Raw genomic sequence first — 72,089 nt, 5'->3', positions numbered from 1 at the left:
AAGATAAAGGAATCACCGACCAAAATGTTCTGTGTTTAGGCTCTGCCTGTCTTTAACCAATAGGCCAGGATTAAACCTGGGTCTCCCACATTGCAGACAGATTCTTTCCTGTCTGAGCCACCATGGAAGCACAAAGTATTAATCACTCAATCGTGTGTGACTCTGTGACCTCACGGACTTTAGTCCTCCAGGCTCCTCTGTCCATGGAATTCTCCAGGCATGAATACTGGAGTGGGTAGCCATTCTCTCTCCCCAGGGGATCTTCCTGACCCAGGAATCAAACCTGAGTTTCCTGCATTGCAGGCAGATTCTTTACCATCTGAATCACCAGGGAAGTCCAGCTACTAGCCACTCAGCTTCTAATAATGACCATTCATGGCATTTCCAAAGTCTGTGTGCAGAAAGGGAATAGCGTCTCTGGCTGACAGTATGCTTGACCTCACACTCTTCTAGGTGCTTTTCAAGCAGGTTTACCCCACTTCTCTGCAGTGTCTCAAGGAGCAGATGATAAAAGCTGGCATTTTGAGCTTCTATGCACAAAATACTGAAATTATTCTGATGTTCTAAGAAAAGCCAAGGAGCTGAGTAGAACTGAGCTTTCAGTCAGATATATACGGACCAATAACTAGACACCTGAAGAATTCTAATGTGAAACCTGACCCTAAATTGCCTTCTTCAGTTTAGAAAACTCTGCACCTATTACTAAGATTTCCCCCTTCAGCCTTAACTGCTCTTTAAAAGCAACCAAAATTGGAAGAGTGCCTTACCTTCTCTCACCTTCATTTGATGCCGAAACAGACTATATTTATTTCTTCCAATGAGTCCATCGCCCCAGCACAGAATGCTCTGCATCTCTGACCCTTGACTGCCGCTCCAACTGTACTTCCTGACCATCTCACTCTCACTAATTAAGCAGACACACCAACAGGCCCTCCAGTGACACCAACTCTTCTCGCCACTCAGGGCCTCTGCCTCTTTCTTTGCTGTCCTGCCAGGAGAGCTCTCTCCCCAGATCTTCAGGCTGTTTCTCAAGTTCCAGGTCTTAGGAAACGTCAATTCCTTGGAGCCCTTTCTCTAGGCACCCATCTAAATCCCACTGGACTCTTCTATTTCAGGACTTCCACTGTGGTATGTTTTAATTGAACTTGTTTATGGCCCATCTCCCCGATTAGAATATAAGCTCCATGGGGTAAACAAACACAAACAAACCACACGCTTGCCTTGTTCACATTTGATTCCTAGAGTCGATGTTTTCTGCAAATGTTAAGGGCATGCAGGTGCCTGGTAATCAGCAGAACAGACACACTCGTTGACCCTGGAAGTTCACTGCCTAATGAGGCTGGGGGTGGCAAGGATGGGTGATGGGGCTTCCAGAAAATACAACCTGAAAGAGGGAGGTGCTCTTTGAACACATCTTTATTAATTACATGTATGCTTTTCTATTTCTATATTACCATTCAATTTAGCTATTACCAAGACATTAGTGATAAATTTTCCCTGGAAAGAAAAATGCATTTTCTTAAATAGCTCCTGATTATACATCGTGCTTTATAATGCTGAGGTGAATTTATAAGCAAACAGAAGGATTTTATAAGTGGGTCTATAAATCAGTGATTTAAAAAAACTTCAATTTTAAAACAGGATTCCAAGTCCTGTGCTCACAGTTTGATTCTGATCTCTCTCTCATCTGCCTACACTCTAGGGCTAAAAGTGAGTTATTTTTCCAGCTTACCCCAATATTTAGGGTAAGCATGTGACTGAGTTCTGTTCAAAGAGACAGAGGTTGTGTGACGGGCACAGCGAGCGGACCCTTCCTCTAGCCTGCCCCTTAGTAACTGCCCTTGCCTTCTATTCCTTTGTGCTTGTGAATGTGATAGTGATCCCCGCAGCCACACCGTGATCACAAAGCAACAAACACTGAAATGATCAGCTAGTGGTTAATGATGGCTACTAGCAAGAGCTTCGATCCATATGACAGCCCGAGAAGCTCAAACAATGCTATTTATAGGGTCCCTACAAAATTCAGTGGCAAAACGAGGTTTCTAGTCTTTAAGACAATTTTCCCCCTCTATTACATGCAACTGAACACATTTCTAACTGATACAAAAATGTCATATGATAGATTTTGAATGCGGCATATTAGTAGTAGATAATGTACCTGAGGACGTTACAAGTATATATAAAGGCTAAGAACCAAGATGTTGGCAAAGAAAACTGAACTGTCCTCTCCTTTGTCAATTGGAGAGAGAATTATTCTCCCATTTTCTAAATGGACAGAACACTGGGGTGATTGAGTGTGTGTCTCCCTGATTGGGTGAGGTAAATTTAACCTTTATGTTTTCAACTAGAGACCAGTCAGTTCATTCATTGACAGTTTCTTATGGGAACTTAAATTCTTAAATGCTACTGCCTTTTAGCTTCACAATGAAGGAATTTATTAGAGAATTTTAAAGTCAATATAAAAGTAATGTTCATTAACTACTCTGATTTCCTGGTTCCCCCCAACCCTACCAATATGCACAATAGGATGATGAAAATATGAGTTAGGTTGCTGAGTAAATGATCTCTCAATTCCCAATATTCAAAATTCATTTAAACATGACTCCAGCTAAATACACAAATGCAACTGAAGTATGTATATTCATGTAGCATATTAAATACAATACAGTGTACTAAATACATGAAAGCAATTATCATGGAAGAACATCAGCTATGTAGTTCACCTTCATGGTCAGGATTTAATAAACAAAAACAAAACAAAATTAAAATCTAAGAGAGGTTAAAGTAGAGACAATTTTTTTTTTCATAAACACGAAGTTCTCTGGTAGATTTATTCTCCATAATGAATGATTTGAACTATTCAGGTATAAAGCAAAAAGGGGAACGGTCATGATAGCAAGCTGATGGCTCAGACATCAATCTATATCCTCAGGGGAATGTAAAGAGACACAAAATGCTTTCTTTAAATAAGATGGAAACTTTAAAATAAATTCATTGTGAAATTGCCAAAGGCAAATTTCAACGCTAAGTCTGAGATCAAAGTAAATAATAATCAAATTATAACATTAATTTCTCTGTAATGCAACCACGAGGCACATTTCCTACATAACATGAAAAAAAAATGATGAGTTACTTAGGATGGAGTGACTTAAAGAGAAAGGAAATGGACCATGAGTCAACACTTCATGGTGGTCAGAGAAACAAAGAGTTGGATGAAGCTGCAATATTTCAACTTGAGGAAACAATTATACTGAGGAATAGCCTCAAATTAATGTATTTTAAGTTGTTAGTATTTACTTTGGTGTCCAAGCATTTTCTACAAAGTGACATGTTCTTTGGCAATGTCAAAGTGTAGAATATGTTAATAATTTCTTCTTGAGGATCAGATAATTTTTCTATTCTAATACTGATTATGTTTTGGTCTATCTAGATTTTATTACCCATACTTATTACTGCAAAAGAAAAATTCAGAAGGCCCTTATATTACAAGAGATATGAATTCCAAAATACTATCTGAGTAACTCCAACATTTTAAAAAAAGGCACTCGTAAGCTATGTTATTTACCTGCACACAAAAGATAGGTTGTTTCCATTTCTGGAGGTGAGTTTAAAATCTGACTTTGTGCTTCAACATGACTTGGGGAAGTTCTCCAGAGTAACAGTTAAGATTGTCATTTGGAGGGGTTTCCTTCTCAAAAGAAATCCATATGGCAACCTCTGCCCCCCAGTCACGCTGTCATGGCAGGGTCTTGAAGCCTGGATTGCAACTGTAAGCACGCCCTCACTGTTCTGAGGTCGCCCTTGTCCCAAGCCTCAAGATTTTAAGAAATGGCAGCCTTGGGTGCAGAGACAGAGTCACTAGGCTTTTCTTTGTAATTCTGACTTTTTAACTCCTTTCCCTTTTCATTTATTCCTCAAATGCTAATATATGCTACTGCAAGAAAATGAAGTCTTTAACTTCTTCCACATAATTTCTAGTCACTGTGTCCCCAGATCAGCACAAGTGCATTTACTTATATCTATCTTTAAATCTTATTCCTTTTGCCTTCATGGAAAGGGCATTTCAGTCACAGGGAAAGATCTAGAAACTGGAAAATGGAAATAGAAATAATTCACAGGTATACAGCTGTTAGTAGAACATCAGCATTAATAGTTGAAGCCACATGCAATTAAGGCACATAGTGAAATGACAATTCCGTCTCTATTATAAAATGAGAAATTCAAATTCAATTTTAAGTGTAAAGCTAATAATACCTCTACCTTTCTTTTTAAGAAATCCTCACTTGGGTTTAAAATGAGGTTAACCAAAAAATTCTAGATCATATGAGTACTATATTTTCTTAAAGATGTGACCAAAAAAAAAAACAAAACAAAACTACGTTCATCTGTGATTCATCTTCACTTCATTTTAATCTGTGTAAGTAGTATATAGATTTTCCCAGCTTGATTTCAGAGATCATTGCCTACAGCTTATGGATATAGATGTCAGTGATTCTAAGGTTTGGGTTCTTTAACAACATGAGACCAGAGGTGAGGAAGGAGAAAACCACTGAGGGGAAGGGTTACGGGGGGGTGACGAGGTGGCGGGGAGGCTAAGCCACTAACAGCACCGAGAGAGATGGTGTGACCACTCAGGTCACAGCGATGCAACCAATACCGAAGAATCAATTTCAGATTTATTATCTTGCTGGCTTTATGCTGAATCTTTAATTAAAGTCGTAATTTCCCGAGTTTAAAGTGATGTTGTGCCAGATTTGGGTTTGCATTATGGCTCCCAGTCAAAATACTGCTTGTGTTCCTAGTAATAAATACCCTGCAATAATTCATTAAGAATAAGCCATGCGAGAGGCAGAAACTGGTCCAAATGGAGCTGTGAAGATGGCTAACCACATTCTTACCACCTGGAAAGACAGCTCCTCAATCTTCTCATGCACATAATCCCTCCTTTCGCTAATTTCTACAATCTCTCTTAGTACTTTCATTGCATATAGTTCTTTCTTACATTGAACCCAACATCTTAGAAGTTTGTACTAATTTCCTTACAGTCTCCCACCATTTCAAAACAGTATGGCATTAAGCATATTTTCTCTTCAGATGATCAAGAAAAGAAATGTGAAATGGGCATAGGAGATGATAAAAATATAGAAAACATACATTTTAAAAGGTTATTCGCTGCTAAAATTTCTTTGAAAATATCCCAGTTTAGCATGCAGATCACTTAAAACATGCAAGGAAACCGTCATCCAAAGTGGCAGTGGACTAGGCAAGCTGAGGTATCTAGAATAAGACAGCTTGGGTTTGAATCCTGCTCACCTATTTGGGACCTTGAGCAAAGCATTTAACTTATTCAAGTCTTCATTTCCGCATCTGTATATTAGGGGTGTTGACATTAACTCCCTCATAAGTAGTTCACAGCTATTTAAAGAACTTAGTAGCACCTGGCACATAACTGGTTAAGATTATAGTTTGTTTTAATTATTAAAAACAGAGAACACTATATTACTCAAATATTCTTCTTGGCTTATGAATATTGATTTAGATATTCTGAACTGTATTCATGTGATTAATATAGTCATTCATACTAAAAAATATTATCAAGAATTAGGGCTCTTTTATTGAATAGCATTATGGAGAAATGTTGCAAAGTAAGACTCTACTTAGTTTAAATTCATCTTTGATCATTTTAGAATGCATCTGAGCTATAAAGTTAGAACCCTTATGGGAGAGGTTCACACAGGAGGTCGACCTGTGAAGTCAATTTTATCTTTATGGCTTTCTTACTTTTCTCTTTCTAGATTTGTCTTGCCAACCCTTTTCAAGCCCTATTACAGAGGTGCCCCAAGGATAAACAGCCCTGAACTGAGAATTTAGATCACTGGCCTCTAGAACAAGCTCTGACTTCATCTTGCAAACCTGGACCATTTGTTCAACTTTTCTCAAATTCCTCGTTTGCAAAATTGAGTGCTAGGATTGGTGATGCTGAAGTTCCTTCCAGATCAAATAGGTGATAATTCTGTTCCGTTAATAGATACCATTTTTCCAGAAGACCATCAAATTTTATATCAAATTTCCATTTTGATTAAGCAGTGAAAATTTAACAGGTTGGGGATTCTAAATTTGGTTTTTAACATCAACTCTTAGGCAGATTCCACAACTTTTCTGTTACTTTTAATTATTAAAACCAGTCTAAAGATTCAGTCTCAGCATCAATATAAATTCCATCCCCTCACCTATAGTTGCCAGAGCCTTGACTGGAAGTTCAAGTGACCTCAGCGGGCGTGGGGAGCTACATTAGTTTGCTCTTTGATTCCTCTGTCCACCTCTGCCCTTGGAGCGGGAGAGAAGAGGTCTTCTTTGGTGGTCTGGAATTGCATTAACCACCCCTGTGCATCTCCTCTCCTCTCCTCTCAAAGCCTAGATCAGAGAGCTTTGGGGATGGGAGAGTCACCGGAGGATGTGTGGGTGGGAGGGGAAGATGTAGGTGTTTGTAAATTAATTTACCCATCTTGCCCTCGCTTGCTTTGTTTCCACCTACTGTTGGTTGCTTTCTGGACAATGTAACATCTTAAAGGTGTGTGTGTGTGTGTGTGTGTGTGTGAGAGAGAGAGAGATATCTGACTCTGCAATTCCATGGATTGTAGCCCACCAGGCTTCTCTGTTCATGGAATTTTCCAGGCCAGAATACTGGAGTGGATTGCCATGCCCTCCTCCGGGGGAATCTTCCCGACCCCGGGATCAAAACTGTGTTTCTTGCATCTCCTGCCTTGGCAAGCAGATTGTTTACCACTAGCACTACCTGGGAAGCCCTAATCTTCCTGCAGAAAAAGGACTAAAATATTTAATTAAGCCAAATCACAATAAAGAGTCAACTCATAATATCTATACAGTAAAATAACCCCTATTTTAAGAAAAAAGCAATTAGCGAAATCCTTAACTATTTTTCTTTTTTTCTGTAACAAGTTTACTCAGCACCAGAAAGTTTTGGCCAAACGGACAAAAAGAAACATTTCCTTTCTGATCAAGTATCTGTATGACTCTTAGCATTCAAATATCTTTGAATTTCATATTTCTCCTTTTTTTTGATGATTCACAATTTTTCAAAAGACACTAACCTAATCAACAGTATCAGCTGTAATGACATGTGGTTTTATAGAAGGGATTTCAATTATTTCTAAGATATATGTTGTACAGTTAGACTATTAAAATGTATTGTGTCTGAATTTGTTTTCCAAAAGGTTATTTTTTTCTTCTTTGAGATAAGTTCCTAAGAGTGTTTTTTCAAAGTGGCTTTTTAGAAATGTTTTAGGGGTTGCGTTTTAAGTTGGCCCAGAAGAGCAAGATGTCTATACTAAACATGGGGGATTTAGAGCTCATGAACAAATGACGGTATTATTCTCAGGCAGTTCAATTGCATTTTAACTTGCTTTTCTTAGTCTTATGCAGATCCTGGTGTTTTGATTGCTGAAATGCATCATAGTCTACTTCCCCCCCCCCCAGCTTTATCTAAAAACAAATCAAGTGTCACCTAGGGTTAGTCACTGATTCTGTGTAGCCATGCTGTTTCATGCAGTTCAATGGCAGTGCAACATCAGAGGCACATTTGGTGGTTTCTGTGGCCAAGGCCATTAGTGGCCCAAGGCGGCCATGAGGTGTGAGGGATTGGGGAAGGAATAATAAACAGGCTGATGCAATAACTGGTGACACTGCCTCACTCTTACCTTCACACAGGCAGATTGTCAGAGGTCCTAGCCTATTTTTCTCCCTCAACCACATGATCTAAATTCCAAAATCTCTTTGAGTTGTACAGGTAGAAAAATTGTAACAACTGTATTATTAGACTCTTCAATTTGAACTCGAGATTACGAGCCTTTTTTTTTTTTTAAATCCCAGAAACATTCCAACCCAACTTTAATGTTCCAGCATAATCTGCAGCTTGGGCTTTATATATTTTGAGTCCAGTGGGCAAGGCAGATTGTCTGCAGTTGTCTTATGCTCACTGCCTGATATATTTCAGTCTTTAATAAAAGTAGAAGGAAAAACAATGAAATGCTAAGGTAAGCCTTTCAAGATTTTTCAAAAAATCACATGTATATTTATATTTGCTCTCAAATCCTTAAACAATGATCAGAGAAAGTAAGAACTGAGAAGCCTTTCTGCTGTTTACATTTATAAAGCCAAATTCAGAGATTTTTCTAGGAAGACTGCCCTCTGTTTACAGCTGAATTGACAATCTTCTCTCATATAGCCATTTAGTGGGCAACATGCCCTGCACCTTAACAAGTCCCTAATGCAAACATAAAGAAGAGTGGTGTCTCAGTAATAACAATAGCACACCATTATGCTCTTTCTTAAACACATTTACCATGTATGATATTGACAGTTAAGAGCTTTATGGCTTAGAGCATGCTTCTTAGGGTTCGGATTCTTCAAACTACCTGTCCCCTGGGATATCACCACTTCTAAAAGGATATTAGACATTTGGGTAATAAGGACAGATTCTTGTTTACCAGTTAGGTATCACAAACCTTTCAAAAAAATGTATACAATTTGCCTCTTCGTGTCTGATATATCAGTGTACAGTGTAGAGCTCAATGTGTCTTAAGTTGAGAAGCAGTATGTCAATATGACTAAAACTGCCTAAACTGTTTCCTGTAATATCTGATATGCACAGAAGTTCCACAGGCTCGCCTGCATATGGTGAAGGCCTGTCATTCAATTTCTTCACAGGCATTTTCCCTGATTATTTGGGAGGAAAAGCTTTCCAGGTGGCACAGTAAGCAATGGAAACAGAGCAGTCACCTCTCACATCTGCAAAGGAAATCGTTTCCCTAATGAGTCAGGCCAGAAGTGAGAGTGAGTTTGATCTAACAGGCATCTATGTGTGTAAAATCACAGACATTCCAGGACAACTGGCAACACTTCTCAAAAAACAAGTAAAACATCTAGAGCAAACAAGATGATTGCACTATAGGATTTTTAAAGGTACCTGGTATTTGCCTATGAGTCACTGTAGCTACCACATGCCCCACTTGCCCCTTGGGAAGTAAAGGATAATAAAAAGATTCTGCAAAACAAAAACATCTAACGTTTTATGCAAATAATGCATAAGAGCCAAACTAAGAAAACCCAACAATAATAAATCTGAAAACAAACCTGTATTCAGCCTGACTCTTAACATAGATTTATGACAGCTGACATTTCAATAGGTGAGAAGTGATTTCATATAAAAAAATTTCAAGTGTTTGCTATATACTTTATTGCTTAATTATTTTACATTTGATAATGATTATTTTCCAGATGCTTACAGTATGAATTTATACATTTAACAGAAAAGCAGTATTCATAAACATTAAAATGTTTAGTTTGAATGTATTGCTACCAACTTTCCAAAGTGCTATGACTATAAAGGAAGAGTCTATCATTGTTACTCTATTTTGTGAGACTAAAATTTTCATAATATGTGGGCCATTAGAAGACATAGGCAATGATGCTCTTTAGTCTAACATGATCTCACATACCTTTAACACATGTATTATCAGACATATCTTTATCTATTTTTTGGAAGTTGTTCTTGTCTAGATTGCTTCCTGCACAGTGATTTCTATTTGCAAAGATACCATAACAACAGCAAAATGGAAAACAATCCATTCAACGATCATTCATCATCTATTTCTGGAGTATGTTCTTGCTAACTAATGGTTAAATCAACAGTTAATACAGAGATGAAGCCACACCAGCCTTCAAAAAGTTCACCACTTAATGCTTAGATAAAGAGAAAATCAAGGACTGCAGTACGGTGTTAGAGACAGCTACCAGCATGTGGTAGGTCTAGGCAGCTCACTTAGCTCAAAGGTTTTCGACGGATTAGGGTTAGGAAGTGCCTAAGCTGATTTCTAAACACCACCAAGTTGGATGGGCAAACACAGTGGGGTATTCCTTGTACAAATCATGGGACTTGCAGGCAAACAGACTCAGCGCCTTCAGGAAAGAGGTGGGACATGAAAACAGGGACCAGGGATTCACTGTGACTTAGACAACACACTGAGGAATTTAAATTCGACCCAGAACACAGAGGTCGATTGCAAAACGATGTGAAGTTGAGCAAAGACTTACTTTGTGTACAGAACTATGTATCTGACTCTAGTCAGGAGGATGGATTAGAGGTCACCACAATTAAAGACTGAGGGTTTTGTTAGGAGAATTCTGTAATATAAGAAAACTCATAACCACTAAAGTATAACAATAGATGTGTAGGAGGCAGAATCAGTTGTCAGGACAAGGTTACTGGTATTTTGTTTCTTTGCTTTACTTAATTTTATTTTATTTTTACTTACTTATTTTTATTTTCAGAAGGAGAGGGAAGAAGATTAAATATAAAATCAATATATTCTTATTATAAATGACCCAGGTAACTGAATTATAAAAAAACATTAAAAAAATGACAGTAATCTTACTTCTCTATGTTATCATTTTAATCTGTACTTTCATACTATATTTCCTTTTAATTAATGAAGGAATAAAACTTAGATTATGTTTTCTATTGTATACATATTTTGTTTTCATCAGTTAAAAGTGGTGAATTATAAATAATTGGTGTAAGTTTGACATAGTGCCACATTACTATTAACTTTAGTTTTTGGGTTTTTTTTTTTTTGGCCTGAATAAAAGAACTCTATTTGCTTGCTGTTACAAGTTTTGTTCAGGTCTGGCCACTTTGCTTTCAGACAGGCCATGAATGCAAAACATGAATTCTGAAGTTATTGTTAACTCTAGTTTTGAACCTAGAAACTCTTGATGACTTTTTTTAATCTGCTTGGTTTAACTTGGTATATTACTTAGGATACTACACTGACTCACTGGAAAAGACCCTGATGCTGGGAAAGATTGAAGGTGGGATGAAAAGGGGACAACAGAGGATGAGGTGACTGGATGGCATCACCAACTCGATGGACATGAGTTTGAGCAAGCTCCAGGAGCTGGTGATGGACAGGGAAGCCTGGCGTGCTGCAGGCCATGGGGTTGCAAACAGCCGGACACGAATGAGCGACTGAACTGAACTGACACTACACCGTCGCTTGTCACATCTGTCAAACTATTTATCCTGGACATTATATGTTAAATCTATTACCAGGTCAGTTGCTTATAGGGATGAAATAGCTTATGTCACCAGATAAAGTTGAGTCAACTGGAAGTTCAAGTATTTTAAAAATTTATTCCAATGTTACAAACCTAAAATTTCAGAGTTTTCTAACAATCAACTTATGTTACTGAAGTATGGGATTAAGATATATATTCATGAAGAATAAGCTTTTGATAATGTGAACTATTAATGGGTTTATAGAAATGAGTTGATTTTGATTTGTAAAGAGCTAATCCAAATTGGACTTAAATTGGACAGAACTGGACAATGTCATAAATGGAAAATCAATTACATAAATAAGGCAAAAGAGGAAACCAATAAAATACTTTAGAAAGATGAATTTTAAGTTAACATGTAGTCATATGATGAAACAATAGAAACCACAAACTATTTCCTGATTTTACCCAAGATTAAGTATCTTCTAGAATATATGATGATAAAAATAGGTTTCCTTAATGGGCTGACATAAATAGTGTTTTGAGGCCTGAGTAGAGAAATGTAGTTAAAAAGGTTTTATATAAGTTTGAAATTAGACCTTTTGTTTCCTTCAATCAATAGAAACTATTCTGCTTTCTTGCTCTAATTAATATTCATGAAATAATCTTTCTGAACCAAAACTGACCTTAACTGGGATGTGAATGTGTAGTATGTGTTTTCTATCAATTAATCAATGAGTATATTTGGATCTAGAATTATTTGATATCTCAGAGCAAAAGAGAGCATGCTAGTTTGGTGTTTTGCAAAGTGTGCAATACAGTTATAAATGTAAAATACAAACTTAATACTTTGAAAATTACTAATATAATATAAAGAACATATTTCAAAGAATAAGTGTGTGTATCTGTATACACACATTAAGATATCTATAGATACACAAATAAGATTTGTGTATAGATACATATCAGTCAAAAAAGGGAACAAGAAAATCTTCTACATTATAAAATTATATTGGCTTTCTGTGCATGAAAGAAGTATATGGATTAGTGCATATAAGTTGACTTTTTAGTGTCTAATCAATGCCAGACAAGCTAGGAGATCAGAAACAATTTAGTGTAAAGCAAATATTTTTATTCATTAATTAATCAATTTTAATTGAGCAACTTCTTTGTTTCAGAACATATTCTATTATCATTATACTGGGAGAGCAGAAAAAGCTTCTGCACTTTCCTAACCTTTATTCTAGTGGACAAGGAAGGCAATAGTGAACATATCCACTGAAAGTATCAGATGCTGATAACTGTATGGGGAAAACCATGAAGGATGATAGAGGAACAGGAACACATCAGGCGTGAGATAAAGGCGCTCTCTGCTGAAATCTCCATGAAGGCCTCCCTGGCCAGAAGACACTCAGCAGAAACCAAGGAAAAATACGGAGTGATTTCTGAGGATAGGAGAAGGAAGGGTAGGTATTACAAGCAAAAACATCTGCAAGAGCAAATAACCTTGATGCAGGAGAAAATTTGACAGTTAGGATGTGCCAGGAAAGAAGTATGTAGTAAGAGATATTTGCAAGGGAGGGGGCAGGCGATGCAGTCAAGTTCATTGCAGGGGGCAAGGGTAGATTGTGGAGGGGTTTCCAGGTGGGAGAGTAGGAGGAGAACACTTCTGCTTTGTCTGGGATTGTGTCTGTCTACACATGTTGTCTGGGATTGACTGTTCAAAGTACTTCTGCTTTGTCTGGGATTGTGTCTGTCTACACATATTGTCTGGGAGTGACTGTTCAAAGTGCCCCCCTTTCAGTATGAAGAAGGTCTTCCTTTGGGGATGATAAATTAAATGAGCACCATAATAGCTGCTCATTCTAATAATTTTAATTTTTGTTAGTGAAATGGGAAGCCATTCAAGGACTTTTTTTTTAACTAGATGTTATTAGAATCACTGACTGGTGAGCCACACACACACACACACCATGGAAGCATAGTGGAAACAGATTAGTTCAGGGAAAGCACTGAAATAGCCCAGGTACAATTCGTGTGGTGGGTGACCACAAGATTTTTTGTTGGATGTGGAAATGTGAAGGGATTCTGAATATGGTTTGAATTCAAAGTGAACATGATACGTGGGTGAATTAGATATGGGATAGGGCTTCCCTAATAGCTCAGTTGGTAAAGAATCTGTCTGCAATGCAGGAGACCCCAGTTCAATTCCTGGGACGGGAAGATCGCCTGGAGAAGGGATAGGCTACCCACTCCAGTATTCTTGGGCTTCCCTGGGGGCCCAGGGGTTAATAATCAGCTGCCTGTTGCTCTGGTAAGCCATCAGTAAAACACCATGGGAAAAGAATAACGCAGAATATAGCAATGCAGCATAATCTAAACAAAAGTACATTGGGTTGATTAGTTGTGGTCATCATGCCCTGCTGAGCTAAGGAAAAACATAGTGTGGACCTTGGAACACCAGGTCAGCACAAGTTCAGAACGGCTGCTTGCACACATACCAAGATATTTTCCCAAAGCATATGAGAGTTTATGGCTTCGACTGGGTGACACCCTTTGTACAAAAAAGTAAGGAAGATAGTTCAGAGTAATCAATAAAATGGGAGATGTGACCAGGGACACAAGAGGCTGATTTCATCACAGCACAACAGATACTTTCTGCATGCCAAGACACTAAATAAAAGCAATGTGGCTCCGAGGAACAGGGCTCTTGATCCTAGAGGTCTTGAGTCCCCCAGTCCCATCTTTAAAACTTTAATTCTGTCTCTGGTTTCCTTTATCTAAACTGTGCATCGACCACTTTTGATCCCTACCTGTCTCACTGTCTGCAGCAGCTCAGCAGGTAATGAACCCATGTGGTACACCTGCAATGCGGGAGACCTGGGTTCAATCCCTGGGTTGGGAAGATCTCTTGGAGAAGGGAAGACTACTCAACTCCCACATTCTGGCCTGGGAAATTCCATGCTCTGTATAGTCCATGGAGTCGCAAAGAGTCAGACATGACTGAGCAACTTTCACTTCACTAGATATGGAATAGTAGAGAAAGATGAGCCAAGACTGACTTTAAGAATTTTAGCCCAACTATAAAGTTGCCATTATGAAGATGGAGGAAGACTAGTGTGGATCGGGTTTTTGTGAATGTGGATCAGGTTTTTGTGAATGAAGTGAAGACAGGAACTTGGTTTACATATGTTACCTTCTAGCTGTCTACTAAAAATCCAAGTACGACTGGATAAATGAGTCTAAGAGGGGATGAGTCAGGGGACAGTGCAATTTGGAGATAGAAGTTTGGAAGACAGTATTTAAAGGCAAAACGTTGAATGAGCTCACAAAGGAGTTACTTCGGCAGCAATGAACAAGAGTTACAAGAAAAATTCTTCATGTTCAGAAAGTAGGAGGATAAGCAGAGACTAGCAAAGAAAACTGAAAACAACCTGTGAGGGAAGAGAAGAAAAGAGGGCAATGGAATATCAGAAGCCAAAAAAGAAAAAACCTGCTTCAAAGGGGCGAAAGTGAGCAAAATGGCATATGATATAAGGAGAGAAAAATCATCCATGCAATTCAAGAAAGCTGAAGTCATTAGTGACCTCACATAACACTAGCAATTTTGGTGGAGTGATTGTAAGAGCTGCTTTAAAGGGGTGACACAGAATATAGACATTTAAAAGTAGTTCCCATGTCATCTGGCAGCAAAGAAATGAAGCAATATTCAGAAAGGGACATGGGACCAATGAAAAGTTTATTGAAATAGATTTCATTAGTTTTCCAAGTTTGTGGGAATGAGTCAGTGGAATGGAGAATGAAATAATGCTCTAGAAGGGAGGTACCTAGACAGAAGAATCCGTGGGTCGAAGTAGAGCTGAGATCTAACGAATAAAGGAAGGTGGGGCTCATCTATAGAACTAGAGACAGGAAGAAAATGAAGTAGATAGGTATGTGCTGGTGGAAAGATGGGGAAGTTCTTCTTTCACATAGAACCAATGTCAGTGGATGTGTAGATGGGGAAGGGCATGTTAGAGATGGGTGTAGAAAGAAGAAAGTATAAAATATTCAGAAGAATGAGAGTGACAAACACAAGGAAAACAAGGAAGGTCTGCCAAACAGATGCAGAGTCATTTGAGCCAAGATGCCAGTTTTAAAGAAAGGAAAGATTCCTGTTTCGTTGCATGGGACTTGTCAAAATGTATAATTGTAGGTTTAGGATTTTATATGACTAATCAAAGAAGAGAGACATGGGCAAGGCAGTTGGAGGAAGAACTTCAGAGGGCACAGTGAAAGGTGATGAGACTCGGGTGGGTGTGGGGCATTTCTGTGACTGATTTAGACGGTGCCGAGCTCTTGATGGCATCTTTTGTGGGACAATAAAAGCTCCTGGTGGTGGTGAGGCTGAGGGCTTAGGAGGAGGTAGGAGTGGGGCGATGTGAAGCAGGAATAGCTCTGAGCCTCTGTCATGACTACTCTATTTCAGAGAGGGAGAGGGGAGAGGTCTAAAGTCAAATGATGGATCTTGGTCTTAAGAAACGAAGCACATGGGAAGCACAGTGACAAAGCCTACACAGTAACATGATGTGCTGGGTTTAAAGATTCACACAATGGGACAGTCTCTAGTCCAGAGGCTTTCAAACTGTTCTACAGAAGCTTGGAAAGGTAGAAAAGTTTCTCAGAGCAACCTTGTGGCAGGACTTGAAGGAACACCATTCAGAACTCTGTGTCGCCACCTTCACCCAAACCAGAGTAGCTCTGACTATTCTTACTGTAAAACAAAGACATGAAGATGATTTTTTCAAAATTCTGCTATCAAAACAAAAACCTTTGAAAATCATTGATGTGCTTCAAACCACAATTATTATAAATTTAATTGAGATTATACTGCTAAGACATGTCTGATACATTGCTTTTTAAAAAATCTTTTATGTTGGATAAAAGTGTTATTTGTGTTTCTTGGGAGGATTTTTAGGCTGATTTGAGGAAATATTGGAGAAGAAAATGGCAACCCGCTACAGTATTCTTGCCTGAAAAATTCCATGGACAGGACAGCCTGGTGGGCTACAGTTCATGGGGTCCCAAAGAGTCAGACATGACTGAGCATACACACTATAAAACACAAAAACACCAACTTCTAAAATTCATGTTATTTCTATTATACTTGGATTCTTTACAGCTTCAACTACTACACTCACATTCCATTGTTTCACATCGGCTACACCTAACACAACTTATTAAAACATCACTATATCTGGCCACAAGTTAGATAGTACAAGTATATTTGTCAAGTTTAAGGTAGACTACTTTTTTTTTTTTTTTAAGAAATTATTGTCTTAGGAGGCAGAAAAGTTTCTTTTCCTTAGGAAGCTTTCAGACTTCATAAGTTTCACGGAAGTACCAGGAAGTCACATTAAGAGTTAATATGAAAATTAATATTGACATCTAAGAAGTTTGAGTCCTGGAAGTTCAGTTCAGTTGCTCAGTCATGTCTGACTCTTTGCAACCCCCATGACTGCAGCAAGCCAGGGCTCCCTGTTTATCACCAACTCCCAGAGTTTACTCAAACTCATGTCCATTGAGTCGGTGATGCCATCCTAACATCTCATCCTCTGTCACCCCCTTCTCCTTCCGCCTTCAATCTTTCCCAGCATCAGGTCATTTCAAATAAGTCAGCTCTTTGCATCAGGTGGACAAAGTATTGGAGTTTCAGCTTCAACACCAGTCCTTCCAATGAACACCCAGGACTGATCTCCTTTAGGATGGACTGGTTGTATCACCTTGTAGTCCAAGAGTCTTCTCCAACACCACAGTTCAAAAGCACCAATTCTTCAGCCCTCAGCTTTCTTTATAGTCCAACTCTCACATCCATATATGACCACTGGAAAAACCATAGCCTTGACTAGACGGACATTTGTTGACAAATGTCTCTGCTTTTTAATATGCGGTCTAAGTTGGTCATAACTTTTCTTCCAAGGAGTAAGCATCTTTTAATTTCATGGCTGCAATCACCATCTGCAGTGATTTTGGAGCCCAAGATAATAAGGTCTGAAACTGTTTCCACTGTTTCCCTATCTAATTGCCATGAAGTGATGGGACCAGATGCCATGATCTTAGTTTTCTGAATGTTGAGCTTTAAGCCAACTTTTTCATTTTCCTCTTTCACTTTCATCAAGAGGCTCTTTAGTTCTTCTTCGCTTTCTGCCATAAGAGTGGTGTCATTTGCATATCTGAGGTTAGTGATATTTCTCTTGGCAATCTTGATTCCAGCTTGTGCTTCCATCCAGCCCAGTGTTTCTCATGATGTGCTCTGCATATAAGTTAAATAAGCAGGGTGACAATATACAGCCTTGACATACTTCTTTTCCTCTTTGGAACCAGTCTGTTGTTCCATGTCCAGTTCTAACTGTTGCTTCCTGACCTGCATACAGGTTTCTCAAGAGACAGGTCAGGTGGTCTGGTATTCCCATCTCTTTTAGAATTTTCCACAGTTTATTGTGATCCACACAGTCAAAGGATTTGGCTAGTCAATAAAGCAGAAATGGATGTTTTTCTGGAACTCTCTTGCTTTTTCAATGATCCAGTGGATGTTGGCAATTTGATCTCTGGTTCCTCTGCCTTTTCTAAAACCAGCTTAAACATCTGATAGTTCAGAGTTCATATACTGTTGAAGCCTGGCTTGGAGAACTTTGAGCATTACTTTACTAGCATGTGAGATGAATACAATCGCTCAGTACTTTGAACATTCTTTGGCATTGTCTTTCTTAGGGATTAGAATGAAAACTGACCCTTTCCAGTCCTGTGGCCACTGCTGAGTTTTCCAAATTTGCTGGCATATTGATTGCAGCACTTTCACAGCATCATCTCTTAGGATTTGAAATAGCTCAACTGGAATTCCATCACATCCACTAGCTTTGTTTGTAGTGATGCTTCCTAAGGCCCACTTGACTTCACATTCCAGGATATCTGGCTCTAGGTGAGTGATCACACCATCATGATTATCTGGATCTTAAGGATCTTTTTTGTACAGTTCTTCTGTGTATTCTTGATACCTCTTATTAATATCTTCTGCTTCTGTTAGGTCCATACCATTTCTGTCCTTTATTGAGCCCATCTTTGCATGAATCCCTCCCAATTCTTAGATGACAATCACATGGAAAAAATCAGCACAAAAAATTTACCTTATATCTAGACAGTGGACACTGCTCTTGAGAATAGGTCCTTTTAGTACTCAAATCATAATGACAGAGAAAATTACTATATCAGATAAGGAAACACAAGGATAGTTATTCTGAAAATGTACTTGGTGAGTAATACCAATTATCTTTAAGGTACCTACCATAGGGTATCAAAAGTAAAGTCTGTGAAAAGAGGCAGTTGCTTAACTAGTCACAAGGGGAAACTGTTGGATTGAAACATTAACATTAGAGCAACAAGGCATAGTATATATTTATATAAACACCTTGTCAGATATTTTGCCCCAATAGACACAGTGGAAACCATACTTCGCTCTTGGTCAGTTCTAAAAAAGATAGTCACTCAATAGATTCTAGATTAAATATTTTGGGGAAACCGGCTGTCTTAGCAATGGGTCTTAGAAAATAATGTTAGCATCAGGAAGACAGAGCTCAGTAGAAAATGAGATAAAAGTGTAACAAAAGATCAGTAGGGAATTAGTGCTAAAACCAGCAGGAAGTCCACAGCACTTTCAGACACCAGTTCAACCAGCTGACTCCTGATAAACAGGGGCTGGGGGGAGGGAGCCAAGCATAGTGTCAAAGCAGCAGGAAAAGGGGGAGCAACAGCAGGAAACAATGGAACTGCCCGGGGTTTCACTGAAAAGTTAATTGAAGCAACAAGCTGAGAACCCTGGAAGTCAGAGAGCACACTCTGGGAGACAGACGGAGAAGTGCAACAGGAAGAAACGGAAATAACCAGATTGAGAAAAAGCAGACAGTTTTGTTTCAGATGAAGAAATCTCAGTCCTAGCAGTCTTGAATAATCCTTGGCCATCCAGGAGGGCTATAGATATAACTGTGGTGGTTGGTGGTTTAGTTGCTAAGTCGTGTCCGACTCTTGTAACCCCATGGACAATAGCCTGCCAGGCGCCTCTGGCCATGGGATTCTCCATGCAAGAATAACTGGAGAGGGTGGTCGTTTCTTTCTCCAGGGGATCTTCCCGACCCAGGAATCGAACCTGGATCTCCTGCATTGCAGGCATATTCTTTACCAACTGAGCTACAATCAGTAAACAAGACCACATCTTAAATGCAGTGGAAAACATGCATTTGAATTATATGGGAATGCATGGGTCTCCTCCATTACACATTTATTTTAAAGGAATTATGAGGTATTTATGAAATGATGAGAAGTGTAATAGAATTAATGAGAAAAAAATTTTTCTCATTTAAAAAGACACCAAAATCCAAAAGATTAATTTGAGCTACTATGATTTAGAAAAAGAATCAGTAGTAACATAGCGGCCCATATGGTTAATAAATTATGGACAAGGATGCTCTGGAGATTCTGGTTAAAAGATAGGACTGTGCTATATAAAGAGAAATATGACATAGGGAACTATATTCGATATCTGTAATAAACCATAATGGAAAATAATATGTAAAAGACTATATACGTACATGTATAACTGAATCACTTTGCTGTACAATAGAAATATAGCAAAATATATATTCACACAATATAGCACAAATATTCTTTGCTGTAGAGAAGAAAACCTATATTCATCAATAGGTTTAAATCACCTATGCTTCACTAAAAAAATATGAGCTTTCCTTCTCTCAGGTTCTTAGAAGCAGCCTAGTGGATATACAAGTTGCTTTTGCTCTATAACCTCTCTTTTAAAGATACAAATCAGTTCATAGAACAGTTTGATCTTAGGTGTTGAGACATAGGTGACATTAAGAAGTCATGCTAGATCAGACTCTAGGGGAAAAAAGTCCTCTAAGAACCAACAAATTTTCAGGAATTTCTACTACAGAAGTTTTCAACCTTAGGAAGAGGTGAGCAGAAAGGTGTATCTGAGCAAGTCCAGCTCAGAAGATACAATCATTCTTAAATTCAGGTTATTTGAAAGAGAAGTAATCATCAAAAACACTGAAAGAAGGACCACATTTTCCTCTCAAAGTTGGATTTGGAGAATCATTTTTTTAGTGGTTTTAAGTGTTATCTTCTGACTAGTAAACAGGAAACATGTTAGCACAGCTACAAGCAGGTAATTAGAAAGGTTTACATAATTTCACTTTCTTGATGGACAAGAAATAAGAGGACACAGAAAGATCCTGATCTTTCATTAAAAAACTCACCTTTGCTTTTTAATTTATTGAGCAAAAACGTAACAAGGTATCTCAAGTTGCAGTATATACTCAGTGATTAAAGAATTGAGGAAGAACACAGTTAATTAGCCAAAGGTAATTAGACAAGAATGAATAGCATTTTGAGCTAGAAAATTAAAAATTTTCAAGAATGTGGCAGAATATGCAATTAGATGTGGAAATTTATTTTTTAAAAGAATATTCATTTTATTAATATGAATTATTTAGTGTGGGTAAAATACCAAGAAAGTACAAAATAACTCAATGTCTGTTTACCGGAAGATTCTAACACTTACAGAATCCTTGATGTTACTGATTTTCAAGTGCCATTACACTAATGTGTATCATTTTAAGACATAATACCCATAAAGATAATTTGAAAATGGATTAACAGTGTATGAAAGAATGTTGGGGTCCTTTAATGGACCGGAACCTTGTGGTATGGAGTCGACGATAAGAAAGTGAAAGAGAGAAAGAGGCTGATATCCCTTGGTTTACGCAGAGGACCAATAAAGTCCTTGATACAGGACTTGCATCGCTCACGAAGGCACCAGGCGCCCTCTCGAGGGGGTCTTAGAAGCCCGGGCAGAAAAGTGAGTACGACGGGTCTCCACGCTCCAGAGAGTCAGCCAGAAAAAGAGAGAGAGAGAAAGAGACAAAAAAGACCCGGGGACCTAAGCTCTGATGGAGCAAAGGTGCTTTAATGATTTTTCTATGAGTATATATAGGCTGCAGTACAAGAAACTTCTTTCGGGAATGATAGAGATCAGAAAACCAAATGTACAGCAACCGTTACCAAGGGAACAAGGGGTAATGTTAGTCACAAGGTCAGGAGACAACCCATATCTCAAGAAAGGGGAAGGAGATTAAGCTGTTTTGTCCTAAGGAGAATGTTTACTAAAGGAGACTCATGCTTGCCTCACACAATGACCTCAGTCCCTGGGAGCAGCATGCTGTTCCGCTTGAAGAGGGACAAAGGACTCATGAGAGACTGCATGTAGGAATCCTCCCGTCAAACATTCCCTGACAATTCCCCCTTATTTATTTATAATATTTGTAAGAAGAGTTCTGACCATCAGAGTTTGTTTAGTTTTGACAATCTTTGCATGAAGGCAACGGTAGACAACAAATATAATTGTTAAGACAATCACCAAAATTATGGTTCCAGATCCAATGCTATGAGTAAGACTTTGAAACCATCCACGTGGGTCTAGCCCAGATAATTGATCAGCTAATTGTTTAGCTAAAGTTTCCATATCAATGGAAGAGGGCAGATTATTAGAAAAGGTTTCAAATATTTCTTTTTGTAATAACTGTACATTCAGAGAGGCATTATCATGTATGTTTTGTAAATGAAACTTGATTTGTTCCCAGTTGTAGGCACTATTATTAAAATGAACAGGAGTAACACAAAATTGAGTAGAATTCCAGTCACATTTTAGCATCACCTGTTTTTGTACATCTGTTAATTGATCTCCAACCCATTCGATGGCTGTTTTCAGTTCCTGTATTTCTTCTTGAATTTCCTCATCTATCTGAGTCTGAGTGGCCCATATAGTATGGGCATCTTTAGTCCAATTTTGAATAAAATTATGTGTCTGAATAGAGGTTTGTAAAGCAACACCAGTGACAGCAGCAGTGGTGCAAATGGCTATTAATCCCCAAATACTAAAAATCAGCCATCCAATGAATCGTTTAGATCGCCGGAGCAATTTAGTAAGCAACCGGGAAGCAAGTCCAGCCATGGGACCTTCTTCCCAGGGCCATTGGAGATTTATTGGTAACCATAGACTACGTCGAGATCGAAGAATTAAAAGAGAATCATATCTTAAGGAAATAGAGGAGTTAAGACAAGTATATAATCTGCAATTTATGCAAGTTACAGAACGTATAGTCTTATTGAATTGTAAGTTTCCTATAGCTGTAACAAAAGGAAATGGAACACAGGCTTGTATAAAATATGATTGATTATAGCGAAAGAAATAATTGCTATAGCTATGATTGGTCCCTGTGGAATGTCTGGTCCAAGTCCCAAGTTTAAGAACATCATTTTCATATATAATATATTGATACAAATCCCCATAATATAAGCTTTTTGGTAGTTTGGTTCATATAGCAAAAAAGTGTGTGAAATTCACATAGAGTCTTATTTTTAATTTACATTTGGTAAGCTGATTTGAATAAAGGTTTTAAAAAGAAATAGGAAGCCAGATAGAAAACAGTGTGAACTGAAGATTAAATAAATTATCTATTTGAATCATTCAATTAAGGCTTCCCCGATGGCTGATGCAATGCACGAGATGGAGGAGATGCAGATTTGATCCCTGGAAGATCCCTTTGAGGAGGAAATGGCAACCCAGTCCAATATTCTTGCCTGGAAAATCCCATGGACAGAGGAGCCCGGCGGACTACAATCCAAAGGGTTGAGAAGAATTGAATGCAACTGAGCAGGAACACAATAAGGTGTTTATTAGATCTTGACTCTTGTGTTAGCTGGCATCATTTCCTGTTGTCGTCAAGTCATTAGGCTTTTAAAGTATGACTTACTCAGCATTTATTATTTGTTAAGAATTGTGATTATATGTGTATGTATTATTGCATTTATTCCTTATTCTAGTTATTACAATCTCCTCTTTATAAATGAAGAAGAATTGGGGATTAGAGACTAGATACAGTGAATGCACCAGATATTCATATTGTCAAGATTTAAAAATTAGATATTTATCAATGTACATGCCAGAACTATGACTCTCACAATGTGATATAAGAAGTTATTTTCACACTGAATTAAAACTATTATCGGAAAGCATCTTTTCAATACACTTCTGAAGAAATCCTAGAGAGGAAATCCGCATTTATTATGTGCAAAGGATATGCTACTTGTGGAAAGCTTAAGTATATATTAAACTTCCAGATTTTATTCTCAAGATTTTAATCAATTCTTGAAGCACTGATAAATTAGCCAGTTAAGTAAGAAAACAAGAAGAAGGGAAGAAAACATCTCTAGTAATTGTTAGCCCTCAGGAACAATGGCAGACAGAAGCTGGACCCTGTGTCAGAAGACCTGAATTGGAATTCCAGCCTGTCCACTTTAAGTTTGAGCAAGCTATATAGCCTTCTTGAAACCTCTCTGAAAAATAAGGATTACACCACTAAACTATCCACTTGACACAATTTCAAGAGGTTCAAATGACATTCTCCCGACTAAAGTGATCGGTAACCAACAAGTTGCTTTCTTCACATAAACCTTAAAATTTAATTATTATCAGTGTCTCAATTATCCTATAAACTCACTTGTAAATCCAGCCTGTTTTTTAGTTTTCATCTGAAATACTGGCATTATAACACATTTTACTCTATTCCAGGAACACTGGAAGGAAAATATTGTGTGGTGAATGGAAATAACTCTTATTCTGATTTCTAACTTTTAAGAAATTGAGTAGTGAACAACATTTTAGAAAACACAAAAGCTTTTAAGTCTCCTGTGGTCTAAATGGTGTTTGAAGGGAGGGATCCTTGAATGTGTTCAAAGGGAGAAAACACAGTTCCACTGCACTCTGCTTGCCTTCCCGAGTCTAATGGCCACACACATTAAAGCAACAAGGAAATTGAGCATGCATATTTCAAAACTCCTCAAATGTTTATGCCATAAATGAGAAGTTAAAAATGCAGACTTCAAGTGATTAAATAGAAATTTTTACCAGGTGAAAATATATATTAATACAAGCACCTTTTAAAACTCAAGTATATTATATCATGTTTCTTAGGAAATGTTATAGGCTCCTATGGATCAAGGCTATTTTCTAACTGCAAAACGGCTGTTACAGCAATGGATTTTTGTGAACATATCTCTTGTCTTGTACCAAAAAAAATTAATCTGAGTCTAGTTATTCAGAGAAATCTTATTAAAATAATTATATTTTAAATACAAAAATAATGCACAATATAAAAGTTAAGATATTTATATGTATATAGATAATACATTAAAACCAACTCTTTTGCAAAGATATGTTGGAATTTTTGCACAGAAATATATAACTCTGTGTCACTCAAGTCTTTAGCTATGACATTTTGAAAATAAGTATGTATTTAAAAGGGGTAATAAGATTATCATTTGATGAAATATAAGTAATAATCAACATAGTCATTTTATGGCAACAAATGAAAGTAGGTTTTACAGTTAAAAATCAATCTATTTCTGTCTTTTCAGTATTTTAACAACGGTATGTATTTTTTGAGCCATATAAAAGAGTTGGGCTTCCTTTGTTCAGCAATGAAATGTCATTAACTATTAACGAAGAAGAAGTAGAGTCCAAGAAACTACACTTAACTCCACTGCATTTTAAAGCACTTTTCTAGAACTGGACATGTAATTATCATGTACGGATTCCGCACTTGAGGACTACAGCATATATACACAAGGGAGGCAAGTGATTAAATAAACACCATAGAAGGCAGGCATATAAGGAAAGCAAGAAAAATGAAAGAGGCACTGGATGTACTAGATGGAAAGCAGGATTTTAGCAAGGAGCTCCAGGTTAAAGAGGATTTATTTTAATAGGTACAAAGAGGTGACTTCAAGGAAAGGGATAGATATCTAGTTATAAAAATAGACGAGCAGGGGCGTGGTGAGAGAAATGGAGGAAGGAGACAGATGAAGGCTGAAGAGCTAGAGTTTGTGCCCATGGACGGTTAGTCCGAGATGAAGACGAGCAGAGAGGAGCTAAGCCCTGCCCAGATCAGAGACTGCGTATTTCTCATTCTCGAGGTCAAGGAGACCTTCCCAACTACACATGTGGAGAGAAGTTTCCTGGAGGTCAAAAGGGAGGGGGCGCCACCCCATAGTGAGGTGATGTCAACTTACCCATAGGCCTCTTGGCTAGAATCCATCTTTGGCTAAGAGCTGAACACATGTGGGGGAGGACCCTGAGATAAGCCAAATACAGACTCAGAACCAGGCAAATAAGATGGCTGGCCAAAAGGAACCCTGGAAGAAACGGCCCATATAAGTGATTCAAACAACTGCAAGGGAGGAAATTTCTTCTGAGCCCACCCCATCTGTCTATCCACACATACTTTTTTTCCTCCTAATAAATATTTATTTGTTTCACTACTTTCTGTCTCTTTGTGGGAATTAATTTCTATGAAGCTAATGGACCATGGCCTTGTCACTGGCCATTGTCCCTACTGGTCTGGTGGCTAGGATTTGGAGCTCAACTGCAGGAATCTAACTTCAATCTCTGGCTGGGGAACCGAAATCCTGCTTCAAGCCCTTGCAGGCTGAGGCTACCAGAGATCAAAACTGCGGGATGGTCCGAAAAAAAAGGGATTGTCTGCTGTAAGCAGGGGAATGATGTCTAACAGTGTTGGGCAGGTGGGTAGAGGTTGGAGTGCGGAGTTCATGAGGCTGCTACCGTTGATGTGACGGTGGTCACCAAGAGTTCAGTACAAGATGAGAAGGCAGGGTATCTTGCTCAAAAAGCAGGATAAAAATGCCTTGAAATGCACTAAAGTGTAACTTTTTCCTTCAGTTTTCCTTTTGATAAGTCATAATTTTTTTTTTTATTACCTTGCCTGTGCTCCATCATGTCTTCGGACTTCACCATGAAACACAAACTCAAGATGAAATTAAGAATTTTAAGACATGATCTCAACATTAAACCCAGATGCAGGGCTTTCTGTGCATGAGGTCCTATGCAGATGTACCAACTGCTCATTCAGGATGCTGGTGACATCAGCAGTCCTCACAGCAGATGCCAAAAGCCGAGGGTCAGGCACCATTAGTGGGGATGGAAAGGTACAGAAAGGAAAAAGATAAAAAAAAAAAAAAAGAAGAAGGTACATATAGATTCATTTACCCATATGATAGGCACTATGAAGGCCATTTGATTAACAATTTGAAAATGAGGGTAGACAGAAAATGAAGGTTCTAGTTTGGTTTACCAGGTAAATAATGATCTTATTGAACAAGAAAGCACCCCAGAAGGAAAATGTGACATTTGTGAAAGAAGGAGATACTAGATTTAAGCCATGTTTAACATGGCAACTGTATATTTTTGACTTACAATAGCAAGAAAGTTTGTAGAAATATGCTCTGGATTTTAGTCAGAAGAGAATAGATTTGAAGATCATTCATATAGATATAACAGTGGAAACAGAAATGAGTGAAAGGGGAGAATCATAATATTCTCTTAAAGAAACTTATGCCAGCCTAGCATAGGTCAAGCACATGTGTCAATTTTGAAGGAAAAAAAAAACAAAAAAACAAAACTGTTACTCAATGAAACTTCAGAGCTGCTACAATGTCATTCAGCTGAGTTTTAAACTCAAACTTTAATTTTCCTCAATATATTGATGAATGAATAAAGATACATCAGGCAAAGAACCAATATAGGGCTCTTCCAATAGGGGGGAAAGATCCAGGAAAGGAGATTCCATAAGTGTTCAAGAGGGTGCCTAAAGGAACAAGGAAGAATTCACAAAGGGGCCAAGAGATAAAGGAAAGCAAACAAAATGTTATTGTTTGCCAATTTTGATGTATAAACCCAGTTCAGCAATCAGTTAACCAACAGATTCATTTAGAAGTATAATTTTCATAGGCTTTATTTTGCTACTTTTGAGAATCTAAAGTAAAACGTAATAATAACTAAAGACATCATTTACTCCATGCTCTTGAATATCTGAAGTCAGGTTTTCTTACCTTTCTACGTAAAATATTATTAACTTGGGAAAGATATTCTTAGGCTACTGTAATGGCCATAGCAATTTTTCCACAACTTAACATTTTAAAAGTACCTATCGACCCATCCACCCCCTGCATTTTTTAATCTTTTAATATATGAATAAACTACCTACTTAAGAATTACAAATATATTTAATAACTGTTGGCTATGCAGAGAACATGTCTCAAACATTTTATAATAGGTATGTGTATGTTGTAACATTAATTGCTTGAGGATAATTATTAATAGATATATTTGTCAGTTTTATATATAGTAGTTTGTGCATATATGTAACTATATATATGCAGATATAAATATTTATATGTATAAATTCTCCATAGGTTTATACATGTAAGATGCTATTTATTTTAAAAACCAGAGCATGAAGCAAGGTTCATCTGTCTGCTATATCATTATGGTGAAGTCAGAGGTTAATTATTTAGAAAGGCGCTCTCTAATAATATCATGGCTGGGCTATTGTGAATTTTCTCCCTTTTAAACAGCAGGATTTCTTCCATACTGTATATGCCATGTAATTACTTCACTTGAATGCAATACTTTAATGAAGACCATTTTAATTAAATTAAATTTCTCCCTTGTGGTAACTCAATCAAAATGCATCACACCCTCATTATAATGTAATCTGTAGGAGTCCAACATTATAAGTGCTATAAGGAGGGTTTATTTTAATAACAGCAGCAATAATAAACTATCAAGTTATATAATGTAATATCATAACTGAAAATTTCATGTTAAGTTCACAGCCTATGCATTTTAGTTCCTAATTAGTTTAGTCTGTTTATGTTGCTTTATTAGAGGCAATGCCATTCAAATAATTATCTTCTGTTTGACTAATATTTATGACAAGCCTCTACTTCAACTGGCATAATTAAATTTACATAAATAATTAAACAATTTCTTTCCAATTCAGTAGTTATCATCATAGGCCTGGTTTAAACACAATTCACTTTTACTTCATAAAGTCCTGATCAGACTGGACGTATTTCAACTTGAAAGAATGTCATCTACGTTTTAAGAGGTCAAGATGGGTTCAGGAAAATATTCACACAGTGAACTAAATAAAAGGAATTTCGTCTTGTTATTATAACTAATAGTATTTTGAATAAGCGTAACTGTTATGTTTTGATGGGATTCAAAAACATTCAAACCATAGTAAATTATACAATTGTTTCTTTTAGATTTATATATATATATATAACGCATGTGTTTCAAAGAATATATTCCTTAGGCAACTTATGAAAAACAATGGTAATCAGTTCTCATTATATTCAACCAAAAGCAAGTTATGAAATTATAATCATACTCCAGATTTTCATTTTGGCCTTCTTTAATGTCTGAGACAGCATAGTACATCAGTGAGCTTTCTAAATTAAAACAATATTTCCATTTACTGGCCTCACTACATAGAGAATTCAGATTCATCCTGGTTTCCAACTTCTCCCTCCTACTTTTGGATTTAATTGGTCATTGAGCTCAACAGCTTATACACCACACCTAAGTATCTCCTGAGTCCATCCACTCCTTCCTATCTTTATTGCCATTTCCCCAAATGAGGTCCATTTGACTATTATGATAGCTCCTTGGTCTTTATGCCTGCCGACTCAGCCCCTTCCACGCTGCCCTGCATATTGCTTCCAGAATAACCTCAAGATATCAGAAATGCCACACAGTTTCATTCCAACCACAGACTGCGTGAGAGGGAACCCTACTTGGGCTCTGCCCTTTAGAGGGTCTTGTTCTTCCCTTTCTTCATCCACGCCCCTTCCAAAGTGCAAGGAATACGTGGGGCAAATGGGATGTGCCCGGCCAGAGCTTACTACGTCTATGCTCCCTAATCCCTTAAGACCTTGTGGGAACCCCTTCTTCAGGTACTTCCTCTGACCTGAGAAGGGGCCAAGAGGCATCTGCTTGGGGAGCAAAGGGGTAGAACTTGGCCACGTGGGCTGGGCTGAAGTTGTTGGGACTGGAGTAGGAAGGGGATCAACTGAGTTTTGCAATAGCCCTGTACTGCCATGTGATAAAGTGGAACTCTGAATAAGACAGATCAAAGATACCCACAGAGAACATTTTACTCACATTGTGTGACAGTTCTTAAGCCTGGAAAGACAAAAACACTTCTGTGCTTTTCACCCATTTCTTATAACCCTCAAGGTTTGCCTGAGTGGGGATGCCACCCAATTCTGCCAAAGATCAGCTTATCATGTGCCCCTCAGACAAGTTCTTCACTGTTTGCACTATTTGCACATGATCTGTTTGTGACATCTATCTGTAGACTGCTCATCAGGTATCTACCCTGCACAAGGGAGAGCTGGTTGTTTCTCTATGACCCACTTATGATATCCTAGGCCCCCTCCACTAGACTCACTTTGAAGCTATACTCAGCACACATCTTCCCTCCACAAACATTAAACTAGACAGATTTTTTTTTATCACACATTCCATGGGTGGCAAGGAGGAGAACTCCCTCATGCACACGGCAGAAACACCATCAGATCCCCCACAAGACATCTTTATACTCCCCACAGTTCCTCTCCCTGGCTTGTTGCATTAGCGTTCTGTTCTCTCTTCTTCACAGACTCTAAAAATCATTTCTATTAGCTTGGACTGTTCAGCATCTGCCTCTATTTAGTACACACCACTCAGCAAAATAAAATAGTTAAGTAAATACTGTCCCAGACCAGCTGCTATTCTTCAAGCATTGCCTCGAGTAATCACCTCCGTGAAACAGGTCCTTGGGGAGGCAAGGAATGTCCTGCTTCCAAGAAAGTAAGAATCTCTCCATGTTGTAATAGACACAGAGTCTGTTTCTCACTCAAATTATCAGACAACTTAGTGTTTGCCAAACTGACACTGTGCGTGATGGAAACGCTTTCCCCAAGAAACATTCCTGTTTTGGATAGCTAAACTTAAATCCTGGTTTGGGTGGGAATATGATACTACTTCCTCAAGAAGGATATGCATCTAAAGATATCTAACTAGAGTTAGCAGGTGATGGAGATGTGTTTATTACTGTTCCGGTCTGACATCATATTTTTCACCTGCAAACCCTCTCTGGGAGATGCAGTAAGTTAACTGGCACAGTTTTTAACCTTCATCTTTATTTTTCATCCTTTTTCACCCTTAACATAATTCACTTCACTCAGGTTAGAGTATCTTTCAGACTATTTCAACTCCTCCCTCTTGCACAGAGAAGGGGCTCTCTGCCTCTAATTTCAAACCTGATTTTAGTTGGTTTCAAACTCTAATGTCTGAATGTTTTCCTTAGTAGCTCACTTAATTTTTGGATTATTTTACTGTTTATCTTTACACTTATTCTCATTACTTTTGAATATATTTTTATTTTTCACCTACCTAGATCATTTTGAATTTCCAAAGTACATTTTGAAAACATAACAAGATAAAATGTAACAACAATACCAACACTAATAATGATATGCAGCTGCAAACTTCAGCACCTGGATGTCTTTCAAAGTCCCTGAAATTCATTTTAGGCTTTGATAGTGAACAGAGGTGTCTACTTCAAATAACGTCACAATTGAAACTTTTTTAATTGGGAATTTGACTGTGTTTTTCAATGCATTTTTAAAGAAAAGTGTTTATTTTAAACTTTACATATTCAAGCATGCATGTAATAAAAAGAGAACAATGATGCAAGACACTTCAACTTTAAAGAAGTACACAAAATTGATTAAAATGTGGTCTTAGCTCCCAAGGGGCTCCCATGTTAGAAGAAAGCCATACAAATTTGCAGTCATCACTAGCTAACCTGGCATGCTGAAAAGAAGAGGAGGAGGGCAGAGGTAACCAGAAGTAAAGCCTAAAGCAAGTCCTAGGTAAGCTCGTTTCTCTGTGGATTCAAGTTTTGACATCTTAGAGCAAGTGTGGACTAAATAGAATCCCAGGTCTTTGTTCTGGCCTTAACACTTTATCATTTCCAATAAGAGCCACCTGATTCTATGGCAGTCCATTGTTCGTTTCAGGGATCAGCATATTAGAGTTGCCTAATTTCCATCTAACTAAAACCACAGCAGGCATCAGAGCCAGATGTGATTAATCACACGGGGAATCAATACTATAGAATTGCCTACTTTGCATATATTAATGATGTACAACTATCTACATATCTGTGGAAACAGAAAGCATGTGGTCATCATAAATTAAGGTTCAGTGAGCTTCCATAACACAATGGTCCTTGCTCCTGCAGTAAGGGTATATATATCCATTCCTTCTCTGGATATTTTCAGGTTAAATGTTGAAGTTCTGCATCTTAATTTGAGGAGAGCTCTCACACATGGCCCAGTCCAGTGATGAGCCCAGAAGCTCTGGGGGGACGTGGGTGAGAAGGGAAAGGGAGGAGAAAGGGAGGGTTCATCCTCACAAAGCAAGTAATGAGTCACCACAGGGAACCCCTAGTGGTTAAGAACTGTGGCCTTCCACTCTCACCCCCAAGAAATGCATGCACATCTGTTAGGTATTACCAGGAAGGATGGCTTTAGGTATGGTGCATGATTATATTGGATACTAGTTGTTTTGTAATTTTATTAAATAATTTTCCTAGATTAATAATTCTACAATAAATATATCTAATTGGACAAGTTTGCCTCTTTCTCATACTCTTTCCAAAGTCAGTGGAGTGATGGTGTCAAGTCCCAGAGTCCTGTAGTTTACTGACTTCCCCAGAGAGGGGCCACCAACAAGGCAACTGATGACTTGTTTTGTTTGGCATTTCCTTGTCAACTTAAAAAAAATGCCCAACATGAGAGTTGCAAGTTAAGTTTTATCGGGGGCAAAATGAATACTGCAGTCGGGAGACAGCACTTCAGATGGCCTAGAAACTGTCCCAAAGAGGCAGGGGGGGCGGAGGTTAGTATATATGTGATTTTAGTGAAGAGGGATTGCATGCAATCAAGTACATATTTTTCCAGAAGGTTTCTACTAGTCTTGTGAAGTTTTGCTAGTCACAAGGAACAGTTGGTCATCATGAAGGCTTTCAGTGGTTTTCTAGATAAAAGGAGATACAGAACTGGGCTCTTAAAATCAGCTCCTCAAAATATCCAACTATCTGAAGACCTGTCCTGCCAGTTTTTGTTTGTTTGTTTTGTTTTCTTACATTCTATTTTATTTTTTGTTTTATTTAAATTGGAGGCTAATTACTTTACAATATTGGAGTGGGCTTTCCCACACATTGACATGAATCAGCCACGGGTGTACATGTGTCCCCATCCCGAACCCCCCTCCCAACTCCCTCCCCACCCCATCCCTCAGGGTCATCCCAGCCCAGTTTTTCTAGAGCACGGAATGCCTCATTTCTGCCCTCTACCCTGAACCCCTTTCAGGAGGTGTTGAAAACCAGCAGCTGCAGCAGCGCATGGTTTAATCCTTGTGGAGGAAGATGGCAAGTGCAAATGGCAAGGGCCACTTTGTGGCAGACAGCTTCTAACTCCAGTCGGAGAAGAAGAGAGGCCCAGCATCAGGCTGTGGAGAGGAAAACACAGGAGGCTTCTGGAAGGTTACCTGGGCTCCAACCCGAGCACTTCTTCACCAGCCTTTGTTTTCTCGTCCTTGTCTCCATCCCCAGGGGATCCCGATTCCTGTGTTCATCCATCACTGCCAAATGGTCCAACTCCAAGGGAGATGGGCCAGACCCAACTCCCTGCTGTGCTTTCATCAATATTCATATGCAAACCTAATTTATCCTGGGTACCTACTGTCTATAAATCTTTGGCAATACATCAGTAAACAAGAACACAGGACCAGGCCAAACACTGCCAGCTTTTAGAAACAGAACTTTTTGAGGCATCTAAGGATTTCTTAGCCCGATGTCACACTCCACAGAGGGACCATTGGGTACGTCACAGGAGGCTCTGTGGTTTCCTAGTGAGGGCTTACCAGGCTCTCCTCTGAGATGCCCAGGGACTCAGCTCCTGCAGCCGGATTCCAGGACAGGGTCTTGGCCTCCTCCCAGCTGAGATGCCAGCCTGCAGGGACCGGTCTTCTCAGAGAGAAATCGAATATGAACATGTGACAATCACAAGGGAAGGGAATCTTGCCGAAGATGCTATCTGACCTAGACCTACATAAATGCACAGGATTTCAAAGGTCAGACTGGGAAGGAAGGAGACTCCGGAGGAAGGCTGCTGAAAGAGGTCTAAGAGAACAGGGAAATCGGTGTAAGCACCAGACATTTTTGAAAGCTAGGCAAAGGTTTCCTCCTTCATTTATGTCACTCTGTAAGAATTATTGGCAGGTGGGATTAAGGCATTCAAGAAGTTAGGAGGAAATAGGAGACAAAAATCATGAAATAAAGATCTGAAAGTGAAAAGCGGTTGGGAAGGGAGAGTAAGTGACTTTTGATTTATTTGACTGAAGTGTTAGATAATCAATAGAGGGAGCACACGTTAAAATATGTAAGTTAAACATGGCTATTTTTCAACTAATCTCTAACAATGAAATCTCTACAGATACAGTATTACTAGAAGTAAGCCCACTACTAAAGCAAATAAATTTTCTGACAAGAGAACTAACAGTGATTTGACTGTATTCTAAAGCTGAGGTAAACAGATATGGCTTATCTACAAGATGACCATTACTATTTTATAGCCTTTTCTTGGAATATTTTATTTGAAATTATCAAAGTCACTAAATCCTCTCCTAGAGGGGAAAATCCTTGCAATATAAGTATTAAATCTTTATTGAATAATTAAGGCCATATGGTAATTGCAGTGTTCATTATTAAAAACACAGAAAGTCAACAGTGGTTGTTCTTTTCTGAATGAAACAAAAAAGACCGCATAAATAAATGTGCAAAAATGGTTTATAGACAAATTAACAAGACAGAAACAAAACATACCTCTAAAGGAATGTTAAAACAGTCTGCTGTATTATTTATTCTAATTTCAACTTTTTATGCCTTTCGTCTGGGAAGCTGCTAAATTTCTCTACTGTTTTCTTATATCAATTAGGTGAACTATCAAACTGCTAAGCCAACATCCCCAATCAATTTTTCCATCATTTACATTATCTAAAATGCTAACATCTACCTGTTACAGGGGTCAGCAAACCCTAGCCCATGAACCCAAACACAGCAACTTGCAGTGCAGATAGTGAAGCTACCGTGTAGCTCAGACATCACTGTTTGTTCACATCTCATCTATGACAGCTCTCACACAGAGATGGCAGAGTTAAGGACTTGCAACAGAGATCATACACTCCAAAGCCTGATGTTACTGCCAGACCCTTTAGAGAAATGGTTTGCGGACTATCGACAGAGGATTATTTTATTTTTGTCTTCTTTATATTTTTGTGATCCTCTCTTAAGGAAGCCACACTTGGCAGGGATTCCTACTTTTTCTCTCATTTTGCAAACATGTTGTGTTAGTATCATTAAACAATCATCATCATGTTCATTTTTTTAATATTGCTCCTTCCTTTAAAAAAAAAAAAAAAAAAAAAGCTTTCTGATAAACTCACCAGGGTTCTCTTAAAAGGTCAGAGCATACTACTTTCTGGTAGAACGAGGTTAGTCTTTTTACAAATCATTTTGTTTAAAACTTTTTGGGACCTAAGTTAGTTTGTTCTAATTTTCAAGAAAAAATTATGTTTATTTTCTTTAATGATGTTCACAAATAGAATGGAGAAGCACAATGTCATAACAAACATTTTGGAGTACCTTTTTTTAGTCATTAGGTTTCTTACGAAATTTCCTTTGTGCTGAAACGTCTTATCAAGAGCCTCACAGCCTGCTAAACATGTGAAATTCCATAGAAAATCTATGCCCGCTTATTTCATACTAAATCCCATTCCACCATCTCAAAGATCTAGAATAAGGTACATAAATACTGCTCACACCTGGAAGGGTAGCCAACCTTAAAGATCAAGAGAATTCAGACTTTAAAAAAACATTCTTGCTATCCCTACGGGAGACAGTGATAAATGAAAATTATTGCCATAGCCAGAATTCCTAATAGAAATGTGATAAATCCAGGATATTCTGAGGAAATGCATATTTTATTTTCTGGTTAAAAGAGAATATCAACTATGAAGAATTTAATAAAAGGTTAGAGATATATTATCCCTTCTACATGGATAAAGAACTCCTTTCTGTAGAGTTTATTATAACTGAAAGTTCATTAAGGGCAGGCAATGAAATTAGGTTCACTGTTATATTGTCACTGAATAAACAACACATTTGACAAATAATTAGCCAATATTTATAACCAAATAAATCAGTGAGTGAACAGGAACATGCATGGATCTTTGGGTGAAACAAGTTTTCTTGTTTTTTATTTTTTCACATATTTGAAATGGTTTCCCTTGAGAAACAAAGAACCACTGGTGATCACAGCATAGTTTTCATTGATTAGACTAGATTTCTCCTTATTCCAATGTTAGGAGGAGGGAAAATTTAAAGTTGAACAGTGTCTCAGTTTTACAGTATTTTATTATGAAGTAAGATTTTCTATACTCCTAAATAGTTTATTTAGTATAGTGTCAACATTTTTAACTATATTGTTTAACCTGTAGGATAGATTTGACAATTAGAAACAGATTCAGTAACCGGTGAAGAAGCAGTATTGTTACCCAGGACAGCTTTTATTTCATTTAAAAAACCATTACATATGGTAGCTTCAGCTTGCAGATGATACATCATGGTGATTAAGACCCTTGAATCAGGAATCAGAACTGGGTTTAATTTTCTGTTTTCTTAATTATTCAGTGCGTAGCTTCAGCAACACACTTATGTCTCAGTTTTCACATTACTTAAAAAGTAGAGCATTTCCTTATAAGACTGAAATGAGGTGGAGAGAAAAGGTACCAAGGGAAATTGTAAAGAAGTGTAGGGGCTGGAGAAAGGAAAAACCCAGGAACAAGAGGACAGTAGGAGCTAAAGCAGAGGAAGAAGGTCATTAAAGTGAAAAAAGTAGCAGCCGTGTTGACACTTCCCACATCACTAAACGAGTGCAGTCACCTGCCTCAGATGCCTAGTGCTTGCTGTAGTCAAGGCAACACTGAAAATTAAATGAAATATTGAGATTTTATGAACGTAATACCTAGGACTAGTAGACAGTACTCACTTTCAAGATCAAAGGGAAAGATGTGTATTGCATATCCTAAAGCAAAACAGATATGCTTGCTGAAATTCTAATTCTAAGCAAATCAGTAGTGGTAATTTTAAAATGAAAAATAAAATATTAATTATCCTAAGTTAAATTGATTTGAAGTCTATAAAAACTGGTTCTTAGCCAGATGCCCCTGAATGTGAGGAAGGGCATAAAGAAAATACTTGAGCTAATTAGAAAGATGCTCAATCAGAAGATGTACTTTTGAAATACAAATATCCTAGAGGTGAAAGTGATCGATACTGATGGCAAGGGAGCAATGGCGAAAAAGCACACACTCAAACACACACACCAAGCAAACAGGAAATGAAAATTCAGAGGAATGCCATGACCTAACAGGAGTTCCCTAAAACGGAAACAAATTCAACAGGAGAAAAAAAAACTTCAAGGAAGTCAAGAATAAAGACGAAAGGTAAATTGCTTAGAATATGAAGACAAATAATTAGGTCCTGACAGAGATACTGCTTCTTTAAAGTGCCCTTTGGAAAATTTAAAGCAAACAGTGAAAGCAGATGCAGATATTCCATTAACTGAAATACTATTTCATGTTAACTTTGACTGTAGTGTGAAAAGTGGCTCCCACGTAAGTTGTGTGATGGAAATACAAATACTTAAACATGAATGTTTACATTGCCTTAGCATTCAGGAGGGATAATTAATCCGTTTGCAAAGAATAAAAGGTATTAAACAAAGTAGCTTTCTTTCCACACACAGAAAAAATTAAAGAAGAGAATAATATCTCATTTTTTTTACCCTTTGAGTATGATAAAGTAAAAACACTTAGATATGAATTTAAAATGCAGCTTTCTCCTCCTTGCCATCATTTATGATCAGGTACAGGACCAGCACTCCTGCCACAACCGATTCTAAAACTGGACGTGCTATGTGAAACCAAGGAGTGCAAACAGCACAGGACTTCTGCAGGGAGAGAAACCACCGCGTAAGCCTCACAACTGCTCAGGCTGTCTGCCCACAGGCACGTTAAAGTTTCCATTGCAAACAAGCGACTCCAAAAAGAACACAGGTCTCAGTGAGCAGAGGATGCAGAGATCAGAACTGGGGGTTGCCAAGGCTGGCGGAACCTGTGGGGCTGAGCACTCCAGGGAAGTGAGCTATGCCATGAAGGACTTCCAGAACCCTGCCTAGGGTCCCCCTCGGGACAGCCTCCAAACAAATGCTAAGCTGCACATATGCTAGTTTGGTCAACCCACACCCTCCCACCAAAAAAAAAAACAAACAAACCCAACCCACAAACAACAACAACCAAAAAAAAAAACCAAACCAAAAAAACAGCTAACTGGGAAGCTGTGTGCTGAATTAAAGTTTAACACAGAATCAGCAAAAAAAAAAAAAAAAAATCTTGGATAGATAGATTGTTGAGATCGTTGAATATTTCACACCTTGCAAGAGGCAGAGAAGAAAGTTAAGACTGAGGGCCCTAAATCTTTCCAGAGTTTTCTCTGTCATCTAGACTAGGGAGAAACAAAGAATTTGACTTTTGGTGAAAGCCATGTGTGCACAACTGCCACTATTTTCTTTCCTAGCTTGAGACAGAACTGGCACAGAACACTGTTGACCTATAAAGGGCACAACACGATGATTGTGCACGTGTGCACTGCAAACTACCGCAGAAAGGTCGGCCAACACATCACCTCACGTACTTGTAATCCTGTGTGTGTGGTGAGAACTGTTTTCTCTCGGCAACTTTCAAATATGCAACACACAGTATTAACTAAGGTCACCATGCTGTGAATTATGCCCCTGGAACTTAACCACCTTCCACCTGGACGTTTGTGCCCTTTCACTTTCACCCATTTCTAGTCACTGTTTTTCTTTCATTGTCTCTTCATTCCCTCTTAAAATCTACCTTCTCTACAGACAGTCACTCTGACTTTTTCCTTCTCCTTGTTGGTCCAGAAGTGAGACCAGTCAACGAAAAGTAAATAGGGCTGAACACACAGGTGATGCCAGCTTTCTTGGCCCCATGGCACCTGGTTACTGAAAAGATCCAGGCAGAAATATTCCAATATTGACTAGAACTATAGACAATCATAGCCTTTTAACCTGCAACGACTTCAGAGAGCATGCATCTTAATTCCTTTCTTCAAAGAATGAGTTATCCTGTAAAATTCCAGGCTGACAAAGTTTATGTATGTGGCTCTATTTTATAAATTCATATTATTTACATTTTTTACATGATATCTTTTTCAAAAGTCACTCCCTCATGTCTTTATATACCAGGAATTTTATAATTTTCTGCTTTTATCTCTCTTTAATTTCTTCACTCTCTCCTTTTCTTCTTGTAAATCTTCATTCCATTATAACTAACGATTACATGTTTTAGCCAATTCTTAATATACTTAAATGTAGTCAGCCATTTTAAAAGTTTTAGTGCCAAGTGACAATGAAGTACAACACATTAAACCCGATACTGCTTAAAACAGTTATAAATATTAACTAATGTGATAATCAACTAACCAAACATTAAATACTGTGTGTTCTGGTGCAATACAATTAATTTATATTTAAGGAAAATATACATTCTCTTTAAAAATTATATTGTAAGCTATATCTAATCATTGTTATTAATCTCTTTCTATGGACTTCCCTATGTTGAAAAGCCCTCAGTATTTCTACTTTCTTTATATTTAACAGTGAATACAGGGCATTTTTGCTGATTCACTGTTACATTTTTAAGTTGGCATTCTTTAACTTCTGCGAGACACCATTTGAACATATTTTGTTGTTTCCTGTCTTAAGCAAAATGTTGAGGACTACACTGGAAAATTGACTCGAGACAAGGCCATCCGGTTGGGCCTTCCAGCATATTCCCATTACTTCACACAGTTTGGAAGCTAAAGGGCAGATTAAAAAGGCCATACTATTTTTCTTGAGTTTTTAATCTTGTATTGAGGACGTGATTCAGTTTCAAGAATAACCTAATTCTTAGTGGCACAAAAGAAAATGCTGTGAAATTAAATGAAATAAAAATGTGGGCAGGTGTATAGAAATATATAAATTGAGTCGCACATTATAAAATAATACCATTTAAAAAAATAATACCATTTTAAAGGTGATTTTAAAAAAAAATTCTGAGTATACTTTTATAAAACCTATAAATAATTTAGTCCTTGTAAGCTGCAGACAGTGGAAATTCCTGTCCTCAGATGGTCTCCCCAGTGCAGGTCCTGGGACAAGAGCCACGCCTTGCTTTCTTCTACTTCTCAATGCTCCCTTTACTAGCACAATTTTGTAGATTAACTCTATTAATGGCCCCAATTTTTCATGCCTCCCTGTATCCACACCTTTAGGCTATATCCTCTCACAATGAGGTGTAGGCAGGCCAGGAATACTTGCAATTGCCAAAAAAAAAAAAAGTAATAATAATCACCGTAAGCCTTGAAGTGATAGCTACTTAAAGCAATAGCCCTTGCCAGATCCCACTTTATAGCTTTAGAGGGACACAGAGCTCAAAAAATCTCCAACATAAGTCAACTCGTGTTTTTTTTTTTTCAAATTTTGTCCCTATTCCCTAAATTTTTTCTTCATTACCAGAGTGAATTGCATATATGAGGATGCTAATCTTCTAATAGTGATCCAAAATTCCTTATTACTATAAGAGTTCAACTGTGTTAACTTATATTAAAGAGCAGAGACATTACTTTGCCAACAAAAGTCCGTCTAGTCAAGGCTATGGTTTTTCCAGTGGTCATGTATGGATGTGAGAGTTGGACCATAAGGAAAGCTGAGCACGGAAGAACTGATGCTTTTGAACTGTGGTGTTAGAGGAGACTCCTGAGAGTCCCTTGGACTGCAAGGAGATCCAACCAGTCCATCCTAAAGGAGATCAGTCCTGGGTGTTCATTGGAAGGACTGATGCTGAAGCTGAAACTCCAATACTTTGGCCACCTTATGTGAAGAACTGACTCATTGGAAAAGACACTGAGGCTGGCAAAGATTGAGGGCAGAAGGGGATGACAGAGGGTGAGATGGTTGGATGGCATCACTGACTCAATGGACAGGAATTTGAGCAAGCTCTGGGAGTTGGCGATGGACAGGGAAGCCTGGCGTGCTGAAGTCCCTGGGGTCGCAAAGAGTTGGCCATGACTGAGCCACTGAATTGAATAGCCATTGTTTACTGAAATGAACAACTCCTTGTAGCGGTGGGAAAAGTACAACATGAAAGGCCCTCTGTTTCTTCAAGGAAACCCACGTGCTCTTCTCTGAGATCAGTGATTTCACCAGATTTGGGACACAGAATGGTGCCCAGGCTTCAAACCTTAGGAAGACAGAGAAGGTGCAGGAAAAAAATGAGAAATTTTCTCTTTGCAATTTCTGGAAGCAATGACTATGGGATTCACAGTCATGCTATGGAGGAAAACAGGCATTGCATTCTGAAAGAGCACAACTCATTGAAAGTGATTGAAAAAGGCAGCACATAAATGAAAATCACGCCGAGGCACAGAGAACGCTTCTAAGCAAACAGAGAAGTGTATGTCAGACAGTGACAGCAGTCGCCGTGAGCCTTGTGACAAGAAGATCCCAGCTCGTCCTGTAACTCATTCTAAGAGCTCTGGAATGATACTCATGGTGGACTTAAGACACTGTAAAGGCATTAGTTGATCAGCCATGTCAGAGTCTGCAACTGATGGACTATAGACCACCAGGCTCCTCCATCCATGGGATTTCCCAGGCAAGAATACTGCAGTGGGTTCCCATTTCCTTCTCCAAGGGATCCTCCCAATCCAGGGATCAAATCCATGTCTCCTGCACTGGCAGGCAGATTCTTTACCACTGAGCCCCCAGGGAAGCATCAAAACCATGTCCAAATCATGAACTTTATGTTCACTCAGACCAGTGAGTCTAAGCAGTTTATTGATAACAATTGCATTGTGTATGCCCAGAAGAAACTTTAGGAAAGGGAACCGAAACCTAAGAACTTTCTACTAAAGAAATCACTTACTAAGCTGGATAGATCCATAAGGAGATATTTAAAGAGCAAATACACATATACAGTGTGGTGTTCAATATTTATTTATGCCTCACAATAGTTGATTTCATGGCAGATTAAACCATAGAGTTTATTTACATTTTAAGGCAAGATTTTTCACACAAACCCAGGTGAGCTGTTAAAATTGAGCAGCGGTTCCACTGGTCTAAATATTGTTCTAACAAATCCAACAAAACAGAAACAAATACACAGTCAGAGAGCGCTAATGATTTCCAGAAGGGAGGGGGGTGGGGAGGGGGATGGCAAGATAGATAAGGGGAAGAGATACACACTACCAGTTATAAAATAAGTCCCGGGGATGTAATGAACAGCATAAGAAATATAGTCAACAATACTATGGTAACTTTGAATGGTATGTAATTTAAAAAATGCAATCACCATGCCCTACACCTGAAACTGACGTTCTAAGTCAACTATACTGCAATGTAAGTTAATACAAAACTAAATATTGTTCTCTAAAATAACCTAAATACCGCTACAATTCTTACATTTAAAAAACACAAAGTGTCATGAATAACCATAATTAAGACCTCAAGAAAAATTTTCAGATAAAAACTTGTGTGTAAAATACTTTAAGACAATTATGAGAAACATAATGACTAGGACTAATGTATCTAACTTGTTAAACTGTAAAAGGTGTTTTTTGGAAGACATAATGAATGATACTTCATTATACAGATATAAAACTCAAAATTCCAACAGGATAGAATGCAATTTCATTAATAATGCAGGTCTCTTTTCAAGTTTTTTGTTTAATCACTTAGTACCGCAAGTAAGCAGAATGAGCATTTTTTGCAAGTAACTTATTTTTCCCATATCATGGATGCATTGTTTAAACTATCCAATATCTTAGATCGAAGAGTTGCTAATAAACATTCAATTATTTCTCAATTTAAAGAGTAAGTCAATTACATTATTATATAATCTAACATAATTTTGAAACAGAACTGTCCATTTAACTGATAATCTTTTTTAACTCACTTTTACATAGGACTGTATTCTGCAAAAACCTACAATTGCACTTTTATTGCATTTGCACAACAGAGTTCTTATATTCTACTAATATTAAGTCATAAAACATCACACAGGAAAAAACTCACATTTCACCATGATATTCCATGTGGTACACATTCTTTCCTGTTATGCAGTTCAAATAGAATAATTACAACTGCCAATAGGCCACTTGCTCTGTAGGGAAAATTACCAAACCAAGCATTCATTTTAGTTGTCCATGATTCTGCATTGGTCATATTCCTTGGAAGTGCAATAGTCTAGATTCTACTAACAGCAAGTGCCTTTCTGAGATGGTTTCCATAGCTAAAACTTATTAAAAGGGCTATTACCTAACTGAAAGTGTATTTCAGAAGAAACAACAAGTAACAGAAATGTGGAACAACAATCAAGCCTGTACAGTTGTCTGACTCTTTGTGACCCCACAACTGTAGCCCACTAGGCTCCTCTGTCCATGGGACTCTCCAGGCAAGAACACTGGAGTGGGTTGCCATTTCCTCCTCCAAGAGATCTTCCTGACCCAGGGATCAAACCCAGGTCTCCTGCATTTCCTGCATTGGCAGGCAGGTTACCACTGAGCCACCTGGGAAGCTCTCATATATTCATATAGGGATAGCTATAAATTTATCAAGTGATTGTAATTTATAATATTAGTCAACACTGTTTATTGTTAAGTGATTTGTGTGGATTAATTTGATTCTTACAAAATCATCCTATGTAGAAGGCATTAAATTATTCCCATTTTATAGGTGAGAAAACCAAGATGCAGAAATTTTAATTAATTTTCTTCAAGTTATTTAGCGAGAAACAGAAAAGCTAAGACTTCAGTTCAGGCAATCAGGATCCATTCAGCCATACAACATAATGGAACATTTACTGAACCTATAATTCCTTAGTTTTTAAATCAGGCAAATGGCAATAACAGTGGTTCTTTGGGAATGGCACTTAGCACTGATGTATCTTTTTCCTCAGATAGAAAATGAGGAAAATGGGCAGCATAAGTGTCTTTGTGAGGACTAGAATTCCCTTATTTGCTCTCTGCAAATCTGTGATGAGATCATTTGCACAATTTTGAAAAATGCCTGCTCGAATTTTATTTTCTTTTGCTTCAGGGTAATGTCTAATACTTGACACAAGCCCCAAATGCAACCAAAGCCCATTTAAAAAATTCCCACTTTCAGGAAATGTAGTTGACATGTTCCATCTGTTAATCTCGAGTGCCTTACCTTCAATTATATAAAGATATAAACACCGCCTGTATCCTGCCCATGTGATTATGGGCTAAAGCTACTTCTTAATGCTGCTCCAGATACCTTAACCCAGTGCTGACAGAGACAGGGACCAAAGTTACGCTCAGTCAACACTAATCAGTACTTCCTGCCCATCTTCCAATCATTAGCACTCAAACAGATGGGTAGAAAGTTAACGGACAAGCTTTTCACTTCTGCATCTGTCTCTTAGAATATGTCCAGGTTGAAACAAGCTTTCATCATTCATACAGGAGCCTGTTCAACTTAACGGAGAGAAAAACTCAATCATTCGGAAATGTAAGATTTCTTAACATCAGCGAGGTGAAATGGATATTGGGCCTGAGACCTGACTGTAGGAAACAAAACCAAATTCATCATATGGTCGGTGAAAGAGCTAAGGCTGAACGCAAAAATCTGGCTCCAGACACCAGCACTGCCCACTTGGTTGTGTTCACGTGAGCATCCCTATCATTAAGCCTTATCTTCACAACAAAACTGATGAGGCCTTTGCCTGGCTGTGCAACATCACTGTATCAGGGTATGCCTGTTTGGAAAGGATGAGTTAACTTCCTCAGTTAACTCATTACATTGTCAATTATATCAATATCTCTAGTTCTTCACCTTAGAGCATGTTTTGTTCAGTTTTCTTTGCTTGACTGAGCACTGGGCCCAGACTGGTTGAAGTTGCATTTATGTGACGTTTATGTTATGTTATGGCAAATGCAGCAGCCTAGCTCTCCATCTTCAGTGGGCTTGCTATGAACTGTCATTATCTGCCAACAGATATGAAATAGTCCCACATAGGGCTCAGGTTTGATCATTTTAATTCTTGATTAATATTCTGTTTTAGGGATATTAGAACTTATAATTATCTTCAGAAAATTATCAAATAAAATCTCTACGTATTCAACCTGACAACCTCCTCTGAGAAGTTTTCGAAATGAGACTTCATTATTTTTAGTTGTGTTCATAGAGTCTTAAAAAGCTGCATCTGAATATGGATTCTCTTTCTATCAAATGTTATTAAGATTTTATTCAACAGTTCAGTGGCAATGTTACAGAGGTGAAATAAAGGTTAAAATCAATTAAACTGAGTTATAAACATTACCAAATGAAATACTACTTTATAAATTTGAAAAACACCAAAAAAAATAAGTAAATAAAACTCTACCCTACTGGATAAATTAGCTCCTGACATCTTGTAGAGAATATAGAATCACCTACAGATGTGTGATTAGGTTCATAATTGTCATTTGAAGTATTTTTAAGACAAAGCATTATATTTCAATGCTTTATTATGGATTGAAAAAATTCTGTCTTATGAAAATTGCTAAGTGTTCATTAGAACAAGTCTTTTTACTTCCAAATTAAAGCACCAACATTTATGAAATTCCAAGATCTCTAACTGAATGCTGCAAACATTACATAAAATACATTAGCCATATAATATTTTGAAAGTATTAAAGATTTAAGATGTCTAATATTAGAAGAAATCTGGAAGACAGAAATCATTGCCAAAATTCTATTTCCACATTAAAAGAGATAACCTGTGACTTAGCATAACCAAGTCTATATGCTGCAAATTTAAGATGTACTCAAATAATGAGGACAATTGAAATATGTAAGTAAAATAAGAATTTACTATTTATCTAAAATTTTCACTAGCAAATTTGTCCTACATCAGAGAGGATAAATAAAAGTAAAACTGATCAGTTTATGTTATATTCCAATAATATCATTCAGTATCATTTCGCAAAGAGTCAGACACAACTGAGTGACTAAACTATCCTATCCTATCATTTCTGTAGAATATAAGAATTAAAATGCTGAGATGAGCAGCTTCAGAACTCTTCTTGCTAATGCTATTGAGTAATTGTTTCCTTGAAGTTATTAGCAAAATTTGATTTTGCCTTACACATGGTTTCCCTGAGTCTGATTTAACAATCCCAATCTAATCCTTTGTGTGAGCTCACACCAGTAACCAGTGATGGCTCTAGACTGTGGTTTACGTGGGAAAGCCTTCTGCTCTCAGTAGCGCTTCTAAGGACAGGAAGTGAGGAAAAGGATTAGTAAAGTTTTAGGAAACATGATTTGGCATCAATGCCAGCTGACTAGAGGTGTTTATAAAGAATAAACTTTTTTTAAAACGATGCTTTCAAAGGCTAAATCTAGTCGATCTCTGGATTATTCTTTTTTTTTTTTTAATTAAAAACATGAATGGAGTATGAACGGAAGTTGAGTTGGATTTTATTCTACTTTATGGTGGGAAGAATAAGAATACCCTAAGTGCCAGCCAAAATCAGAATCATAGTCACCTTATCATGCAGTATATTTAGGGTCCTCCCATGGACAGAGGAGCCTGGCATGCTAGGGTCCAGAGAGTCACACAGAGCTGGACACAACCGAGCGACTGAGCATGGACACATACACAATCATTTTTCATGCCCATAGTAATGTTCTTTTTAATCAAAGACTTCTATGTTTTCAAGTCAGTTCTAAAGAGAGCACATGCATTTCAATTGTCATTGTACATAACATTTGGATTTCAGTTATAAAAGCCTCTCATTGTGAATCTTCAGAACTTGATGTATAACGCATTAGGATAACAATTCAGTCAGCTGCAATACTGTTTATAATTTTAAAGCCTTTTAGGCTGCAATGAAAGGGCAATAATTTTGTTTCCTTTAAAAGAGAATAGTTCTGAAGTAACTGAAGGATATTCAAGAAAGACAGTTCTGTTTCTCTTTCATGTGTATTTTATTACCCAAATTAGGTTTTATTAGTCTATTTTACCAAATGATTTTCTTAAAACAACTTACATTCATGTAAAAGATCCCCATGCCTCCTGTTCTTACTTAAATACATATGCATTTACTGTGCCACTAAATGCAATGAGCTAAAGCAGGCACAATGCTCCTTTACATTATGACCATGACCCAAAAGCGTTAGAAGGCTCTTCTTAACACCATGAGGCTTCTAGCTGCACAATATCTTCAACACTTATGAATTAGAGACTTTCCTAATCTTCTAAGACTGTAAATGTTAACAAAACAGTCCATCTTCAGTAAATTTGGTTTTGTTTAAAACTCTACCAATCCACTTAAGTGTGCTCCGCATCAGCAGACATGTAAAAGTTAACCCAGTTTTACATGCATATCACTCACTGAAAGTCACAGTTAATATGAGAATAAATTTGTCTTGTAATATGAAAATTTTTAAGCCAGACTTACCTTCTGGCATAGACGTAAGCGGCAGAAGTACCAGAAAAGAAAAGAAAAGCTCATATTTCTCAAATATCAACATTGAACCTGGTAAATATTCCTCACAGTACTCTATTTAAACATGGCAATATTGTACAATCTAACTTAGAAGTAACCAAAACCTGAATAAGTGTAAGGAATTAAGGATCATGCAGTAATTACCCAAAGTGATTTATGTAATTGAAAGGCTTTTGAAAAATAAAGTAGGCCTAAAATTTTGCTAAAGGGCCAGACACTAAATGGTATGGAAAAATTTCAAGATGCCTTCATTCCTTACTCAAACTGTAGACAGAGTGAGTGAGCGATAGTCGCTCAGTCATGCCTGACTCATGCGACCCCAGGGACTGTAGCCCGCCAGGCTCCTCTGTCCATGGGGATTCCCCAGGCAAGATTACTGGAGTGGGCTGCCATTTCCTTCTTAAAAGCAACATGAGAGTTACTCACATCTCTCCTGAAGTCTCGATCACCGCAGGGCCACCAAGAAAACCAAACTGACTCACTTCCACAATGGAAGGACTTATACCCCCCGTTTCTGGTTTGGCTGCCCTGGGCCTATCGGCTTTCTCCTGTAATTGCCTTCAGCTGAAGAGCTGTCATACCTGAGGTCATGCCCCCTTTCCAAAAACAATCTGCATCCTGTGATTGGTCAGTGAGGAAGGATAAAGGCGTGGTTGGCTCGCCCCCAACTTAGTCAATTTAGAAAAGAAGCATCAAAATGCCTATGATATCAGGTGAGACCTATTCTATTGACTTCATCAAAGCCCAAAGCTGTCTTGCCATCCACAGGTGCCAGCGATTGACTGGACTTGCTCCACACTTATTTCAGTGTCTGGTCTCCGTGGAATTTTACCAGCAACACCTGTCCTGTTCACCTAAAACTATAGATCTTTAAAATCTGGATAGTTTGCATTCTCTTTCACAGATATCCAAATAATTGAAGCTTGATAAAAAGTGTGATGAATAATTGAGAGACAGAGTTTGCCACATTTTCCAAGGCAACTTTCTAAAGACACTTTCAAAATCATAGTCATGGAGTAAAAATCTGAATTATTTCCAAATGTGTGCAATTAATAATAGCGTAATTACTATCTTGGTACAAAGCCAAATTTCATTAATTTTAGGAGGTAAAGGAAAGCTTCATGGAGATGTGGAGATAAGTTGAGAAATGTAATTATTTTTGATAGAGCAGCAACTGAAGTGAAAGCAATCATTTCTCAATGTCCTGATTAAACTATTCTGCAGAACCATAATGAATATACTGCTTGCATTATCTTGGTGCATAAAAATATTAAGTACAATAAGAAGTGTTATGTAATCAAAACTGGATACAGAACAACCTACATGATTGATGATTTCTTTAAAAATTCTGGCAAATCAAACTTCCCGAGGAGATATCACAGCACCATAAAACAAAAGACTCTTGATAAAGCTCTGTTAGCTTCGGGGTCATGGTCAATAGCTAGTGGCCTCTGGGGACCTGATCCTAATGATGAGTGGTATTGAAAAACCACTTAAAATAAAATGAGATATTCACCTTGCTTTTACTCACTTGCTAAACGAGATTTATGAAGAGTTTCTGAAAATACTTTATTCATGTATTCATTTATTCTTTACTGTGTGGCTGTAGTGTTATGGTGTTGTAGAGGACATAAACCAAATATAAGACAGACTTAGTCTTTAAAGAGCACTTATTTGCATAATGAGAAATACGGAAATTATAATAGCCTCAATAACTATAGCCACCGTTTACTAAATGCTGCCATTTGCCAGGTAGTAGGCCTTGTGATTTATGTACATTACATTTAATCCACATCAGCCTTAAGAAGTAGATGCTATTTTCCCTGCTTAATAAATGATGAACTACTGGAATGAAAGTAGATACATCTATTGCTTACTGTGTCCCAGATAATCTGCAGCAGCTTTAGGGTTTGAAATTAAGTACATGCGACCCCAAATTCTTCTTTGCTACCATTCCAAACTAACTCATGAAATTTTAAACAGTAATATGAGGAAATTAACAACTGGATTTCACAATGATGAATAAAAATAATAAGCACCCAAGGAGTTAAGAGGAAAATAAGAGAGATATTGAGAAAACTTTCAATATTTTTCCCTTTATCTTAGGGAAGTCTCATATTAATCTTCAGGAGAATTGTTAAAAATATAATTAGACCCTTAGGCTATGCAAAGGAAAATCAAAGATAAAGTTCTTGTTCTAAGACATTAAGAAATTAAAATTTTCTTAAATGGTAAAAATACAACAGCATTAGTTCTAAAAAAAAAAAAGTGTTCTCAGGAAATACATGTATACAATTCTATATGCTTTTTCCCAGAAATTTGCTCAGAGATCAGGATTATGAATTGGATATTAAATGAAAGACAGCTGGGGGGCATGTGACTTTACCTTATGGTGAGGCAGAAGCTTAAAGGGGCGAATCAAGAAAAGTAAATTCTCTGACATACTGTGCTGCATCTTCAAAATAGTGCTATTTAATATTGACGAATTCATACTCTAGGAAATGTACTGTTGTTGAATTGTTGGGTTCTGATTGGTTATCCACTGGGAGAAAGGGAAGTAATTCAAAGCAAAACCTGTAGGTAGAGGGAGATGTGAAGACAGAAATTAGATCTATAGGCAAAGGGGAATTGAACTATGGGTGGTGGAGGAAGGCCAAGAGACTGCTCTCTGTGGCTAGGAGGTGCCAGAATTCAGAAAACAGAGACACCCTGTGAACAGAGGCACCTGGTGCAGTCTTGTTTTTATGTCAGCTTTAAACTTTTCAGTAAGTATTTAGTTACTAGCACGTGAAGAGCAATGTCCTCAATATAATGACATCAATCAAAATTTAAAAAAAAAGTTAAGGAGTGCTAGTATAAAGGCCCTTAAATAAGTGAGAGTTCACCAGTGACTTCCAAGAGGTAACCATCTCAGATTCTGCTAAACTGGGACATAAGGATGGAGAAACTAACAAGGACTGATGAGATAATATAGACTTTAATTTTTTTCAACAATATGCAAATCAGCTAAAGCCTATAACTGGGTTAAATATTCAATACAACCATAGATGCCAAGCCCCTTCAGCAAGTCCTCCAATACTCAAATCGATTAAAAACCAACTTGCAAAGATCTTGGTGTTCACAGGCCTTCTCACAGGGAAACCACAAGCCATCGGGAGAACATGTAAACTCAGAGGAGTCTCAGCCCCTTCCTTCCTCTGCCCTGAAGTAGCACGGCCTGCTGATGCGAGGCAAGGCGTTTTTTGATAAATAGGGTAAGGGTAGATGAGATGCTTCCTTCATAGAGACTGGGAGAACCAGTGTTCTCAGCCACGTTACTGCTCAAAAAAAAAGCAACCATGTGAAAGACTATATAAATAGGTGAGACTGGATATAATCATAGTTAATTAATGCAATCCTAATTATATAACTGAGGAAAAGATAATCTGGGTAATTGGGACATACTTCCAAACTATGAAATCAGCGTTGTATTTTCTCCTTTGTTAATAACTAATACAGTTGAATATATTAGCAACTCTTTAGTTAAATTATATTATACAAGCCTTCCTATTTTTATTTACATCCAAATATAATATTGCAACCCATAAAGCATAGCTAGAAGCAATTTTGCTTACTTCGCTATAAATAATAATAAACCATAAATGTTTTCTTGAAAAATTCCATAAATGCTGATATTGTTAATCATAGAAAATGTTATTCATTTTAAATTTGCTCTGAGACGCCCTAAGATAGGGCAATAACTCTAGACCTGATGCTAATTTCTGACATTCATATTTCTGAAATAATGACACTAAAGTGTTCATTAGAAATAATACCAATTTTTAAAATAGGCAGGCTGGTTAAAATGTACAGAGAGCAGATATTTACAGCATGATCTTTAAAAAAATGGTCTCACTTGCTAGCCAGTCATTCAACCGAGAAAAAAAAGTAAAGGCGACATTTTGTGAGATTCTTTTTATGCTATTCACTATATGTCTCAATTCCTCTCAAAAGTCAATGGACAATTCAGTATTAGATACTCCTAGTAATAAATAATTTTCTTTAACAATGGCCTTTATGACTCCATGGCCAATTCCCTTAAACTTCAAATGCAACAGATGAAAAAGAAAAGCCATCTTCTCTCCTAATTGTGTTTTTCTTTTGTTGTCATTTTCCATTAATTTTCCAAAATTAGATCTTGAGGGGCTTCCCTAGTAGCTCAGCTGGTAAAGAATCCGCCTGCAATGCAGGAGACTCCGGTTCAATTCCTGGGTCGGGAAGATCTGCTAGAGAAAGGATAGGCTACCCACTCCAGTATTTTTGGGCTTCCCTGGTGGTTCAGCTGGTAAAGAATTTGCCTGCAATACAGGAGACCTGGGTTTGATCCCTGGCTTGGGAAGATCCCCTGGAGAAGGGAAAGGCTACCCATCCCAGTATTCTGGCCTAGAGAATTCCATGGACTGTAGTCCATGGAGTCACAGAGTTAAACATGACTGAGTGACTTTCACTTTCACTTTAGATCTTTAGAATCACAATTATATCTTCTCTTTCTCTGTTCTATGCATCCTTCCATTCCTGTTTAAACAATTAAAATAATCTGTTCTCCTCTTGCTTTCCAATTCTCCAAACAACTTAGGCTATTTTTGAATCTCTGTGTACCACTGTATTTCTCTCATGCATTCAATAAAGTTACTGAACATCTATATTATAACTACATACATTAGAGGAACGGGAGTCAGATAAATCAAAGGTCGATTCCCGATCCCACCATCAAGCAACAGTGTGAACTTCAACAAATGATAGTGTCTCTAAGGTATAATTTCCTCCTCTGTAAAACAGACACCATGATAATACTAATCTTCTACTGTTGGGACAATTAAATAGGGGAATGCATGGAAAGCAGGCAATGCCTGCCACATGCTAAGCCCTAACGAGCCCTCTCCTTCCTCTTCAACATCACCTTCATGTTTTTGAACTAATACTTTCTGCTGTACATTGAGTTATTTATGGTCGTGTCTCAGTATGCCTGTGGGATTTTCAGATGTGGACAATATTCATGTCTATATTCTCACCATCTAGCATAGTATCTTGCACAGATAGGACTTCAAACCATGTTTCTCAAATGCTGTTTTTGTTCAGCCACTCATTCATGTCCAACTTTGCAACCCCATGGATGGCAGCACACCAGGCTTCCCTGTCCTTCACTATCTCCTGGAATTTGCTCAAAGTCATGTCCATTGAGTCAACGATGTCATCCAACCATCTCATCCTCTGTTGCCCCCTTCTCCTCTGCCCTCAAATGCCAATATGCTATACTGACAATTTACTCTTGGCAAGTTCATCTCTAGGTAATAAGAGTTCTATGCCACCTTCATGTTCATTTTTGTTCACTGAGGGTTTTATAAAGAAAAAAAGTATACAATTTTTAATGATCCAGTTAATAAGTTGATAATTCAGTTTTTTCTAAATTATTTATTAAGTCAACTGCATGCTGTGTGTCTTAGAATCAGTAATCACATAATTTTCTATCCTCTGATCTATAATCATACATTTTTACAGATAGTAACCAGGAAATTGTCAGTGTTTGATTCCATACCCAATAAAAGAAGATCAATTATCATTGCCCTCAGCTGAATTTTCCCTATTGTGAATATGAAATAGGATGAAAAACTAGAGTACCAAGGATGCTTATACAAGAAGTAAACCAGATGAGCAACATAAACAACTGGGGTAAATCTTTTTTTTTTTTTTTATGTTTTTCTCTCTAGATCACTCTGCTCTTTTCCCTTTTGTACTATTTTATGTCAAAGCTGTCCATTCTTTGATAAATGTTTGAGTAAGAATTGCAAAATATATTGCTTGACAAATTAGAGACTATGTCCTTGTGAAAGATAGACAGTCTTTTATCAAACAGAAATGTTATGGCAACCTGTACCCAGGAGGGAAATGGGACAGAGAGGCCACTTAATTTCCTTTATAGTTAAAGAGAAATCAAAACAAACAAACAAACAAAACATAAGATCAAGAAACCAAATTCTGGTGGGTTTTTATTGACTGTGACAGAAGCCCTATTAGAAATCCTCTGTACTGTTTGGTCCCTGCTGCACTTAACACAGTCTAAAGCTATCCCCACAAGAGAAACTGCTACAAAGACAGCGCAGATAGTTATCAGCCTCCTCACCCAAAATAATGCATGCTGTCTTTCAGCTTTTTCACTTTCTTCAGGAATACAGATGATGTTGATTACTTCCTTCCTTCCCACCTTTCATCCCTGTCTCCTTTCTTCCTTCCCTTCTGCCCTTCCTCCCTCTCTCTCTGTCTTCCTTCCTTAAAATGAAATTACAGTTAAAAAATACAGCTATGTATTTTTTTGGTGAGGACGTTTTTGGGATCAAATGCAAAAATTAAAATAAAAAAAACAGAAAAGCTTTCTGGCTTTTTACAAAAATTAAAAAAAAAAATACATAGATGCAGTTAACTTTAAATTTAACTGTATAGGATTTCCCTGTCCAAGTGGTTAAGACTCTGCACTTCCACTGCATGGACATAGGTTCAAACCCTAGTTGGGGAACTAAGATCCTGAATGCTCTCTGGTGCAGCCAATAAATAAATAAATAAATGATTTACATGTATGAGAAACGCTTGTAACCTCGCTACATAATTATAATAGTACTCATCATGTGTGTGTGCTTGCGTGCAACATAGCTGCTAAGTTGAGTCTAATACTTTGCCACTGTAACCCACCAGACTCCTTTTACTTATACTATTTGGTAATTGCTGGCATCTCTTAATAATAGATTAAGTTAGAGAAAGACAAATACCAAATGATTTCACTTATATGTGGAACCAAAAAAGATAAATGAGCAAATATAAAGCAGAAACAGAGTCATAGATACAGAAAACAAACAGGTGGTTGCTGGAAGCAAGAGCAGTGAAGGGATGAGAGAAAAAGGTGAGGGGCATTCAGAGGGACAAGTTCGCAGTGACAAAATAAATGGATCCGGGCATCAAATGTACAGTGCGGGGAAGAGTCAGTAATAACGTAGTGTATCTGTATGGTGACAGACGGTTACCAGACTTGTAGCGGTGATCATTTTGAAATGTATAGAAGTATCAAATCACTATGCTGCACAGCAGGAATTACCATAGTGCTGTGGGTCAGTTACACTTCAGAACAAACAATGGACTAAACCTCAAAGAAAAAGAGATCAGATCTGTGGCTATCAGAGGCAGGGGGTAGGGGAGGAGGAATCAGATGAAGGTGGTCGAAAGCTACAATCATTTAGTTATAAGATGAATATTAATATGCACTAGGGATGTAACATGCTACATGATAACTGTAATTAACACTGCTGTCTGTTATACCTGAAAGCTGTTAAGAAAGCAAAGCTGAAGAGTTCTTGTTATGAGGACAATATTTTGTTTCCTTTTCCTTTTATTTCGCATCCATATTAGATGACAGATGTTCACTAAACTTACGGTGGTCATCATTTCATACTGTATGTAAGTCAAGTCATTACGCTGTACACCTTAAACACACACGCACCGTGCTGTTTGTCAATTATATCTCACTAAAGTTTGAAGGGAAAACATATTTACATACATTAAAAATGCTTAACATCTCAAAATACATAATTGTGATGGGACATCACACTATTTGGTCATCGCTGGTGTCTTGTAACAGCACATAATCTCCATAAGGCAGTCGCCCTCTCTCCCTCCCAGTTGCTTTCTTGGGACCAAATCCATTGCTCACTAATTATTTGAATAAATAAAATAATTGTATGTCTGTGCATTTTAATTAATCTTTTGCCTAAAATGCACATAATTTTCTCTAAAATGGCAAGTAACACAAATATAATTTAATAATTCTCATTGATTTCTTCTTTCAGAAAAGTGCATGTAGTCAGGTATTTACTTATAAATATTATGACTCAATAAATGTTGTCAGGATGAATTACATCTAAAACAACCAAAGAAGCCTAATGAAAGCAAACCCATTTTTTAATGTTATATTTGTAATTATTAATCATACAGCTAATCTCTAGAAATCGATTCATAAAAATTTATATAAAGTGACACATTTTAAAAATGTATCATTATAATGATAATATAAATAAACATTTTACTAAAAATATTTCTGATTATTGAGGGTAATTAAAATAATATCCTTCTCACTTGTAGAGAGGCATGAAATCCAACCTCTTTTTAATCTTCCTTTTTTAATCTTCTCTTTTAATATTGAGAGAAACTGGGTATTTGGTAGGTTATTTATTCCACACTTTACAAAAACTGTGATATATCTTGTTAGCCTTTTACTATTTCCTGTGGGAATTTATTCCTACAATATCAATTTTAGTCTCGTCTGCATAGAATTTATTCCTACAATATCAATTTTAGTCTCGTCTGCATACTCACAGTTATACAATCATATTAATAAAACTAAAGTTCTCAAGGATAATATTTAGTTTAATGTTATGTGAATTGCAATCCGAAGTCCTCCAAGGACCTCTCCCTCTACATATTCTGGTGTTTCATTTGATCCAGTATGATCACATATTCTACTGGTTCACTAGCCATCAGTTTACTTCTCACCCCAATTAACCTTTAGAGAAATATTTCCCAGTGTCTGTTTTGTGATGATTTTCAACAAAATAATACCTAAGGAAAAGTCAATTTAAGATAAATTATCCACCTAGACTGATTTACCAGTTTTTCTGTACTTTATTAATCACAATATCATTTTACTTTTTAAAATAAATGAGGACTACTTTTACATGGAACACATTTTATAAAGAAAAACTATTCCAGAATCATGCTTTCTGTGTCATTTACATCTCTACCTGATTTCTGGGGAACTACATTTAATGTGAATCTCTACTATAAGATGACAGGGTTTTTTTTTTTTCCTTTAAAACTTTAATCAGAATAATAACAGTCTTATTCACTGATGCTGCATGCTCAAACTCCATCTATGATTAAGCTCAATTACAATATTTTGATATAAAAAATAGAAACTGCAGTCTTAAGATAATTCTATGGTGGTTACATTTGTGATTTTACCATTTCCTCCTTATGATCTCCTGTTGTAATTAGAATTACAAGTTGTACATCAGTCTGAGAGCCCCTTGATGGCTGATAGAGAAACATTAATTCTTTATCTTTTCTCAGCTTTCTTTTGCAGCTTTTTATATCCAACAACCTCCATTTTAAAACTTTGCTTCTCTAATGTTTACTAAACAATTAGTTTTTAAATTCCCTCTTTCTCTATTTTTCAGCTCTTTCCCAGAGCTCTCTTCTAAATATTATTCTCTGACTTTGCATTCAGTGTCTAGTTGTTCACTCATTCATTCGTCCACTCGCTCTAGTCTTACTGTTTCCTTTCACTTTCTAGCACCAAGGACAGCGACCACAGGCTGTATTTCTTTCTTTCTTTTTTTTTTTTTTTTTTAATTAGTTGGAGGCTAATCACTTCACAAAAGTGTAACTCTAAGGCTGTATTTCTTAAATCGCAGAAAGACAGAGCACCTCTCCTGGTGAAAGGTATGAATTCTCAAGTCGTCAGACCTGACTTCACCTTACTTCCCCTGGCTCAGTTAAGTATGAAATAACGACATCAGAAAGTTTTTGTGAGAATTAAATGAGACAAAGAATATGGTCAGAAACTTCAGTGAGAAGTCTCTGATGTCTAAGACAGTGTACACTCAATAAATATTTACTGAATTTAATATTAACTCTACACTGCACATGTTCAACTAAGCAAGCTGTTCCCCACTTTATATGTTTTGGGATATGAGCACTATTATTTTTAAAATGCAAACACATCTAAAAGTATGTTATAAATATTTTATGAGCCGATTTTCTGTGTTCCAAACATTTGGAGCATAGTGGCCTATCTAAATTGTTAACATTATCTGAGCTGAAACAATGTAAACATGATTGATGAAAATGATTAAAAATATTACCATCTTTCTCCTAAATCTTTAATTACTATAAATTGTTGCTTTATCTAACACCACTTATAAAATCTTAGGTATGTGAATTTAGTTTTAATTTATCTTAAAGGTTTATACTTTTACTTTAAGATATATCTCTCAATATATCTTAAAGGTTTATACTTGTTTATGAAACTTCCTCAAGTAATGTGTAACTCTTCTTGTTTGCTTGTTTCTAAAACTTAACCTTGACTAACATAAAAAGAAATTGTTTCACTCATTTCTTTAAAAACACTAAATAACTTATTGAAATAACTAAGGGCAGGAATATTTTTTGTTTTCCTTGTTTTAACTTGACGAAGAAACTGCAGAGAGGAAAAAAGAAGCACTGCTTCTTTCTGACTTATCCTACATTTTATTGTCTTCATTCCTACTGTTATGAAAACAGAGCTTAATTAAGCTTGGTTTAAAACATCCATTCAAACTGATATTGGACTATCATGGCATATAGCTAGGGACCAGGTTTAAAAAAAAAAAAGAAAAAGTCTGATCACCATGAACATATTTCCACAAACGAGAAGACAAGTGCTCATTTTCGTTACTGAAACATTCTAACCTTTTTCACCTCTTTCAGGTAAATGCTGAAGCTGATTTTAATGTGCTATCTATCTTAAAGCTGACTTGTTAAAATAACCATCATATATAACTTGCAAATTTAGATTGAAAGAATCCCTGCTGTTTAAAAATACATCCAAACAAATTACAAGATACAAAGAACATAATTTTTTTAAAATGATGAAAAAGAACTTAAAGACTGTAAACTGTGATTTAAAGTCAGTTGACCACTCATTCACATCTCAGTATTTTTTAAAGTATCTCCCACTTGTCTGGCAGTATGTTACAAGTTTGAGAATAATAAGACAAATTGGAGACCATTCTTTCCTAGAAAGTCACAATGTAGCAGGAGAGAGAAAAGTGTATGACAGATTGGCAGATGAACCATTGGAACATAATTATGGGCTGAATGTATGTCTAAAAAGATATGTACAAAGTGTTATGGGGGCAGCACAGAAAATATCTCACAGGCACACATACAGAGATGTTTAAAAAGCCAAGGGCATGAGAATCTCCGATGGAAATTATCCTTTATCTGGGTATTTAAACAGAAGTTAGGAACATAATTTACTCCTAGATTAGAGGGTGAGGGCATATAAGCAAAGGGAGTAACAACTTCAATGATAAGGACATGTGAAAAGTCATGGTGTGGTCAAGAAAGAGGAGAATGCATTCCTTGTCTATGACTTCAGTGAAATACATAAGGAGGGGTAAACGTTACCCAGAGTCTTAAGTCATCTGTTCACTCTCCCATGGCAAGCTTGAGGAAACATAGATATTCCATAAATGACCATTTTATTTAGTATCTGACAAGCAGGAGGAGATTTTATTCTTCTATGAAAATGTCATTCAAAGACTTCTGTGAGAATAGATGTATATCCTTGACTCTTAAAAGAACCTTGAATGAACTTTCAAGGTCTGAGTCTATGGAAGGAAATTTTATCATGATATCTAAGGTGAAACGAAACTTAATTTTTTTTTATTTTATTCTTTTATATATGTGATTGTTAGAATGGGAAAGTTTTGAGGAAAATGAAATGGGGTGATGTTATTGAAAGGGATTTAAATCTGAATGACTATGTTTGGAGAACCATCTCAATTAGAGAATCACAATTTAAACAGGGCTGGGGGAGAGATGAACCCCTTAATAAGTGTAAAAATAGAACTATGCATTTTTTTAGGAAGTCCCTATTTTTCTGGCCCTCTCTTCTAATTTTCAAAGCCCTGGCACCCACTCAAAAATAGACCCACTCAATGGAAATATTGATCATGTTATTACTTTTCTTTCAGAAGTAGAAGTTACAGATACATGTTAGACTGAACATAATATGTTGCCCAGGTTTCCCTGGTGGTTCAGTGGTGAAGAATCTGCCTGCCAATGCAGGACACGCATGTTTGATCCCTGGGTTGGGAAGATCCCCAAGGGAAGGAAATGGCAAGCTACTCCAGTATTCTTGCCTGGGAAATACCCTGGACAGAGGAGCCTGATGGGCTACAATCCATGGGGTTACAAAACTGTTGGACACAACTTAGTGGCCAAACAGCAACAATATATTTCCAGAATATGCTTATATTGTAAAGGCAAACAGTCATGTTAACAATAAATGTTAAGCTAGATATTATCGAGATAGACAACTCAGCAACCATCTCTTTTTACATCTCATCCAGTCCAGTGTGGTGTACTGGATAAAACAAAGGAATAAAAATAAGATAAAGAGGAGGACTTGAGTCCTTGTCCTTTGTGGGCTGAAACCTATCACTTTCTCTCTCTTAATGGAGATGACAATATGACAATACTCAATTCAAAGGTGTCAGGGAAATCTACAACTGGTGCACATATGGAGATATGACAGCAGAAATCCTGAAACAGTAAGCTAAGGACAAAATGTGAAGAACATTCAAAATGTTCTTTTCTTTAGATTAAAAGTCCTGAGCTCATTAGGATCCAAAGAGTGAGAGAGAGAAAATCCATACTTAATTTTGAAAGAATCGCATTTTAAGGCAATATAAATATAAAAAGTATAAAAATAGAGTTACTATGGGTTTTTTTTTTAACCTTAGGAGATAAAGTAATGCTTTATTTTAGTATATTCCATAAAATATTTGTTTTAATTGGTATTCCACATACACATATATGACTGAATGAATCATGCTTCAAAAGATCACACTCTGCCCACGTACCATCACATTTCAAAGGTGAGCATCTAATAAAGCATAAGTCAATGTAAGAAATTTATTTTGGCTTCTTAGATCCAAGGTACACAAAAAACTACTTTAAATCAAGCGTCAAATTCATTTTATATTTCTCCAAAGTCACAAAAAATGGAGAAATATTAGAAACTGAACACAATTCAATACAACTCTCAGTTATATTAATTATCCATGTTAACTAAAAACTACAAATTTTAAAAGTTCATTTTATATGCTTTTAGATTAGGCAAAGAACATACATCTTCTCCAGTTCTATTTTGTCACTGTTTTGTGAAAATATACAGATATGGCAGTATCATTCAGCTATGTTCTATTAATATTTGAAACATTTCCAATGACAGCATTATCATAAATACCCTCTCTACTAAATATATTCACATTATTGATGTGCTTAGAATTGTTCCTGTTTCATTCATCATAACTTAGGTCAACATTTAGATACAGTCCAGAATAAAAAGCTTAGTTTATTTGATTTAGTAAAGAAAGATATAGTTTTTCTGGTACACTTACTTGAAATAATAAAATCTTTTTAAGAATCCTAATTCAAAACAATTAAATTTAGCAATTAATTAATAATTTTAGCACTTAATTCATAAGTACCTATATTCAAACTCATATTCATTATTTACTAAATCTGTTAAGTATTTATCAATGTTCTCTTTTATTTAGTGCACATGATGATTATAATGTTTCCTTTAGGGTGAAGTCATAAATACTGACAGAATTAGATCATGTGAGAACTGTAAATATAGATATGTAGATATGAGAAATGCTTTGTTTTTAGTTCCAAAGAGATGAGGGTCAGAAATTTATTTTAGGGTTAGATGTTTTTATCATGCTACTGTACTATTATTGTATAACTATATTTCTAAAATAAAGTATTAAACCACACTGTATGGTTTTAGTAGATTAAACTAGGCTTTTAGAAGATGGTTCAATCCCTTTCAATGGGATATAGGTTTTATGTAAAATATAAATCTCAAATAACTATCACTCATAATTTTGTCTGTCATTACTGTTTTATGTTCTGACAATGAAAAAAAATTGAATTGGCATTGTTCTGTTGAAAGGAATAATTATGTGTTTTTGGAACCCACTGCAATATTTTATATTAATTTTAAGATCACCAAAGAAAAGTGTAACATATTTAAGGTTCATCGGAGTTCCTGACCATGAAATGTTTTAATAAATGAGCATCTCCTTGAAACTGCCCATTGGGTACAGAATTTTCAACGACTGCAATAAATGTCACCCTAAAACACTTGCAGATGCAGTATCTTACTCCTCACCAAAAAAAAAAAAGCAGTTGTCTCCTGTGACACCATCAAGCTCCAATATTCTCACTGTAAAACTACTAAATTCCATATTCAAGATCAACAACCCTTGAGGATATCAGGATAGAGCAGGAAAAAGTTAGAGAAGAAATTGCTTCCCAGATGTAAGCGTCTAGTCCAGAGAACACAGACCTGCTCCTTTGTCTGAGTCATTCTATTCACTTTGATGAAATGGTCATCCTACCCATTTATTCACTTCAGTTCAGTTCAGTCGCTCAGTTATGTCCCACTCTTTGCAACCTCATGGACTGCAGCACGCCAGGCTTCCCTGTCCATCACCAACTACCAGAGCCTACTAAAATCCATGTTCACTGAATCGGTGATGCCATCCAACCATCTCATCCTCTGTCACCCCCTTCTCCTCCCGCCTTCAATCTTTCCCAGAATCAGTGTCTTTTCAAACAAGTCAGTTCTTCGCATTAAGTGGCCAAAGTATTGGAGCTTCAGCTTCAGCATCAGTCCTTCCAATGAATATTCAGGATTGATTTCCTTTAGGATGGACTGATTGGATCTCCTTCCTGTCCAAGGGACTCTCAAGAGTCTTCCTCAACACTGCAGTTCAAAAGAACCCTTTCTACGGTGCTCAGCTTTTTTTATAGCCCAACACTCACATCCATACCTGATTACTGGAAAAATCATAGCTTTGACTAGACAGACGTTTGTTGGCATTTTAATATGCTATCTAGGTTGGTCATAATTTTTCTTTCAAGGAGCAAGTATCTTTTCATTTCATGGCTGCAGTCACCATCTGCAGTGATTTTGGAGCCCAAGATAATAAAGTCTGTCACTGTTTCCATTGCTTCCCCATCTATTTGCCATGAAGTGATGGGACTGGATGCCATGATCTTAGTTTTCTGAGTGTTTAGTTTTAAGCCAACAATTTTACTCTCCTCTTTCACTTTCATCAAGAGGCTCTTTAGTTCTCCTTCACTTCTGCCATAAGGGTGGTGTCATCTGCATATCTGAGGTTATTGATATTTCTCCCAGCAATCTTGATTCCAGCTTGTGCTTCATCCAGTCCAGTATTTCTCCTGATGTACTCTGTACAGAAGTTAAATAAGCAGGGTGACAATATACAGCCTTGATGTACTCCTTTTCCTATTTGGAACCAGTCTGTTGTTCCATGTCCAGTTCTAACTGTTGCTTCTTGACCTGCATACAGATTTCTTAGGAGGAAGGTCAGGTGGTCTGGTCTTGCCATCCCTTGAAAAATTTTCCACAGTTTATTGTGATCCACACAGTCAAAGGCTCTGGCATAGTCAGTAAAGCAGAAGTAGATGTTTTACTGGAATTCTCTTGCTTTTTTGATGATCCAAAGGATGTTGACAATTTGATCTCTCATTCCTCTGCCTTTTCGAAAGCCAGCTTGAACATCTGGAAGTTCAGGATTCACATACTGTTGAAACCTGGCTTGGAGAATTTTGAGCATTACTTTACTAGAGTGTGAGATGAGTGCAACTGTCCAATGGTTTGAGCATTCTTTGGCATTGCCTCTCTTTGGGATTGGAATGAAAACTGACATTTTCCAGTCCTCTGGCCATTGCTGAGTTTTGCAAATTTGCTGACATATTGAATGCAGCACTTTCATAGCATAATCTTTTAGGATTTGAAATAACTCAACTGGAATTCTGTCACCTCCACTAGATTTGTTCATAGTGATGCTTCCTAAGGCCCACCTGACTTCCCATTCCAGGATGTCTGGCTCTAGGTGAGTGATCACACCATTGTGATTATCTTGGTCATGAAAATCTTTTTTGTACAGTTCTTCTGTATATTCTTGCCACCTCTTCTTAACATCTTCTGCTTCTGTTAGGTCCATACCTCTTCTGTTCTTTATTGTGCCCATCTTTGCATTGAACCCAGGTCTCCTGCACTGCAGGAGGATTCTTTACCAGCTGAGCCACAAGGGAAGCCCATCCATTTACTAGGTTTTTGCAAAAGTAACTGCCATTTTTGCACTGTTGAAATTTTCCACTTGATATTGGATTACATTCTTAAATGTGGTCATGTTATACATCATTTTAATGCACATTTCTCACTTTATATTTTGTTTTGTTTGCTAATGATGTATTACTTGCTGTGTATTTTATATTTATTTTATGCTAGGGAAATGATGTCAGACAAGAAGCAAACATGAGTGATTTACTTATTTGAGTTCAAAATGGGTAATAAAGCAGTGGAGAAAACTTGCCACATCAACAATGTATTTCACCCAGGAACTGCTGCTGATCCAGGCAGTGCCCTGGTGCTTTGAGAAGCTCTGCAAAGAAGAGAGCCTTGAAGATAAAGAGCACATTGGCTGGCCATCAGAAGTTGACAACAACCAACTGTGAGAATCCATTGAAGCTGATCCTCTTACAACTACATGAGAAGTTGCCGAAGATCTCAGCATTGACCATTCTATAGTCATTTGGCATTTGAATCAAATTGGAGCGGTGAAAAAGCTTGATAAGTGAGTGTCTCATGAGCTGAGTGCAGATTTTAAAAATTGTAATTTTGAAGTGTTGTCTTCTTTTATTCTACACAATAACATCAAATTATTTCTCAATTGGATTGTAACGTGTGATGAAAGTGGACTTTATAAGACAATCAGCGACAACCAGCTCAGTAGTTGAACCGAGATGTTCCAAAGCACTTCGTAAAGCCAAACTTGCACCCCACTCCCTAAAAAAAAGGTCATGGTCACTTGGTGGTTTGCTGCCAGTCTGATCCACTATTGCTTTCTGAATCCCAGTGAAACCATGACATCTGAGAAGTATGCTCAGTAAATTGATGAGGTGCACCTAAAGTTGTAATGCCTGTAGCCAGCAGTGGTCAATGGAATGGACCCAGTTCTTCTCCAACTCAATGCCTGACCACACGTCACACAACTAATGCTTCAAAAGTTGAAAGAATTGGGCTACAGCTACAACGTTTTGCTTCAACTGCCATATTCATCTAACCTCTCTCCAACTGACTACCGCTCCTTCAAGCATCTCAACTTTTTGCAGCAAAAATGCTTCCACAACCATCAGAAAGAACTTTCTTTCTAAGAGTCTGTTGAATTCCAAAGCATGAATTTTTATGCTACAGGAATAAACAAGCTTATTTCTCATTGGCAAAAATGTGTTAATTTTAATGGTTCCTACTTTGATTAACAAATATATGTTCGAGCCTGGTTATAATGATTTAAAATTCACGATCCGAAACCGCAATTACGTTTGCACCAACATAATACAACAGTGAGTTGTATACAACTCATAATACATAATACATAATACAACAGTTATTATTACTTCTCAAAAGAACTGAAACATAATAACAGATATTTTATTCCTTTATTTCACCATTTAGCCACTTTTTAATTAAATAACTAAATACTTTTATCAGTTTATTTCTCTTAGCATGAGCTAGCTGCATAAGAGCATTTAGATAAACTTGAAGACTACACTAAACTCTAGCTACTAGCTCCCACTGTAAATCAGTCATTTTAATCTTAATTTCTTGCAGATTAAATGCTGAAATAAGTACATAAGAAATCCTTTTATGTAGACTTTATTCCATCCTCAAAGTTAAATCAATATTTCATATCAACATTATACATATTTCTTAATTCCTAAGTTTCTAATATTAACTATAATTTGTCAGAAATTTATCAGGTATAATACTACATTATTATAATTTATGTTTTCAATACTTGGCATGCTTATCCTGCTTAAAGTTGCAAAACTGGCAGTAAGTTTAAATTCTAAGTAAATTTCAATCCCCAATGTTGCATTCGTTAATCAGTGATAATTTACACTAATATAAGTTCATTGATCTTTTCTTCAGGCTCTCCCTTGTGAGTAATTTCATCCTTTAGAAGACATTATTAGATACATTAAGCAGTGGTATTCCACTCCAACAAATGAGCCTGGCCTGACTGCTGGAGAAACACCCAATTAATAATGACATATAAAGTGATTTGTATAATTTTTCATATTATAACATCTAATTTATAGCAACCCTGGAAAAAAAATCCATGGGTAGCCATTCAGAGATAAATTAGACATCATCAGAAAATGCACACCACTAGAATATTGATTAAATCAATTGAGAAAAACATATATTTCTCATGTTTTTCTCTTTAAATATACCTGATATGAAACTTTTGGCTTTTTCAGTTACATAGTGAACAAAATGCTCTTGGATTAAATCTTCAATACATTAATGAAACTTTGAGGTTTTGCCTTAGAAAGTTTTTACTGACTTCATTACTCTCAAATGTGCAGTCTCAAAAAAAAACAACCATTTTATGCCCTTTACGTCTAAGAATTGCTTCTTTTGTTTTTGCTTTCATAATTCTGTTTTTAACTTAACACATATCATGACCACAGTGGGGAAAAGTTAATATAGTGTTATTATTTTCATGTGGCTTCAGATTTTTTAAAGAGGATATTAAATATTCCTGCTATTATTACTATTACTGCTAGAAAACCAGCATCTTAAATGGATTATATTGTTTGAATGTAAAAGAACTGTATCAGGAGTACTGTGAGATAAGATTTTGCAGTACTATGCTGTCCCTCCCCATTTTGCATTTTTTTATACCCTGTCACCTTCCACCAATTCATCCAGTCAAATTCATTGCCTTAACCAAGGGAGAAATGAAAGATGGAAAATGAAACCACTTCAAATTCAAAAATTCAGGCTTTTGTAATGCTAGGTTCTTGATACAAGTCAAGATGAAGACTAAATTACAGGCTTGATAAGCGAGGAGCAAAGGCAAGGGGAAAGCAAATAGGGCAAGGAGGAAAATGAGGGCAAAGCAAATTCTGACCTTAGAGAAGCCACAAAGCTGGCAAACTCCCAGAATCCCCACATTTGGCAAGATGCCAGAGCAGTGGACAGCCGCATTCATCAGGAAGACAGCTCAGAGTCACTCCCCAGACTTAGTTCAGAAAGGTTTAGGGACAGCAATGGGATCCACAGCTGGGAGATAGGTTTCTACAATGGCCATGTAAACTAATCGTCAAAGGACCAATGCAAACAGAAATATCTCAGCAGGTCTTCACTTGATTTCATTGATGCATTCAGATAACAAATCAGTTCAGTTCAGTTCAGCCGCTCAGTCGTGTCCGACTCTTTGCAACCCCATGAATCCCAGCACGCCAGGCCTCCCTGTCCATCACCAATTCCCAGAGCTGACTCAAACTCATGCCCATCACGTCCATGATGCCATCCAGCCATCTCATCCTCTGTCGTCCCCTTCTTCTCCTGCCCCCAATCCCTCCCAGCATCAGGGTCTTTTCCAATGAGTCAACTCTTCGCATGAGGTGGCCAAAGTACTGGAGTTTCAGCTTCAGCATCAGTCCTTCCAATGAACACCCAGAACTGATCTCCTTTAGGATGGACTGGTTGGATCTCCTTGCAGTCCAAGGGACTCTCAAGAGTCTTCTCCAACACCACAGTTCAAAAGCATTAATTTTTTGGTGCTCAGCTTTCTTCACAGTCCAACTCTCACATCCATACATGACCACTGGAAAAACCACAACCTTGACTAGATGGACCTTTGTTGGCAAAGTAATGTCTCTGCTTTTTAATATGCTGTCTAGGTTGGTCATAACTTTCCTTCCAAGGAGTAAGTGTCTTTTAATTTCATGGCTGCAATCACCATCTGCAGTGATTCTGGAGCCCAAAAAAATAAAGTCTGACACTGTTTCCACTGTTTCCCCATAATTGCCATGAAGTGATGGGACCAGATGCCATGATTTTAGTTTTCTGAATGTTGAGCTTTAAGTTAACTTTTTCACTCTCCTCTTTCACTTTCATCAAGAGGCTTTTTAGTCCCTCTTCACTCTTTGCCATAAGGGTGGTGTCATCTGCATATCTGAGGTTATTGATATTTCTCCCAGCAATCTTGATTCCAACTTGTGCTTCTTCCCACCCAGCGTTTCTCATGATGTACTCTGCATAGAAGTTAAATAAGCAGAGTGACAATATACAGCCTTGATGTACTCCTTTTCCTATTTGGAACCAGTCTGTTGTTCCATGTCCAGTTCTAACTGTTGCTTCCTGACCTGCACACAGGTTTCTCAAGAGGCAGGTCAGGTGGTCTGGTATTCCCATCTCTTTCAGAATTTTCCACAGTTTATTGTGATCCACATAGTCAAAGGCTTTGGCACAGTCAATAAAACAGAAATAGATGTTTTTCTGGAACTCTCTTGCTTTTTTGATGATCCATTGGATGTTGGCAATTTGATCTCTGGTTCCTCTGCCTTCTCTAAAACCAGCTTGAACATCTGGAAGTTCTCGGTTCACGTACTGCTGAAGCCTGGCTTGGAGAATTTTGAGCATTACTTTACTAATGTGTGAGATGAGTGCAATTGTGCAGTAGTTTGAGCATTCTTTGGCATTGCCTTTCTTAGGAATTGGAATGAAAACTGACCTTTTCCAGTCCTGTGGCCACTGCTGAGTTCTCCAAATTTGCTGGCATATTGAGTGCAGCACTTTCACAGCATCATCTTTCAGGATTTGAAATAGCTCAACTGGAATTCCATCACACCCACTAGCTTTGTTCATAGTGATGCTTTCTAAGGCCCACTTTACTTCCCATTCCAGGATGTCTGGCTGTAGGTGAGTGATCACACCATTGTGATTATCTGGGTCATGAAGATCTTTTTTGTACAGTTCTTCTGTGTATTCTTGCCACCTCTCCTTAATATCTTCTGCTTCTGTTAGGTCCCTACCATTTCTGTCCTTTATCGAACCCATCTTTGCGTGAAATGTTCCCTTGGTATCTCTAATTTTCTTGAAGAGATCTCTACTCTTTCCCATTCTGTTGTTTTCCTCTATTTCTTTGCATTGATCACTGAGGAAGGCTTTCTTATCTCTCCTGGCTATTCTTTGGAACTCTGCATTCAAATGGGAATATCTTTCCTTTTCTCCTTTGCTTTTTGCTTCTCTTCTTCTCACAGCTATTTGTAAGGCCTCCTCAGAAAACCATTTTGCCTTTTTGCATTTCTTCCATGGGGATGGTCTTGATCCCTGTCTCCTGTACAATGTCATGAACCTCCGTCCATAGTTCATCAGGCTCTTTGTCTATCAGATCTAGTCCCTTAAATCTATTTCTCACTTCCACTGTATAGTCATAAGGGATTTGATTTATGTCATACCTGAATGGCCTAGTGGTTTTCCCTACTTTCTTCAGTTTAAGTCTGAATTTGGCAATAAGGAGTTCATGATCTGAGCCACAGTCAACTCCTGGTCTTGTTTTTGCTGACTGTATAGAGCTTCTCCATCTTTGGCTGAAAAGAATATAATCAATCTGATTTCAGTGTTGACAATCGAGTGATGTCCATGTGTAGAGACAAATAAATACCTATTAAACATTGATCAAGTTGCAGGCAGCATTCTGATGGGGAGGTTATAGCAGGGATACAAACAGAAAACTCTGCAATCTCACTTGTCTTATATATTTCCCAAGGCACAAGAATCCTGTAGAGGTTCTTCCTGGGTGGGACACATTCCTTCAAGGCTCAATAGGATCTGAGCAGATCACGGAGTTTACTATTGTACACAGTGGGAGCCCGTAAATCTCTTCATTCCAGCCAATGTGCCTGTCCCCCTGCTGCTATGAATGTCAGCCTCTGAGGACATACAACTGTGTCCCACACTGAGATCAGCCCCCAGCTACAGAAAGCTGCCTCTCCCTGTATTATACGCCCTCCCAAGGGGTAGACTGTGGCCAATGACTGGCCCAAGGCTGGGAGAGTCAGCCTCGCACTCCCAGTGTGGGACAGCTTTGGAGTCTATCCCAGCTGCAGACTGCTCAGGAGAATCAGTTGGAATCACACTGCAGGTCAGCTTCCTCCACCCGCCTGTCTTTTGCACTTTCATATATTTCCTGGGAGCACTGCCCAAGGCCGATTCCCCTTCTCCACTTACCTCATCATCACAGAGTCATTTCTAGAGAACCCCATCTAAAACACAGGCATCAAGGGTCAAATGAGTTGAGTCCTGAGGACCCCAAGGCAGCTGTGAATATTACTGGAAGGGGAGAGAGAAAGTCTTGCAAAACAAAAGACTTCTGAGCTACTATTTAACTCCTAATGGTGGAACTATAGCGTCTTTCAGAGACAGCTCAACTCTAGCTTCTAGGAATTCTCTTGAGCTCTGCCTGTATTCCTGCAGAGAAACCATCCCAAGGATCAGCTCTGACCACAGATCCTACAATTGGTTGGCCTCACACCCGCCAGAATTTAGATGCAATCTGGCAGAACAGATGTGGTGTGAATCCCTGATTTTCTGATAGGAAGTTTCTAATATCCATAGGACTGGGAGATTATACTGGAAAGCAGCTATTGTAATAAAATAATAAAGAAACAATTTAAATATCTAGTCTGTTGACAGAAATGTGTAACAGTTACAAAAAAGGGATATTACTCATTTTGCAAATGGAGAAACAATATTTATATACATATATATGTATACACATATATATGTATATGGTAACTCACACAATCGATCTGGATTAAAAAAGTCAGAGGAAGACTGGAATTCAGGCTCATGTCCTCATTCTTATCCCTACGGAGTAGCAAACAGTGTAAGTAATATCCTTGCTATCAAAAACCATTTCACAATTATCTTTAATTTTCTATTTATGACATTTTTAGGGATTTAAAACAATGTAACCAACATTTTCTCACAACTCATATATGAAATTTTATCTAATAAATAGAGACCTAAACCTTTTATTTAAATACTTTCATGCACTTAGAGGTTTTAAACATTGAGAATAGGGAGTAGGGTTAAAATTTCCAAATGCCTTTTGTTGAAAAGCTAAATATTTAAAGGATCAGGTTAACATTGACTGCTTTGATTTTTTTTCTTGTATTTTGTTTCTCTCTCCATAAATGGAACACTTTATCTGTGTCTATTTTCTTCAATTATTTCACTCCCTCCAAAAGATCTGTTTGAGAGAGGATATAAGAAGCTATCATCCTATTAATATGATTTCTTCAAATCAGAAGTTTAATGAAAAGATAAAAAAGATAGTGAATTCTCATAAATTACCTTTGAGCTTAAAAGTTACTTTCAGAATTTCTTATAGAGCAATCTGAAAATATATTACAAAATCTAACTAGAGGAAATGACACTTCGAAATCCTATGAACAATTGCCACCTGCAAGAACTGTAGGGTCTTCTTCAAGAAAAACAAACAAATCTTACTAGTGACTAACGTGTAGATAACATTTGTACTTTCTTACTAAGCATATTGTGTGACTGATATTTGTTTCTCTTTTATCAGAGTCTGATACAAATCTTTAATTTCTTAATACATTCTTTCATAAAAGGATTTATCACAGACTGTTCAGGATTTCAGCTTCTATCAGATTTTCCACGGTTTCTTAAGATAACCCTTCAAATGACAGCTTTTTTGTTTTTTCTTAACTAAAGAAAAATCTAAGTAGATATGTAACAGTGCTTTGGAATTGAAACCACCAGTCACACTACAGTTAACACGTAAAGGTCTGTCTGTGTGTATATATGTATATTTAAATACATCTTCCTTAGCACAGGATTTAAATTTATAGAAGCTACTGAATATTTTATGGCATATTGACCATGTTCATTTTATTAAGTACAAATTAATCTATTTGTGCTGTGAAGAATATAGTAGTCATCAGCAGCATTCAAAGAAGTGAAATCTTGTGATATCTTTCATATACCATGTATTAACTTAATTGTCAAACATGATGCCCTTGACTATATCTGTGATTATTTCAGCATATACCTTGGAATTTAAAATCTAGTCTTTATTAGTCTGTTGTATGATGTTACGTTTAGGTTTTTTTCTAAGTGTTAAAAATATACAAATTATGTGAAATATCTAATGAAAAATAAATGGATATATCTGAAAGTTTACAATTACACTAAAATTAGTATAAGGTTTAAGAATCAATACAAAGGGCCATAACATAAAGATGGTCTTTTGAACAAAATGAAAATGATAGTATAGCCAGTACCAATCACAATAAGGTAGATCATCATTGGACCTTCATGCGGCAAGGAGCAGTTAGGGAGTTTGACCAACTGTGGATTTACTACAGAAGAGATCAATTTCGGTTGCTTTTCCTTTCTTTTTTCTCTTCTTTTTATTTTTGGTTTAATTCAAGAAAAAGAAGAGGGTGGCTAGAGTTTCTAAGAAGATACCAGAAGTACTTCTCTCCAGAGTTGATGAGCAGAAGGCAGGGTAAGATGGAGACATGGGGCTGACTGGAGACTAAAGAAGTGATGGATACAGGGGATGGGAGACCACAAATAAACACTGCTCAGAATTGAGTCCTCCGAGTCCTGAAACAGAGTGAAACCATTCATTCCCTCAACTATTGTAATATGCAAGGGCTGTTTGCACCATGAATTACTAGCCATTTAAACCTACAGGAATTCTGAAATTAAAGGCTAGATCAGGATTCTATAAGACTGATAGTAACTAGGAGTCTGGCAAGAGCAACATATATCAAAAGTCTACATCATCTTTTATATAAAAGAATCACGTTATTTATATATATTTTATATACACATTTATAATGTATATCTATACATATATATATGTAGATGTGGTTCTTTGATATAAAACAGAAGTATATGAAATGTCTGTGGTCATTAGTAATTAGGACCTGGAGAGCTGTTGAGACTTTAATAATTTAAATTCTTTCTTAAATAGAGTCAACAGCCAAACAAATGCTTAAGGAATATTCTGAATAGCTATATCCAACTAATTCATTTCATATACAATGAAAGCAAATATCCAAATATCAAAACAGAGGTATCCACCTATCCAATTCAACTTCCTGTCCTCATATTGCCTTAGTTATCTTAACCAGTTAACAAGTCTAGAGGTTAGAGCTCTATTTGATTCTTTTTTTTTTTTTTGCTAACAATCTCCCAAAGATAATCAATCCCATGATTTTATGATTCTTTGAAATAAATATAAAATTCTCCTGTCTGCACTGTTTCCATGGCTAACACTTTTTCTGACTTTTCCCATGTACTTTCATTGCATCATCTTAGGAAGCTGAATCCTTAGTTGAGTTACTCATTATTTCAACCTACACACCATTATGAAATTAATATTTTTAAAACACTGAAGACAATTACAATATACATTACTCTTTGGCTCTCAGATCACTAAATAGATTATACACTATACTGTGTGGAAAAAAAAGATAAAAGTAAAAGCAATTATAGAT

The sequence above is a fragment of the Cervus canadensis genome, chromosome 31 (genome assembly GCF_019320065.1).
Source record: "Cervus canadensis isolate Bull #8, Minnesota chromosome 31, ASM1932006v1, whole genome shotgun sequence".
NCBI lineage: Eukaryota > Metazoa > Chordata > Mammalia > Artiodactyla > Cervidae > Cervus > Cervus canadensis.
This window is presented reverse-complemented; position numbering follows the sequence as displayed.